We start from the raw sequence: 72,089 nt of genomic DNA, 5'->3' as shown, positions 1-72,089 counted from the left end.
CTCACGTGTGATAGCTAGCTTTTAATAATTAAAATATTTTTGAAATTAAGTACAAGTCTTATTTTAAGAAAAATAATCAATTAAGAGTCTAATTTTAATAATAACTCTTAATTGTATACTAATAATAAAGATAATATAATTCTTAAATCTTATACACTAACATTAATAATATTAAATTTACAAAGTCAAGTTCAAATTTAATTTTAATAAAAGAATTGATGAACATTTTAATTTTAATAATAACTCTTATTTATATAGTACTAATAAAGATAATAGGATTTTAACTTCAATACATATTTAACTACCTAAATCGACAACAAAAAAATAGTAAAATAGGCATACGTTAAAAAATACCGATAAAGGATAATTCATAACATTCTATTAACAATTATTTACCAAAAAATATTTTTTATATACATGTGTGTATAACGGGTCATATAAATGTCACTTATATATTATAATTTTAATTTTTATAATACATTTTATAATTAATGAAAAATAAAATATTTTATTTAATAATTTAATTAATATATTATACATACAACGGGTCATGTAAATGCCGCTCACGTGCGTAGCACGTGGCGAAACGCTATTACTACATATAAAAGCACGGATGGGGGGGTGACAGGCAAATTTACTGAATAATCCTTTTCAGTTTACTACTAAATAAAGATTTTATAGTCATTAACTAATTAGTTATTTAATTAATCACTATTGTAATTAAAGTCCTAATTAGAATAGGTAGCTAAATTATCTCCAATTTAGTTTTTGGTATGTAAAAAATAACTAAATTGTCTTCAAATTAGTAGAAATATCTATCTTTTAGTTTGATTGAACTATAAAATTAAAATACTGTATTTGGTCAATATAATATTATTTAAATTTCTATCTTATTATTTTTTAAAGATATCATCAATAAAGTTAAGTTAATTATTTAATTATGGTTATTATAAAATCAAAAGAAGAATAAATTCAGTATGGAAAAAATTTTAATAACCGAATATATTATATTTACTTTTAAATTTTCTTTTAACTAATTTAATATTAATTATAAATAAAAAAATTGATAATATTATAATAAATTTATTAATATGTTCATTGACGAGTTATGTTACGAGCCACGTGTATAGCAAGTAATGCGAAAATAGTATTTTATAAAAGCGGGAGGTTATCTGTGCCTTTGATACCATTTTTTTTCTTATGTGGTTGCAGGCTTGTTACCCACTATGGCACATAACCTCTCACGTATCTACAAAATGAAAAATTCTTAGGTGAATTTAGTTCGCCACGCGGTATTATGAACCATCCATTAAATATATGACACGTGGCGTAATTAAATGTAATAACCAATCACAAAATAGCATTTAATTCTAGAGAAATTCTAATTAAAAGATGACTAATTAATATTATATTTATTGATTGACTATAATATTTAATTACGCCACATGTCATATATTTAATGGACAGTTCATAATATTACGTGGCGAACTAGGTTCACACAAGTATTTTTCAAAAAAAAAGGATTTGAGAAAAACTCATTCTTTGTAATCTACAAGATAATACATTAAACTCAACAAAACAGGTTTGAGAACAACATGACCGTCAACACTTAGAACAACAAAACCTAAACCGAAAAACCAAAATCAATTCATCAATTCACATATACAATTAGTTACACAAAACAAAACAAAACCAAAATCAAAAACCCTCACAAGCCTTCTCTTTAAGATTGAATTCCTCGTATATCAACTCATCAATCCTCTCAGTCTCTTCTTGACTCAAACATTCCGATTTCATAATACCCAACTCCACCAACAACGCAAACCCTTCGCTATCCCCGCGCTGCTGCAACTGCGAATCAGCAGCCTCCGCGAGCCTTTCCCCCAAATAATCACCAACGCCAGCCTCAAGATTCAAGGTCTCAATAGCATGCTTCAAGTATTCGTCGCGCCACATTGGTACGAGAAAAACGAGAGGAATCTTGAGCGAGGTTCGCTGTTCTGGGAGCATGACATCGTCCACAATAATCATGTTGTCTGATATGTTCCAGGGACGTAAGAGTTGGTATCGGAATAGAACGCGAAACTCAATATCCAACGTCGGAATTGTGGTTTCGGCTTCAGATTCAGGTACTGGTTGATGATGATCATGAATGTTCAATATTAAGCTGATCTTACTTGTCATTGGGTATACACTAATTATGAGATTTTAGTTGTTGTTTTTGGTTTTTTAAATTTAGTTTGAGAATTAATGGTTTTTATGGTTTAAGTGGTATATATAGACACAAACCTTAAACTGGAACATTTTTTCAATCAAATCCTCTTAAGGAAACGAGAATCCTAATCGGAAGTGGAAAACAAAAAGAGCGGTAATTTTTATTGTGAAAATAACAACAATTCAAACAATCTAATCAAATCAAATCAAATCATTTCACAAAAGAATCTAATCAAATCATAATTGGAATAATTTTGATTCTTAATATTTAGACAAAAGATACAAAAACAAAACTCTTCAAACTATTTAAAAAGAGCATATAAACTCTCTTAATTTGTTTTGGTCATTTAGACCCTTAATGTTTTTATATGGTGCAAATAAATCTAAATTTGAAAAAAAACTACATACATAACTAAAAATATAAACGGTTAAGTATCCAAAAAAATAAACGGCCAAATTATTTAAAAAACCTCCAACTTGAACTTTGTTTTCGTTTATACCCTCACCTTAAAAAAAAACCATTTGTATCCATTTTTGGATTTTTATTTTCATCCCTACCAAACACAAGGATACAATTGACAATTTAATGAATCAAAGGATTAAATCATTAAAAACAACTAAATTGAAGGTTATATCATACTTTTTTTTGTTTTAGAAAATATAAATAAATCCTTCAACTTGAAAAATGTTCAAATATATCTTAATAATTACTTAATTTTTTTTAAATTTATAAAAAAATTAAAAAAACAAATCTCCCAAAACCAACTGAAAAACTGCAATTGCTCCTTCTCATCGGAGAAGGAGCAGCAGCTGCTACATCTCCATGGAGAAGGAGCGAGCTGCTCTTTCTCCAAATTGGAGAAGGGGATGTTGCTCCTTCTCCACGGTGGAGCAGCGGCGGTTTCTGGGAGAACTTTTTTTATTAATAAAAAATTTACTATTATTTTAAGTTTTTTTAAAAAAGATGGTGTTTTTGTACTATTAATAACATTGACGTCTAATTAGGTTATAGGTTAAAAATGAAGGATTATTTTAAACTTTTTTCTAAATAAAAAGAGTACTATTTAATATCTTTAGAGTAGGGATTAAAACTAAAAACTCAAATATGGGTACAAATATTTTTGTTTCAAGATGAGGGTATAAACAAAATACAGTTTAAGGTGGAACTTTTTAAGTAATTAAACTAAAAGAGCTTATATGCTCTTTTCATATAATTTAAAGAGTTTTTTGCAGCATTACAAAAACATTGAGGGGTCAAGTGAATATGAAAAAACTAATGACCTGTGTATTCTATAACTCAAAAGATCTTTTTCCTTTGGTCTACTGTTAAATCAGCCAAAAATCACTCTCGAGTTCAATTTTAGTAGCTGGGGTTTCTCAATCTAAATTTAATTTTTTGAAATTTAAATTTATTTATCTGGCTGCAGATTTAACCAGAAATTCTGTTTTGCATCAATTTATTTAGGTTTAATGGCAAAAAAACTCAAACCTTTACGACTTGTTGCAATTATATGCAAACCTTTTAATTTTTGCAATAATATCCAAATTGCATTATTTTGTTGCAATAATATCCAAATTGCACTTTTTATGTGAATTTTTTTGAGTTTTTTGTCATTTTTGGAACTTTTACTATATTATTATACATCAAAATATAATAATAACCTAATATCTTAATTGAAAACAACAAGTTTAGCCATCAATTTGACTATTATTGCTACAAAAAATGCAATTTGGATATTATTACAACAACAAAATGCAATTTTGATATTATTGCAAAAATTAAAAGGTTTGGATATAATTGCAACAAGTCGTAAAGGTTTGGGTTTTTTTTACCATTAGGCCATTTATTTATTTGTGTTATTTTTCTCATTGAAATATCTAAACTACTACTCTCCCTGTACTAAATTGATATGTACTATTTTAAGTTTTTTTGTCTCAAATTATAGATGGTAATTTATTGCTTAAATAACATATATACCCTCATTAATTATAATATATAACATTAAAAAGAGAGCAAAATCCACTAAAAAATAAAGTTAACACAACATTAAACATGGGCAAGTGTGGTATATTTTTACAAAATTTCTCATTTTGTGTTTTTCCTAAACGCCTGTCAATTTGGGACAGAGAGTATTTTTTACTCATTTAACCTCTCACATAATATATTAATTTTAAACTATATAAATATATTTTTATATTTAAAATAAAAATCGATGTATTTTATATATTATTTAAAATTTATTTAAGTTTTAATTGCTTTAGAAATCATGAATTTTAGCGTGTTTGCAATTTTAACACAAACTTAAAACACAATAAAATTTAGAGAAAACAACAAAAATACCAAAAAAACCCTTCAATTTCACACTTTGCCATTGGATTTAATTTTATTACACGCGTATCACAAAAATTTCAACACTACCATTTTTGCTGACGTAAGCAGGTGCATGACCCGCGCATGATGCGCACTGCGCAGCTCATAGTAGCCTTGTTTACTATCTGTTAAACAAAAACAGATTGTTTGTATATTAAAATCTACTCCCTCCGTCTCATTTTATTTGTCCACTATTCTATATTTAAATGTCCTAAAATAATTGTCACATTTGTATTATATACACAGATTTTCCTCTTTTACCTTTAATATAAATGGATATAATTTATAGAATATTATGTACCATAAATACATATGTTTGACTATCTTACATTTGTTTATTCATAAACTTGCAATTTTGTTGGCATTTAATGTTATTACTATTATTGTATTGACTATTCTTCTTTTCTAATATAGCAATTCTAAATTAACTCAAGAATCAAAAAGGGTACAAAAGGAAGAATTGTCAGTAATTAAAATTTTCTTACTATGTATGAAATTAGAAAGTGGACAAACAAAATGGGACGGAGGGAGTATTATTTTATCAATAAAATTATATCAATAAAATTATTTAACATTTTCATTTTCATTATTATTAAAATTAAAGTTTCACTTTTAAAAATACCAAAATTATTTAAATATTTTATGTCACAATTTTTAAAACTGCAATTTTTTTTAAAATTTGATAAAAAAATAATATAAAAATACAAACTATGATATATAAATATAATACAAATTTATTTTATTGAATAAAATATATACATGTAAGATACATATTATATACAATTAAAAAAACTAAATATGTATCTATTATGTATAAATTATGTATTAAAAAAGTTATATTTTTAGAATAAAAAAAATAAGTGTAAAACAAATAAAGAAATATATTAATGATATATATAATATAAATTTATATTTTTAAATAGAAAAAATATACATCTTTAATACATACTAAAACAACAAAATGTATATATCGTGTATATTTAATAAATGTATTTATCATGTATAAATAATGTATCGGAGATGTATCAAAATTTGTATTAAAGATGTATAAAATATATATCAAAGATGTATCAAGTAAGTTTGTTTATTTTAAAAATTTATTATATAAATTAAATTCATCGTGTCGTTATTAATTAAAATTAATTTTTTTAATTTAAAATAATTGTTTTGTTAATAAATCATAATAAATGTATTTGAAGATGTATAATATGTGTACCTATTATATAAAGTATAAACTACAAAAGTGTGTGAAATGGTTTCCACTTTGAAAACAATAAGCCAAAAAAGTTCTCCACTGCCATAGTTTTACCGTTTTAGACCACTTTATCCTTCTTGTTTAAAGCTTCTGCATCTTTGCCCTTGCTTCTCTTTTTCTGATTTAAACTTCACTTTCTTCATTCATTTGTTAGGCTTAGGCCTTAATGTTAATTAAATTAAAACTTATGTAGAATGTTAGCACTGCACCACTAATACCAACTGAATCCTAAATATTTCATCTTTATAACTAATTCATGATAAACATGAAGAAAAACCCAAGAAAACCATCCAGATCTAACATTTTCTCCACCGCCACCATGAAATCCTTTGACATTAATCTAAATCTCATAGAAATCCATTTAGGGATGACATATTTTTCCTTACTCTCAATCACTTTGACTCGAGGAGTCGGTTAATAGTAATCAATGAAATGAGTTCATTTCCGTTAAAAAAAAAAAATCACTTTTTTTATCTGGAAATGGATCGTGTTTTCTGAAGGTAGCGTTTCACACGGGGAAGGAGGGGGATTTCCGCCGCCGCCTCTATTCATACAGATCGTGTTTTATGAAGGTTGCAATAGTGATTTGTTTAAAGATTGTGGTGATGAAAAGAAATTATGAAAAAATGGTAGTGATGAAAAGAAACTAGAAAAATGGTATTCTGGGAAAAGAAGTGCAGAATTTTGCCTTTTTCTGTTATTTTCTCTAAAATTTAAGGTTAATGTCATAAAAATTCACCAACTTTACACGTTTTTTCAAATTGATTACGTTCTTTAAAACTTCTCGTAAACATACACCAACTTTCATTTATTTTTCCAAATTCATACATGGTGATCACGTGTTACTCATTCACTGGTTAAATGACTTACACCTCAGCAAATTGCACCAATGAATGAGTGTCACGTCATCACGGTGTATGAATTCGGGAAAATAAAAATTGGTATATGTTCATGAGAAGATTTAAAGAACGTAGTTAAATTAAAAAAGCATGTAAAGTTGGTGAATTTTTATGACATTACCCCTAAAATTTATAATTTTTTAAACAATTAAGCCTTCATTTAACATCATCAAAATATACTAAATTTATGTATATAGTAAATTTTGTTAAAAAAAGGAGATAAACTTCTCTTATCATTGTTAAAATGTAAGAAATATTAACATGTACAATAGGTAATATCATGTAAATATTTGACTAATTTTATGTATTTTTTATTTATTTCTATCATCATCGTCAATAATTTACAAAATTATTATTAAAATTTAAAATAAATATAGTTTTTACAAATTATGTCATTGTATTTAAATTAAATTTACAAGCTTCTAAGAATTTATTCTACACATAATATGATTGAAAAGTAAATAATTATAACGAGGAGGTTAAATGGGAAAAAAATCAAAAGTTTAAATGTGTAATAGAAAAATAATAGTTCACAGGTTAAATAGAACAAAATAGTCTAATTTAAAGGTTAAATTATGTATTTTAGTTATCCTTCAAGCACTTCAACGCGTTTGAATACACACGTTGTGCCACGCTGGACCAAAAGGGGTCAGATTGAAAAAAAATTGAAGTTGAAGGGTTAAATGGAATTTATTTGAAAGTTAAGAATTTCAATTGGAAATAATAGAAGTTTATCGGTCACGGGAAACAAAGAGATTAATTTTAGGGATTAAATTATATTAAGCAGATTTTATATTGATGATTACGTTATTATATTTATACAGGACTCACACTCTCGATCTGAAGTTCAAAATCACTGTTAAACTCTAAGATGTTAACCGTCCGCAACCCATATATTTTCCAGTTCCAAACCATAATGGGCAACAGTTCAGTCTCAATCAGTTCATTTATTAGAAAAGGCGTAACTAAAATTTGAACCCGCAACAATGAAATCCAGATGGCTGAGGTTTAAATCACTAGATCAAACCCGTACGGGCAATAATCATATTTTATTATTGGGAAAAGGGTCAGATACACCCCTAACATTTGCCCTATGGGTCAAGTAGGCCCTCAACGTTTGGAAAGGTGCAAGTAGGCCCCTGACGTTTTGAAAACGTATCACTTTTCCCCTTCACGCTAACTCCGTTTCGTTAACCGTCTCTTTTTGCCAGCGTGTTAACCTCGCTGCTGACGTGGACTAACCCCTCTGGCCAAACGTCTGCTGACGTGGATCGTACCCCTTAAATCATCCCCAAAATAAATCACTTAACCCTAATTCCCAAATCTAATACAACATAAATCGCAAAATCAAAAAAAACGAAGTCAGAACTTGAAAAATCGAATTGGGGTTATCCATTGCAGGAGAGATTAATCGAAGACTCTATACTTTCAAATCTGAGGGTGGCGGTGGCTCTTCTCCATAGTCGCAGGAAAACCTAAATCGAAGACTCATAACTCTAAAAATCGAAGGCTGTTTTAACTGCGAGGGAAGCGCTTCGTAATCTACAGGGTTTTCTTTTCCCCTTGTATTTTGTAAGATTTAGTGGATGGGTTCTCGAAAAATGGTTAAGCATGGTGTAGATGTAAGATTTGTTAACTGCAATTTTGTTTTTGAAAACTGTTTGCTTTAAGTAGAATTGTTTATAGTTTATTACTGTTTGTGGTCCAGACACGAGAATGTGTAAAATTGTTTTGTATATATTTATTGCTTTCTTGGTTGTTGAGACATTAAAGTTGGTTGCTGTGCTTATACTTGTTTTTTTATGTTGTTTGTATATGTTTGTGGCAGACATGGGTGAATCAATTGATGTTTATTTTAACTATGGTGGGACCTGGGTTGCTGAACCTTATTTGGATTATGTGGGTGGAGAAGTAGATATGAAATTTAATTTTGACTCAGACTACCTAAGTGTGGACCAAATTAGGAGAAAGTACATTACTGAATTGGACTACCCTAGTGTTTTTAAAATATTTTTTTTACAGCCTGGGAGAACTTTAAGTAATGGCTTGATGATAGTGGAAAATGATAAGTCCATTAGAACAATACTGAACCACATGCATAGGGTTTCATGGAAGACTGACATTATCATCTATGCTAGTAAGGATGAGAATGATCCTGTAATTGCAAATAGTCCATTGCCTATAGCTGTACAAGGAACTGCTAGACTTGGTGATAGGTTTATTAAAAATGTGAGTGGGCAAGAGGATGAGGTCCTACCTGATCCTGTGAGTGAGCCCTATGAGGTTGGCTGTGTTGAGGAGGAGGATGAGGTCTTACCTGATCCTGTGATTGACCCTTCTGAGGGTGGCTGTGTTAGGGAGGAGGTTGAGGTCCTGGGTGATCCTGTGAGTAGAACTGAGGGTGTGAGTGTTGGAGAGCAGGATGAGGTAGTGGGTGAGGCTGTGAGTGGAACTGAGGGTGTGAGTGTTGGGCAGCATGATGAGGTTGTACCTGATAATGGAAGTAGTAGCAGCTCTAGTAGTGATGAAGAAGAAGGTGCTGATGAGGAGGATGAAGACAGTGATAGTGATTTTGTAGAGGTGCCTACTGAGAGGGTTAATTATAATGAGTCAGATGGCAGTACACACTTCATCTTAGGGATGGCATTTGCAGATGCAAAAGAAGCCAGACAAGCAATAGCTAATTATGCAGTTGCTGCGGGTAGGAAGTTAAAAATCCATCCTAATGAACCAGGACGTGTCAGGGCCAAATGTGTGACAGACAAGGGATGTAAATTTCTTGTGTTCATGTCCAAAGATTCAGACCATCCAGGATTGACTCTGAGAACCTTACACTTAGAACACAAATGCTATAGGACCTTTAAGAATCCTATTGTCTCAGCTAAATATTTAGCAAACCACTTCAGACCTCTAATTTGTAAAAACCCTGAAACTAAGGTTAAGGAACTGAGGAACATTGTTGAGATGCAACTTAAGGTTAGTGTTTCAGAAATAATGTGTAAGAGGGCCAAGAGGATGATAAAGCAGGAGTTAGAGGGCAGTTTTGTGAAGGAGTTTCAGTACTTGGAAGCTTATGCAGCTGCCTTGAAAAGATCAAATCCTGGGACAGCAGCAGAAATACAAGTATGCAGGAGGAGTTTGAAGGCTGGAAAGAGAGTTTTTAAGCGCATGTTTATATGCTTTGATGCATGTAAACAGGGGTGGAATCATGGGTGTAGGCCCATTATTGGGTTAGATGGCTGTTTTTTAAAGAGTAATTGCAAGGGTCAATTACTGGCAGCCATTGGAAAAGATGCTGATGAACAGATGTACCCAATTGCATGGGGAGTTATAGACACTGAAAACACAAGCAACTGGAGGTGGTTTTTGCAAATGCTGGCTAAGGAATTACAACTAAGAGATGGGTCATCAATTACCCTTATTTCTGATATGCAGAAGGTTGGTTTTTTCTAACTTTTTTAGTACTATTATGTGAAACTGTCAATGAGTTATGATGTGTGATTGTTGTGTCTTATGCAGGGATTGATTAAAGCTGTTAAAGAAATTCTTCCAGGTGCTGAACATAGGTGGTGTGCTAGGCACATTTGGGCTAACTGGTCCAAGAAATGGGGTGGAGGACACTTGCAAAAACAGTTTTGGATATGTGCATGGAGTACTTATGAAGAAGAATTCATTGATAATTTGAAGAAGATTGTGCACTTGTAGGGTTTGGGATGTGTCTGGCATTCCATGCCCACATGCAATTTGTGCAATCAAACATCTAGGCATGGAGCCTCTGGATCACATCTCAGGGTACTACCATAGGGCCCAATATGATGCTACCTACAGTTTCACCATTCAACCAGTGCCTGGGAAAAAGTTCATGAAATGTGATCAATATCTGCCTATGGATGCACCAGAAGTGAAAAAACAGCCTGGCAGACCAAGGAAGAAGCGCATCAGAAATGTTAATGAGCCAAATCCAACATCTGGGAGTGGGAAACTGGCAAGAAAGGGGCAGAAGCAGAGATGCAGACATTGTCAAGAAACAGGACATAACAAAGCCTCATGCAAAAAAAAAAGGTACTACTAAGGTTGTTTTTGTAATAAGTTCTTTATTGGTGGTTCAGTAATGTATGATCATAACATATTGCTTATTTTATTGTAGGGGAAACAAGGACAAACATCACAGGCAGGATTGAAGCAGTCTCAAACAGCAAGTTCCTATGCTGAACCTCTGTCTCCTGAAGCCGACAATGCTGAGCCTATGTCTCCTGAAGCCCAATCTCCTGAACCATTGTCTCAAGCTTCACAGCTCACTCAAGCATCTCATCCAACTCAATCCAGTCAACCTACCCAATCAAGTCAACCTAGCAGGAGAAGTTATAATTTCAGAAGGCCTAAGGTTGGAGCTGGAATCAGTTATGATCCAGTTTCAGGGGACACCATTTTACGTGTAAGTTATTTGATATTTGTACTTTGTTCTATGTTTGATATTTGTTCTATGTTTAATATTCTGTATGGTGTGACAATGTTATAGTGTGTAATGTTTAACTTTCTTAACAGCCTGGTATGTTAGGGGAACAACATATTGCTGCTGGAAGTTCAATGGCTGCTGATCCAAATGTCAGATTCTCCATACCAAATGAGACTGACATAATAAAGGATAGAGTGTCAAGGTTGAAGTCCAGTAGCAATGACAGTGAAGCTTCAAGAAAAATTGGTTTCAAGGGAAGTGGATCTGATGTTAAGTATCCAGAGAATCTCCCTTTCAAGCCAAGAGGGGGGGTTAAAGTGGAAAGGACTTGCTGCAGTCACTAGATCACAGTTAGAAAGACAAAAGAATGATGCTGTTGCAATGAATACAAGGAAGAGGGGAAAAAAGACTAGTGGTTTATGCTTGTACATTTAGTGCATAATTTTGTTTTTGAAATTTCCTTAGGAGTTGTTTTAGTATTCATGGCTTTAAACAATGCCTGGTTTGGTTGCCTAGCAGTTCCTTAGGAATTTTTTTTGCCAGCACAGCTTTAAACATTGCCTAAGTTGGTGCTTAGATCATGTTACTGTTTTTTGGATGTTCATGATGAACTTGTAATGGCTTTAAACATTGCCATAAGTTATATTTTGTTAATGCAAGTTTTAGTTGTTGGAAGTTTTAGTTATATTTTGTTACAGACAGTTTTTTTTATTTACAGTAGTTTAGTTTTTATGCAAGTTTTTGTTATTTACTGTCACGACCCGATTTCCGCTTAGAAACTCGTGTCGAGACCGGCGCTAGGGAATGGGAATGGTTGTTCCGAAACCCGTAGCAAGCCTAGGAAAAAAACAGTAAAAACTTTTCGCGTTTTGAAAACATAAAAGGTCTCAATTTCTTTTCGCAAGTATTTGAAAACCTTCAAATAAACATGTAATCAAAACCATGCAATCGCATTTTTGGACTCAGAGTAATACATGTATACTGCACACACCTTGACACAACCCTGCCCAAAAACAATGCCAGCGGTGCAAACCAGTTATCATGTCAAGTAACTGGTTTAAGCATGCCACTTAATTAATCACAAAACTTTTATTAAAACCAGGTTTCTTATAAACAACTGGCAAAAGCCCTTTTTATAAAAACATGCTTTTGTCCCAAAATGATACTCACAGTAGTTTCATATCAGAGTTTAAGCATTTACAATTGAACTACTGTTCGGAGCTAGAACTACTCTGCAGCTCTAGAGTGACCTTTATTTACTTACAACTTCCAGAGAAAGAATTGGAAGTCTTATCACGTCAAAATATCATTTACCTGTGAAAAGGGAAATCAACGGGGGTCAAATATGAGTGAATTCACATAGTTACTCAAGCATATTAATAAAAGCAGAAATCGCATGTAAACACACTTTGTGCAGCCAAATAACCGATCCAAATGAAACCCTAAGAGAAACCCCGTTTGGTTAACTGTGATTAATGTCACAGTTCGTGCCCTCTTGTTTAACACAGGATGAAATGTGAACTCATGTTATCACAATCATCTTATCTCTGTGTAAGGTTTGCTGGGCCGTAAATCAAATTACTGGCTCCCCAGGATAACCTGTTAGGTCTTGGCCGCTTTGCAAGCATCTGGCCAAAGAACCCAACTAGTATGCAATGCAATGTTTTATTAATACCGGTGATCACACAGTTCTATTGTTGCCCAATAGATAGCACGTTCCAGTGGATCTATATATTGGTTTCAAATTGACTCTATGCAATGCAATTTCAAACACATTTTTAGTTATAAATGTTTTGGCATTAATATTCAAAAGTAAATATGCGAACTCACAAAACCGTTATCCACAAAACAGTTCTCGTTCACCCTCTACTCTCCTGGTCCAGTAGCTTGCTTGCTCGTTGGATCTAGTTAGAAAACAATTGTTAAACACAATTGAAACAAGATTTCTAACTCTAAAGAGTAGACTTTCTATTGACATTACTAACATGTAACATATCTATTCTATACTCATTTTCGATATCAACTCATAGTCCTCTAGCTATTAATCACTTTGGTTAATAGAGGACCCAATTAAAACATCTCTATGTTTTAATTAATCGAACTCCCTTAATTGTCCTAGTTCTTTATAGTCCTTACTGAACGTACCGTCAAAATTGTTCAAAACTTGTTGGTTCGGAACCCGACGTGCGAAAGCACGTCGGAAACACGCGCTGGCGCGAGGCCCTGTGCGCCTGCACAGGACACTGTGCGCCCGCACAGTGTCCCTGTGCGTCCGCACAGGTGACTGTGCGGTCGCACAGTCTCATAGAGACTGTGCGCTCGCACAGTCGGGCTGTGCGTGCGCACAGCCTAGGCTGTGTGTCCGCACAGCCTGGCTGTGCGTCCGCACAGTCACTGTGCGACGCACAGTGGCTGTGCCGCACAGCCACGGGAACTCCGTTCCCGGGCCGATTTCCGTCGAGCTAAACCCATTTTTCTGATCCTAAACACATATACAAATACCAATCTATCCATTTTCACTATCGGAACGTAAAATCATTACGTATACGTTCGATTCGATACGGTAACCGTTATATATTCGAATATAATCCATTTTCTATATATCCAAATTCAAAATAACGGTTATAACTTCGATTATTAATGGATTACCGAAGAAATTTGAGTTAGAAACGAGAAATTGGATCGAAACCGTCGAACCTACCGTCGCGTGCCGTCGTCGCCGTTCTCTGCACCTAAACCTAATGTTTTAGGTTCTGAAGCTTATGAATTCATTTGAATTCATAATGATATATATATAGTTTGGCTAAAAGCCAAACTAGTCCCTAGGCATTCACGCGTTACTTTAACCCAAATTCTTAAATACTCGTCCGTAACTAAAACGGACAACGAACTCCAAATTTTATGAAATTTTAACCACGAATTCCATAATTCGTAATTAGAATAAAAACATAATTTTTATTCTCACGGGACTTATATTTTATTTTTAATAAATCATTAAAGATTTATTAGGGCTAAATTAGACCCACTTAATAAAATTTCTATCTCCAAATTCTATAAAATTTTAGGGGTAACTTTCTAAAAATATTTTGTGAATATTGACTCCAAAAATATTCACACGGGACTTATAAATTATCCTATTTTAATTTATAAGCATTTCTTAATTCCCGTTAGCTAAAATATAAATATCCAATTTTTATATTTTAACTTCTATAACTATTTTATATTTCCGGAGATACTATAAATTAAATTTATCCTTAAATTTAATTTACGTTCTCCCGGTCCTATAAATTATTCCTTACGTGAAATAATTTAATCCTTTAATTTTACGGGGTATTACATTTACAGTTTTGAATGGAATGAGTTTGACTTAGTGCATCATAAATTGCACTAAAACAATGTATCATAAACTATTAATTGGATCATAAATTGCTCATATTGCTCATATTGCTCATAAACTGATAATAACATTACAGCCATTGTCTCAAACTTACAAATTATTCATAAACTTACTAATCCTAAACTTAGAGAAATCTGTTATATTGCTATCATTACATAACCATACAACCAACAACCAACCATGAGATAGCAGCAATAGTGTATGCAATCTTCATTTTCTTCCTTGCAGAAATCACCTCAGCATTTCTTTTTTCCTCTGCAATCTTCAAACTCCTGATTTCATTCGCCAGTGAGTCAACTTCATCACTCCAAGTATAAAAATTATCATTCATGATAGCTTCTTCAGACCTTCGGGAAATGAGACCGTTGATTACAGTTTTGGCTCTATCACTCATAGGCTCCTCAAACCACTCGAAAAAATCACAGCCACCACCTCTCTAACAAAAATTAAAAACCCTAAATTCAGTAGCTGCAATTCAAGAATAAACAAACAAACCCAAAACAAAGTGGAAATACCTATACCTTATAATTTCGACATCCATAGAACCTTCGCCCAGGATTTTTTTCAGTCCATGAAGTATAAACTCGAGCAATTGGGTTTGAATAGCATCTACAGTACCTGTCACCACCATCGTATTCGTACACCTCTTCGTCAGTTCTTTGCCGATTCCTGATGGACGATGATGAAGTTGAGTAAACCATTTTTTCTGTTTGTGAAATAAGAAGAAAAACTGAATTTAGGTTTAGATTTGGGGGAAAATGAAGAAGAAGAAGTTAAGTGATTTATTTTGGGGATGATTTAAGAGGTACGATCCATGTCAGCAGACGTTTGGCCAGAGGGGTTAGTCCATGTCAGCAACGAGGTTAACACACTGGCAAAAAGAGACGGTTAACGAAACGGAGTTAGCGTGAAGGGGAAAAGTGATACGTTTTCAAAACGTCAGGGGCCTACTTGCACCTTTCCAAACGTTGAGGGCCTACTTGACCCATAGGGCAAACGTTAGGGGTGTATCTGACCCTTTTCCCTTTATTATTTAAGCAGTTATGTAATTTACTTTTTAAACTTGCAAGACATTATGTGAACTAAATTGCGGATTGCCTTGCACTAGTAGCTCGTTCCATATCTGATCATCAAGATTGGTTCAACATGTTTTCCAAATTTGAATTCTTGCAATTGCAATGCTTCCAATTTTAATTAATAATATTATCTAGGATTTAAAAAAAATCTATTGACCGGGTGATTTTTGATAATTTTATTGTCTTAAGTTTTTAAAACAATTGTGTTTGAATTTAGCCTTCATTTACATATATTTATAATTGATGGATTCCGGCATCTCGACGACGTTAATCTTGCAAAACAGTATAGATGGCTAATCGGACGGTTTGTCCGATTAGCTCTCCGATGCTTAAGTCAGTTTAGGCTTAAGGGAGAATAATTGTATTTGTTATAAGTTGTGTGTTTAGGCATACCTCAAGCTCCTTTTATAATAGTTGAATGTATACCTTGTAGATATGGAATAGGAGAGTGATTCCTATTTAGTAGGGTTTGACCCTGATTAGGAGTGTCCTTCCTTATTCAGACAGGAGTCCTATTTAGGAAGGTATTCCTAAATAGTCTCGTCTTCCTAAGTTGGAGGCTATCTTCCTAAGTTGGAATTTGTATCCAAATAGGACAGATACTCTGAATATGCGTAGATCTTGGTGATCTTATCTGAATTCCGGGGTCGACGTGCTTTGTCCGAGTCCTCAGGGATTCGGTCTTTATGATGTCGAATGATGTATTCCAGTCAAGGCGGATCCGGTGGATTCGGCCTCTGGTTTATCTTGGTTTGGCCCTTTGGGCGGGAGTCTGGTGTCGTCTGAGAATAGATCTTCTGCGACTCGGCTCCATTATAAGTAGAATAGGATTCGGTATCCATCATTAGCCCCCCCGCAAGTGAGCTGAAGTCATGGTATTTTATGCCTTGGAGTATTTCAGCTCTATTTGAGGTGAGTCGTTTTGTATTTCGGCGTTCCCTTTTGCTTCTTGAGCAAGATTCCAGTTTTTCTCCTTTTCCGCCATGTGTCATTCATCTATTCGTTATTTTTTGAAGTGAATTTGTTCTATCTTCCTTTGTCTTTGAACTGTTGTATTTGTTTCATTTTTCATCTTTTACTCTTGGTTGTTCGAAAGTAGTTTTGCCTTTATTCTCATCTTCAATCTTTAATTCTCGTGTTTGATTTCTTCTTTTGGCGAGACTCTTGGTGAATCTCGTTGATTTATTTTGATGGTTTATTTCCAGGTATTCCTTTGTTCATTTTTTGATTGTTTTGTGTTCTTAAAATTTCTTCAATTGTCTTCTAATTTCCAATCAATTTTGTGATTCGATCCATCGGCCTTTTGAATTTTATTTGTTTATTCTTTTCCTCTTTGTTGAGATCCCTCTCGGCGATTCCTTATGGCGAAGCTCATTCTCTTGGCGAGACTTATTGTCTTCTTTTACATGTTTTTATAGGCAAAATTCATGTGGCGACTCCTCACCATTTGGTGAAGCTTTTATACTATATGAATCTTCATTAGTGGGCGAAGCCCTTGTATTGGGCGAAGCCCTTGTATTGGGCGAAGCCCTTGTATTGGGCGAAGCCCTTGTACTGGGCGAACCCTTATCTTTGGGTGTTCCCTCATCTTGGGAGAACCATCTTTTGTACGCGAAACCTTTATTCTTTTTATTTCAGGGTTTTGAACTTTTTTGTTACTCGGTCGATTCTTCTTTACTGCCGCATTACTCCTTATTTTCCATTTGCTATGTTTGATCTTCGTTGGTTGTGATTTTAAGTTTCTTGTTTATTCCTCCTTATTTTTTATCTTCATTCTTCCTTTCTTGGTTTTCATATTTCAACATTCCCGTGTTCTTTGTGTTTGTCTTTATCTTCATTAATCGAAGTCTTTTATTCTAGCTGATGTTTACTCTTTTAATGAGTAATTGTTTCTTCGAGGTGACTCTTCTTGTTTGCAATTCTTTTTCATTTTGAGAGTTTTGTTTTCTTTTTTAAACATATATGAGTCCTTCAAGCTCCTCCACAAATACGCTGATCTCATAGGGTATTTATGTCCGTTTTTGAGATCAGGTCATTCAATTTATTTCGTCGATTTTTCTTGATTTTAATTCTTTTCGGGCGGACTGTCTTCCTTTTTTAGATTTGTTCCTCTGATTTGGGCGAGTTGCCTGTGATTCGTTGATTTGGGCGAGTCGCCTTATTTGGGCTCTTGGCTTTATTTTTACCCGAATCATTTTAGACCCGGCCTTCTGTTTTGAGATCTTCCGCATTCCATTTGATTGGCATTTTGCCTTTCTTTCGCATTTCTCTTATTTTTCGGCGTTTCTCTTTCTTTCGCATTCCTCTATTTCTTGATGTTTCGTCTTTCGCTTTATTTTATTTATTTAGTTGATTCGCCTTTCGCTTTATTTTGCTTCGAGTTGATTTTGATCTTTGATATTTCGCCTTTAGAGTTAATCTAAACTCTGTTTTTGGCGTTTTGCTTTTATTTTTAGAGTAAATCTATACTCTGGTTTTTGGACGTTTCGCCTTTATTTTAGAGTAAATCTATACTCTGGTTTTTTGGCCGTTTCGCCTTTATTTTAGAGTAAATTTATACTCTGGTTTTTTGGCGTTTCTCCTTTATTTATTCTGATTCCTTTCTGCTTTGCTGCGTTGTATGAATTAAAGATAGTTCGCACCATTGGGTATGACAAACATATATACTTGACAATGGGCGATTGTCACCGTCGGGTATGACAAAAAGTCTATACTTGACAACGGGCGATTGGAACCATCGGGTATGACAAAATTCTATACTTGATGATGGGCCATTTGACTTCTACTTCATTCTTCATTCTTTCCCTCTTGGGGTTTTCTTCAGAATTCGGACAGATCTATCTCTTCTTTCCCTCTTGAGGTTTTCTTTAGAATTCGGACAGACCCATCTCTTCTTTCCCTCTTGAGGTTTTCTTCAGGATTCGGCCGAGTCTATCTCTTTAGGATTCGGCCGAATCTATCTCTTTAGGATTCGGCCGAATCCATCTCTTTAGGATTCGGCCGAATCTATATGTTCTTTCCCTCTTGGGGTTTTCTTCGAGGTTCATACGAACCTATCTTCTTTGTCCCTCTTGAGGTTTTCCTTTGGATGAGTCTTCTTTGGATGAGTCATCTTTGTCAAGTTTTATTTTCTTTTTTGTTGTTTTCTTGGTTTATTCTTTTTGACAGAGTCTTATTAAGGCAAGTCTCTTCTTGGTTAAGCCTTGACTTGTTCTTTTTTGGCGGAGCCTTCTTGGTTTATTCATTCATTTTGCCCGAGGTCTTTTCCTTCATTTTTACATCGCTTCGTTATCCATTATCTCAAGTGGTGCTTTTTATTGATTTCTTTCTCCGTCTTCATTATTGTTCTGGGTAAAATTCATTTGATTTCGTGTTTCTTCTCTTCTTTCGGCCTTTATATTTATTTTTTCTTTTCTTGCCACCGATTTTTGTTATGCTTTCTATATTCTTTTACTCCTTGTAGGAGTTATGTTGCCACAATCTCTCGCTTTATTTCCCTTTTCTGGATTTTTTTCTTGTTTTTATAATTATTAGATCTGAGTTATTTGCTTCCGCTCGCTAATTGTTTTTTTTTTCTTTTCTTGATCGTATTCTTCGTGGAATTTGTATCTCTTCCTTCAAGCTCCCCCATAAATACACCGATCTCAAAGGGTATTTATGCCCATTTTTTAGATCATGTCTTCGTTTTTCGCCTCTTGGGCCATTTTTGTTATTCCTTTTGTTGCGTTGATAGGGGTGAGCACTTCAGTTTCACGTCCTCCAGGTCGAGTTCTTCAGTTTTGATGTTTTTTAGTGTTTTGACTATATTTTCTTCCATAACTTCTTCCACTATATATGTGGTTTTACTCCGATGTGCAAATTCAGAGGATTCGCCTTTGTCTTCCTAATTTTTCTTTTTGGATTGACTCTGTGAGGCTCTTTCTACTTTTGCTCTTTCCTGTCTTTTGCTTTTTTTATTTTTCTCTTCTTGAATTTGGTCCGCTCATGGTTTTGTTTTAGTTTTTACCGCTTCGGATGGTATCTTTGTGATTGTCTCGTTTGCTTCGTTGTTTTTAGGGTATTACACCCTTCTTTTTTATTTTTCAATGGTGTTTCCTCTATTAATTTCTGGTTTTTTCTTCTCTTTCTATAACCTGTATGTTTTTTACTTCTCTTGCTTTCTTGATTAGGTCTTGTTTGTCTTTATTTTTCTTGGCGGAGGTTTCTTGACGTTGCAATTTTTGCTATTTTTTCTCCTCTTTCGCTCCTGATTGGAACTCCCTCTTCATCAATATGTTTGTTTCTCCTTTGGTTTGTCTTTCGAACCATCTCTCTCATTGCCTCTTGGGCCGCTTCGCTTTTCGCCTTTTGGGCTTTGCTCGTCTGGTTTTCGCTATTTTTTCCTTTTATTTTTCTTGACGTTCCTTTTAATTTCTTCTTTTATTTCGGTTGATAGTGGCGAGCCCTTCTTTTCCTTTTCTCTTCAGTCTCTTTTAGAGTTAAGCCCGCTTCGGGTCTTTTCCTGATTTCCTTTGTTTCTAGGATTTTCTCTTGGATGCTCCTCTTCCGATTCGTCTCCTCTTGGTTCTTGATTTTCTGGGTTCTGTGGCTCGTTGTTTCTCCTTTCATTCCTTGCTTTGTTCCTTTGCTCGTTCCGTTGCTCGTTCCTTCCTTCATTCCTTCGCTCGTTTCCTCGTTTGCTTCGTTGTTCCTAGGGGTATTACGCCCTTCTTCTTTATTTTTCCTCTAATTTCTTGATCTTAAATTTTCTCCTCCTTTGCTCTTGATCGGAACTTTCTCTTCAACAATATGTTTCTTTCGCCTTTGGTTTGACTCTCAGGCTTCGCCTCTCAGGCTACTTCGCTTTTTGCCTCTCAGGCGTTGTTCGCCTGATTTTTGTGATTTTTTCCTTTTGAATTTCTTGGTGTTCATTTTGATTTCTTATTTTTGACCTAACCTTATTAGGCCGAGTCTCTTCTTAATTAAGCCATATTTGACCTTTTATATTTATATATATATTTATATATATATTCTAGCCAGAAAAATATCTTAGCATATAATATATTTATTGAATGTTAAATTAAATGCATAATATACTTGAAGTCATATAAAAGTGAAATTTAAACTAAAATACTAGTTTATTTTCTTTTTGATTTTGAAATCAAATAAATAACCGATAAGTAAATAAATAGGATTGCAGAAAGAAAGACTTATCGTGATTGGTATTTTGTTGACATTTGATATAGTATTTCTGATTTGACAATCTCAAGCGTGGTCTTGATGATTTCAGAATATCCTCCACCGAGATGCAACATTGTTTTTGAAGTAAGTTCTATTCTCTGCTAAATAGTTACCTCCTAAATTCGAGATATAAGCGTCTATAATGAGATTTTGTATAGTCCAATAATTTGATGTGCTTTAATAAATTGAGTGGCCATCCAAAATTCCTTAATCACGGTCGAATTACACTGCCATTCTTCTCTTCTTTTATTTGGCCATCATGTGACCTGTTAGTTTATTCTTCATCTTATCCTTACTTCAATTTTCCCACCAATAGTTCATAATAATATTACCTGCTCATTCAGCCACCATTTTAACAATTGCTTCCTTTTTTCTTAATGCTCAACCTTTTCCTTTTTTAACCATTAATATGACCTGCTTCCATTTATTTCTTTTTCCACCATCAACATAATATGATCTGCTTGTTTCATTATATGACCTGATCTTTTGATTTTGTAGATTCGCTAGATACATTTGTTGTTGTTTTTGGATTAGTCCCGTCGGATACCATCCTTCAATGAGAATTTATTTTGAGTTCAAAAAAGCTCCTTCTAGTTTAAGTTTGTTAAGCTTTTCCCACAGAGGGCGCCAATTGATGGATTCCGACATCTCGACGGCGTTAATCCTGCAAAACAGTGTAGATGGATAATCGGACGGTTTGTCCGATTAGCTCTCCGATGCTTAAGTCAGTTTAGGCTTAAGGGAGAATAATTGTATTTGTTATCAGTTGTGTGTTTAGGCATACCTCAAGCTCCTTTGATAATAGTTGAATGTATACCTTGTAGATATGGAATAGGAGAGTGATTCCTATTTAGTAGGGTTTGACCTTGATTAGGAGTGTCTTTCCTTATTCAGACAGGAGTCCTATTTAGGAAGGTATTCCTAAATAGTCTCGTCTTCCTAAGTTGGAGGCTATCTTCCTAGTTGGAATTTGTATCCAAATAGGACAGATACTCCGAATATGCGTAGATCTTGGTGATCTTATCTGAATCCCGGGGTCGAAGTGCTTTGTCCGAGTCCTCAGGGATTCGGTCTTTATGATGTCGAATGATGTATTCCAGTCAAGGCGGATCCGGTGGATTCGGCCTCTGGTTTATCTTGGTTCGGCTCTTTGGGCGGGAGTCTGGTGTCGTCTGAGAATAGATCTCCTGCGACTCGGCTCCATTATAAGTAGAGTAGGATTCGGTATCCATCAATAATCCTTCTATAAATATATAATTATAATTATAATATAATTGTTTAATGAAATAGTTTAAATTTAATTGTTTATTGAATATGCTATATATGTACAAATTATTTTGAACTTTTAAAAAACTTTTGGTCTGTAAGAAATAGATTGAAGATTATCTCTCTCGTGTTATATGAAATCTCCTGTCATGACACGATTTTTCCGAGATAGTGCTTGGAAATGACAGTGATAGTTCCTAAAAACTTCTCTTTACTTTCCATTTATCGCGTGTGCACATGAGCTCTCACTATTATTGAGAGACTTAAATTCACTTTACACCTTCTGTTTCGTATCCTATGCAGTCTTTCATTTAACATTCATTTTATTTAATTACAACATTAGAGTACATATATGATTACATTCTTACATATAATAACTCTACACTAGGCTATTGCTAAACACTAGAGTTTAAAACATTTTTTACATACTCTTGTACAAAAAGTTTCTAAGGAATAAAACATTCAGAAGTATGCTTTAATATCATCAACTCTTTCCTGCAAAATGAAAATTATGAAGGTCAATATAAAACTGATGAGTTCATATTATTGTAAATTAACAATGAGTACAACTGAAAACCAACGTAAAACATTCGATAAATTTTAACCAATTAGGAACCGGATGAAACTCTAATCATCAATCCGTAGACTCGTACTCTTTACCATATACTCATTGTTAATCGTATTCTTTCTTGAGTCGTGGTCCCGAGATAATGTTGCTCACCGTGTTAACTAACGACTAATGGTTGTGGTACCGAGAGAATATAGTTAACCATCAACCATTTATTACTCCTCATTTTCTTTCGTGAGTTCCGAGAGAATGTAGCTCACCGCGTTGACTCCCATGATATGGTCCTAAGAGAATGTGCCTCACCACGTTGACCCATATCTATCATTTCTTAGGTACGGTACAGATAGAATGTGGCTCACCACGTTGACTCTTACCTTGCGTTCTTTATCGTTTTCTTTCCTATGATACACTTACACACTTAAACTCAATCAACACCGTGCAGACACAATTCTATTGACACTCAATTGGTAACTTGTTCCATTGAATCCATATCGGTATTAAAAAAAAGTTCAAAACCCATATATATGGATACTATCGCAAAATATTTTTTATATAAAAAAGTAAATGTGCTTTGCGCTATATTTAGAAGCATAACATAAACTCGTAGTGGTTGCTTTATCTCGTCGGCTTATTCTATTACCTCTAATTCTAAAACTCTAGTACTCTTCAGATCTATTCACCATTCATATATTAATATACATAATCAATATTACGGGATTACCAATCCTAATTCTAGAGTTAATCTTTAGACTCAAACCAATGTTTTGAAAACCGGATCGGACCGGCCGTTCAGACCGGGTTAACCGGAAACCGGCTCTGTGTCCGGTCCGGTTTCTTGTTAAAATCAGAATGATTAAAAACTGGTCAAAAACCGAATTTAACCGGGAAAATCGGGTTTAGCATAAAAACCGGCCAAATCCGGTTTTCCAAAAAATGGTCAAAAAGATACTTTTTTGACAGAAAAAGCATTTTGTGATCCCTACCATGTGTCTTTATTTTCTCTCTCCCACATGCCTCTTATTCTCTCTTATATAAATTCTTACACACATTAATTATTCTTACACATACTAATTCTCTCTCATATGACATTTTAATTTTTATTAATAAATATTTTTACTCAAAAAATATAACTACACTCTTTCTAATACTATTTTATATTCTTATATATTAATTATTTATAGTTATATTTCACAAAAAATAAATTATAATTTTTTATTTAAATATATTATCATATTTGTTATTTATAAAATGTTATATCATATTTATAATTTAATAATTATTAAATTAAAAAAATAATATATTTATCTCTTTCATATAAAATAATGGGATTATTTTCCAAATACCTGTTTTTGGTAAGTATTTACACCATTTTAACTCATCTTTTCCTCTTATCTTACGTTACCTAATAAGCTAATTTATTTACCAAAAATACCCACTATATAAAGAAGACTTATCTCATTTTAGGTTAAACTTTTACTTTTTTTTTCTCTCTCTTCTCTTTCAAAGTTCTCTCTTCTTTTCTTCTTGTTTTTCATTTGATTTTCAGTTTATCTCCTCCAATTACTTTTCCGTTCATCTTTTCCGTTCGTATTTTCCGTTTGTCTTTCCGGTCACGCTTCCGTTCGTCTACTTCCGATGGATTTCTCGTCGTTTCCGGTTGTTTTTCCGTTCGTCTTTTCCGTTCGCGTTAATTCGTTCGTCTCTTCCGTTCGCGCTATGGATTTCTCGACTCGTTTTTAGATTTGTGTAATTTTTTAGGTTTTTGTAATGATTTAAATATTTTGTAAATAATTATTGTAGATCTATAATTTTTATTTATAAAATTGTCCTATTATTCATATAATTATTTATTTTGTCTTCTCTTATTCATAAATTTGTTTATTACTACAGATTTTGTAAATAAAAAATTGATTTAGAGTGCATTTGTAGTAATTTTATAATATATTTATGTTTTAGTGTATTTTTGGTGTATATATAGTGTATTTCTGCCGTTTTTTAGTATATTTATGGTGCATTTACAGTGTTTAGGGTGTATTTAGTGTTTATGGTGTATTTGCAGTGTTTCATGGTGTAAACCACAAAGAACACTACAAAATGCCATAAATACACTATATACACTACTTATACGCTATATATACACTACTTATACACTATATATACACTAATCTTACACTATATAAACACCATAAAAACACTATATATACACTACTGTTACACTATTAAAAAAATTACAGGAAAAAAATCTTTAAAAAATAAAAATTAACACTATATATACACTATATATACACTAATCTTACACTATATAAAAAAACGGTCGGTCGGTTCGGTCAATTCGGTCGACCAAACCAAAAAAACGGAAAACCGAAATTGGAAACCGAAAAAAGGTATTTTTGAAATTAAAAAATAAAAAGGTATTTTTCGTAAATAAAAAAAGGTAAAAAAGAAAAATCAAAACTTGGCAGTTAAAGGTGTAAATAAATTACCAAAACATGTATTTCAGGAAATTACCACTAAAATAATTCTTGTATATACTCTTGAATATTATTGTTTATAATTTATAATTATATTTTTTATATTAAATTATTTTAAAATAAAAATATGATGACATGTTAAATTAAAAGTTATATTTTTTAAAACTTAAATTTTTTCTTTCTCATAAAATATGATTATTCTATATACACTATGTTTATCAATTGTAATTGTATTTCACACGTTCAGTAATTGATTCTATTTAAATATTCCTCATATTTTTATTTATAATTTTTAATTTTATTTAAATATTCTGTCATATTTTTATTTATAAACTTTAATTGTATAATTTTAAATTAATAATTCTTATTATTAAAATAAAAAACTAATTTTTTTCTCATTTAGAGAAATTATTCTATATATTATTAAAACTTTATCATTTATAATTATATTTTATATAAAAATAATAATATATAATTTAATTTAAATATTATATCAATTTTTATTTGTAATACATGTATTTTCAATTTAAATAATTTATATTTATTATAATTTAAAAATCAGGTTGAACCCGGTTGAACCCGGTTGAACCGTGAACCCCCGATGAAGCAGATCCGATCTCCGGTCCGGTTTTAAAAATATTGACTCAAACCAATTATCACGTAAGACAGGTATCTCCACATTTCTAAACTTTCTCGTATATTCACCTAGTTTGCTGATTATCGATTCTAGCTCCAATCTCAAAAACGCTTCCATTTTAAAATCATTTTTAATTCATCATCCAAATCATTATCAAAACTCTTTCCCTTCTCATCTCATCGGCCAAATTCGTTAACTCTCGGCTCGGCGTTTAAAAATTATTTTCTCGAAAACCACTTTCGTTTCTCAAATGCACTTTTCATAACTTGCAACCCATCGGTTGAGGCCGCACGCTCTTTATGCACGGTTGTCAGTATCTCTTTCATCGTAAATAACTTTTAAAACACTTCACTTCATTCTTTATAGAACACGATAATCAAATTGCACAGAGCTTTAAATCAATAATATCAAGTTGGCCTTAAACTCATTTAAAACCACAATTTCATATTTTTCAATTCAAAACTGATGGATCCAGGGAGATAGTTTGATGTGACTTCTGATGGATTTGGATGTGGTCTACGAATGAATCGGCTCTTCTGTGAAAGACATATACCGGAAGTAGCTAAAAGGGAACTTTGGGCTTTCGGCTCCGAGTTCACTCTGATCCTTAAGTCAGTGGGTAATAAATGTACGTGAAGTGAACTCGTGGAATAAGATTGTTACCTTTTTATAGGCTGCTTGGTGTGGCCTTCTTTTCTTTAGAGGTGTGGGATTTGTTAGTGTTCCATCATTAATCCCTCTCGGTAAGTTTGCTTCGACTAGATATTTATATCCTAGCTTCTTCTCGATGCAACCTTGTGTGTTTGTCGGAACTGGTTCTAAAACCACAGGTTGTCTAAAACTTTGATGTACCTTCGAATTTAGGCGGATATCTAAATCCCAAAGTTACATCGAAGGCTCAGAAAAGTGTATGTCGCATGTTCTGTTTCCATTTGTTTTATAAGCTTTTCAGACTTTAAAGGTATTTATGGGTTAAGGCAATTTTTTAAACACAAAAATGACCTCCAATTCGGGGAAGCAATCAGAATGTTCTTTTTGTCGCTTCGTCACCTTCATGGCGGTTGTTTCCATATTACCGTTTATCGGGTCTTTGAGGTAGCTCGGGATTTGGACGTTACTCTGACTCCGAAGTTACTTCCAAGACCAGAAAAAGTAGTCTGGTTTTTCTTTTTCTTCTTTTTGTCCTTTATGCTTGTGGTGATATTTATACTTCACTTTTGATGTGATACAGTTGTTTCCCTTCACATCGTGCTTTAATGTTTTTTTTGGGCGTCGAGCGGTTGTTGTTACTGCCTTTCTTTATTTTCCTCTTTTTAAGTATAACTAATACTCTTGAAGAGTATAACAATTAGTGATGATGAGAAAGATAATACTGCCTCCTCATTTAAGAAGTCTCATTTACTGTCAGTGGCGGATCCAGAAATTCATTTCAGCCCGGGCTAAATAACACGTAGTAAATAAATTAATTTGCATAAAAATATGTAATAAAAAACAAACAATAGATATTACTTACATTAATTTCGATCAATACGAGGCAATTGCATTCGCTGGGTCTGCATAGCTTGAAAGCGCTGAAGAATGGGCTCATTATCAATCTTCAGAAAAATTGCTTTTTCAATATAACATGATAAACTGTCGCTCAATAACTCATCCCCCATTTTGTTACGCAAATCAGTCTTGATAATATTCATTGTTGAAAATGCCCTTTCAACTGAAGCAGTTGCAACTGGTAAAACCAATGCTAATTCTATCAATCGATAAATAAGAGGATAAATCAAGTACTTTTCTGTTTCCACCAGCTTCTTTGCAAGTTGTCCGATTTCCACAAGTTGCCCTTTGCCTCACATCATATATGTATATATCCAATTGATCGCTTAACATCGTCAAATCAAATGCAGAAAAATCTTCTGGATAAAAATCGGCTAAACGGCGCAATTTCAGAGCATTAAATCTAGAAAATGATTGTCTCGGATCCAGACAGCTTATGCAAGAAAGCAACTCATTATTTCCTTCTGAGAAACGACTATTCATCTAATGCACAATCACAACAATAACCTAATAAAAGTATAAAAATATTAAACTTAGGAAAATTATAAAGTGTAATAATAATAAAAAAAATAATATGTTCAAGAAATTACTAACCCCAAAAAAGATTTCCACACGGAAACGGTGAAGAAATGTTATACTTTGACCTTCACGTTTTGATCGACCACGGATTGACAAATTATCTTCCAAATTAGGCATGTCGATAGAATTTTCAACACAAAACTTGCATACCTCATCAAAAAGATTATTCCATCCATCTTCCCTAAATGACTGAAACTTGACCTTCACGGCATGTATCATGTCCATAGCATTCACAATATTTTGATTTTTCTCTTGCAAAACTTGTGACAGTCCATTTGTAATTGCCAATACTCTTTTCATCAAATGCAAGGTGAACACGAATTCAAAATTTTCCATTCGGTCAAGCAAACCCAAAGTTGCACCTCTATCCTTTGAACCAATTGCATCATCATGAACATTTCCAAGCACTTCCATTACTGAAGGCCACATTGCCAATATACGCAATACCGTATGATAATGAGAACCCCACCTCGTGTCTCCAGGTCTTGCAAGACTTGTCTCTTGATGCATCCCTCTTCCCGAAGAGATTTCACCATTTTCTAATTGTGTGACAATATGATCATGTTGGCTTTGTCTGAGTGCATCTTTTCTTTTACAAGAAGCTCCAACAGTGTTCACAATTATGGATAAATAGCTAAATGAATTCTCCACAATCGGTAATGTTTTTGCAACTGCAACAACTACCAATTGAAGCTGGTGAGCAAAACAATGAACATACCTAGCATAAGGATTCTCATTAAGTATGAGAGCCTTTAAACAGTTGAATTCTCCACACATGTTTGAAGCCCCATCATATACTTGTCCCCGCAGTCTAGATATTGATAGTCCATACTTGGCAAAAAACTTGTCAATAGCTTCCTTTAAAGTATGTGATGAAGTATCTGCTACATGCTCAACTGAAAGAAACCTCTCAAGGATTTCTCCATGATCATCAACATATCTCACCATAATAGCCATTTGTTCTTTTACAGAGTTATCGCGGGATTCGTCAACCATGAGTGTGAAAAAACGATCTCCAATATTCTTAATAATAGTAGTTCTCACTTCTTCTGCACAAGCATTCACTATCTCTTTTTGAATACTTGGAGCAGTCATCTGATTGTTTCCTATAACATTGAAAAAATAATTTGATAATTAGACATAATTAAATTATATTACTATTAAATGTAAATTAATTAAATCACATTTATAAATTACCTGGAGCATTAATATTTAACACCTTTGCAATCTCTTCATTATGCTCACAATCCCTTTGGAGTAACTCAAGAAAGTTGCCTCTACTCAATGAATCATTCGACTCATCATGTCCTCGAAAAGCTAATCCTTGTTTGAGTAAGAATCGAATAACACCCAATACTGCTGTCAATCGAGTACGATAAGCAACATCTGCGTGAGAAGAATGCTGAGTAAATATGTGCTCCACACTTTGTCGTCGGTTTTTATATGCTTCATATTTTCTCGCAGCATAATTGTGGTCACTGTCAACATTTCCAACATGTTCTCCCAAGCTAGCTCTTGCATTCTTCCAATTATTGAATCCTGTTTTTGTGAATACTTCTCGACCGCCTTGAGATTTGGGTTTTGGCGGTTTAAACAAATAACACCATAAGCAAAATCTTGCATCTTTTGATACACTATACTCCAACCACACATAATCACGAAACCAAGTGCTTTGAAAACTTCTATTTTGATTTCCAAATGTTTTCTGAAAAAATTTATGACCCTTTGGTTGACAAGGACCTTTAAGCACATACGCACGTCTCACTTCATCTCTAATATTGATTTCATAGTCATCAATCGAAATTCGTTCTCCAGGGTCCGCAATTACATCAGTAGAATCAAACTTAACACGTTTTCTTTTTTCTCCCGATAATGCACCCAAATCATCTCCTTTATCACAAGAATTAACAATTTTTCGTGTTCTAATAACATATTTATCCATAACCTAAATACAATTATTTCAATTAGTTTTATCTTACAATTTAATTTAATATTCATAAAAATATCCAAATAATAATAATATTCATCAAATATTTATCAATAAAATAAAATGACAATAATTTAGAATACTTACTTGTTGTAGTCCAATTTCTTTTTTTGATTTTTTATGAATAAATCAAGTGGAAAACCTAAACAAATAGAATTGAATAGAGTTATTTCACCATAAAACAAATAAATTAATTAAATAAAATTACATAAAAAAAAATTTAAAAAAAAGACTTACCAAAGTTAGAGGTTGATTGATTTTGGAGGAGAATTTAAAATTGAAAAATTAGGTTATGATATTTAGGAATTAGGTTGTAGATTTTGAAATTAGGTTAAAGAGTTTAGAAATTAATAATATTTACTTCAAATGCCATATAAGTATAACAAGAAAAATTGAGGGATTGAATAGAAACATTGTGATTTATAAATATTAAATAGGAAAAATGGTGTGGGGCTATTCTTTTTTTAATGGTGGAAGTTTGGGACTGATGCATTTAATAAGCATCAGTCCCGTTTCATCTGCGCTGTTTGAAGCGGAGCAGATGAAACTTGGGGTCAAAACGGCGTCGTTTTGGCCTCTATTTAATTAAAAAAAAATAAGAGGCCAAAACGACGTCGTTTTGGCCTCTTCAATTAAAAAAAATTTCAGAAGGCAAACAGCCTTCTTCTTCCTCCTTCAGTCAGCATGCAGCTTTTGTTTTTCCTTACGGCAGCCATGGCTGGCTTTCAGAAGACCAGCGCCGGTCCTCCAAATTTCCGGCGGCAGCCCGTGCTCGAGCCTACCTGAGCCCAAGGCTAGATCCTCCCCTGTTTACTGTTACACACATATTAAAAAAAACATTTATTATATTTGTCATTTTTTATATTTTTTCATGTTTTGCTTTTGTTAATGATAGTGGAATTTTTCATACAATCCCTTTAAGATGACTAAATGAAGGGTAAAATAGAATATTCATTGAAAAGATATTTTAGTAATAGATATGAGACATTTTAAATGGAAGAAAAATGGAATACATAACTTCTTAAACGGAACGGATGAAGTAGTAAATTAAGATAAAAAGTTTACTTTTCTAAAAAGAATTACTCTCTCTGATTCATAATATTTGTCGCATTTGAAAATTTTTCTTGGTTCATGATATTTATAACTTTAGAATTTTAAGAAAATATTTATTATTATTTTTTCAAGTTTATCTCTGGCAATAAATTAGTAAGGTTAAAATAACTAGTCAAACATTAAAAATTTATATGGACAATTTAATAAAATACATACAAATCAAGACATATTTTATTACTTTTTTTATTTATGTGAAATAAATAAATGACAGATATTATAGATAGTATGGAGTAATTAGTTGGGTGTGCATCAATTGGTTGGATCACTAAACCGATCCAAAATCAAAATAGTATAATTTTCTTAACCTAACTAAAATCGAATTATATCAAAATTACCGTAACCAAATCAAAATAAATTTCAATTTGGTCATTTATTTCAATTAACTTGATTTTATTAAAATTAGTTATTAAAAATAAAAGGCAAATAAAATAAATAAATTTCATTATTAATTTGTAATTACTATACAACTTCAACAATGTCTAAATCCTAAATAACTAAAATAATATCAATATTTTAAAAATAAATATTACAAGATTCATCTATATAACTCGGTTAATTAAGTCAATTCGATTAATTCAAAAATTTCATACTAACAAACAAACCGAAATAACCAAATTTTTAGGAGAAAAAAACAAAAATATTCAAAAACAAATCAAATATTACTCAAATAGCCAAAATCCAAATTCTTTACATTCATGACAAAATAAGGAGAAAGTTTACATTTTCTAACCAACCATTAAACAATAGACACATAGCACATTTGAACTAAAAAAGTCAAAAAAAACGTATAAAACAGCTGTAAAAACGCGTCAAAATACGTCAGTAACACGTCTGACACGCGTGTCAGAAAAACGTGTCAGTCACGTGTCGGCGCGTGTCAGCGTGTTAGAATTATTTAAACATGTTCATTTATGTAGCTTTTATGTATCATTTATGTATCAAAACATACTTGCAAGTCAATTTTAATATTTATGATTTTATTTGGGTAATTAATAAATCAATTTTACTAATTAGACAATTGTACTGAAATTTTATTATTGGATGAATCTGTTTCAGGTCTCCAAGAACCCATAAACTCGAATTAGTTGAGGATGTGGTTTTGTCATAATGGATTCTTTTAATAGGGATATTCAAATTACTTTTGTTCATTAACAAATAATATATCGGCAATGTATTTACAGTGTATCAGTCTCGTTAAAAAATATTTTTTTGACAATAATTATAATGAGTAGGAGACTGATGCTAGATATAATAAATGGTGTATCTATAATATATCAGCGATATATCAATGTTGTATATATAATATATCGTTAATGTATCTGATATGTATAATAACATATACTTAAAAACTGAACCAACTTAAGTTTTAGTTAGAGATAGCTAAAAGTTAAAGACAAATCAAGCAATATGTTGTTAATAAGAGCATTTGATTTTAAAAATTATAATCTACGGTGTATCTGCAAAATTTATTTCTTTAAAATAATGAAAATTATGTATCTACGATGTATCAGTTGTGTATCTATAATGTATCGGTGATTTATCTACAATGTATCAATGATGTATCAAATATTTATATACAGTGTATCAATGATGTATCAAATATACATAGATATTGTAATCCCAAAATCAAAAAAACATGCCTTTCTCGTCTTACATTGGCAACAACATCCGCTGAGGTAGTGGTGGCGCCTCAGCCACTGCCGGAAGCAGTTGGACTCAGTCAATTCTTCCATCAACCACTGCATCAAAGTTAAAGCTTCCATCAAGAAAACCAGAAAAAAAACAATCCTGATAAACTTTTTCTCTATAGTATTATCAATGCACTTCTATTTCTTTTCTTCACAATCTTATATTTTGGTGTCCCAAAACCTTTTTTTTTCATTTAAATCAGAACCCACTTCTCATTTTAGCAGGAATTGAAAACCCACTACTTAATAATCTCCATCTTTGAGAAACGTAAAAACAAACTATCATATTCAGTATTCGAAAATGTAATTTGTCATCACAACCCTCTTAATCACCATTAAATCTCGGTTTTCCATACAATTTTGTAGAGAAAAAAAAATCAAAAGTTCAAAGGTAAAAAATATGAAAATGGACGGAAAAAAATTAATAAATAAACATAATTGGATTAAGAATAGAGGCTATGAATGAGAATTGAAAATTGATTTAAAAAATAAGAGAAAAATCACAAAATAGGTAGAAGGTAAATGAATGTGCAAACCCTAATCCAATACATATAGTTTTATAGCGAAGAAATTTCATTTTTCTAATCACTTAGCTTGTGAGGTTGAAAATGGCAGTAGCAGTACTCTTCCTCGTCAGGCGCTTCTCGTTCTCCATCGTTTTCATTATTCTTCGATCAGAATTTTTCGATCAAATTGACTTAAATTTATACGTGAGATCATCTCAGCACTCAGGTGTAGGCTTAGGAGTAAAGGTTATTTTATGAAAACATTAAGCACACCCGGTCATTAGATGTAAAACATAAAATGATAGAAAATGTTAAAAATTTGGCAACTTGACATTAGAAAAAGAGAGCCCCGTATTTGTAATTTTTGTGTTATTTTCTCAATTTTTAGTGCACATATTCATAACCAAACTAAATAAACCAAAAACCAGAGCAAATTAAAATTTTGGTTTGATTTGTTCGATTAATTTTCTTCTACCCAAACACTACACACCCCTACTTAAAAAGAAGAACCACTCCAATATTTTGAACCACTGTGATTTAAACCGTCAAATGTGTCCACTCACATGCGTAAAAATAAATGGATGGCAACAATTTACAAGAATTCTCTACTTTCAAAACCATAGTCATTCAGCTTTCAGTTTTGAAAGCATTAAAAGTAAAACTATTGAAAACCAACTGTAACTATCAAAGTTACGTTTTCTATTCCCAGAAATGTTATCCGATGCTGGGGAGGATTATTGAATACCTCACAACAAAAACATCCTCAAAAGATTGCTACTAAGTTCAAGAAATTGTTCCGTCTTATTTCGTCACCGTCATGTATCTTAGCTTCAACATTTCTTCAACTAACCCTCAAGCGCTGATGCTCCAGATATAATTTCAGTCAACTCGGTGGTGATTGATGCTTGACGAGTTCTGTTACAAAAATCATTTTACAAAAATTAAGATCATAAGTTAGATTAAGGAATGTCTAAGCTCTAATTCTTTCAATGTAAAGTACAAAAGTTTGGACAGGTAATATCAACCTAGTTTTTTCATAAATTTTTTCAGTAAGAGTGATTTAAAATTGAGTTAAACAAATAAGAGAGATAGACCTATTGTAGGTAAGCGTGAGACGATCAAGCATTTCACCGGCATTTCTGCTTGAGCTGTCCATAGCAGACATCCTCGCTCCTTGCTCACTGCAAGCATTCTCCAATACAGCATTGAACAAGACCTGGGGGAGCATGAAACAAATTCTACATAATTTGTAAAACAATCATAAAGTCATACACGTGAAACTCTGTATTATTACCAGTTATCTTTCCCTGGAAAACATCAGAATGCCAGGACATATATTGAAACTGAAGTTAAAATAGGGCTCGATTGGAAAAGCATCAATATAACACAGGCTACAAAGTTCATATAATAAACTAGATATCGTCAACCAAATCAATTTCTTCTATCTTCAGTAAGGTAGAAGTTCCTTTAAGCCAGTATAAAAGTCACAACTAAAATGTATTGAGCCTCAAACATAAATGTAAAGCAAAAGCCCAGCAAGCCTTACACAAGAAAACTGGAACTCCGATAGATTTTGAAGTATTTCACCCTTTGTTTCACCTCCTTCAATCTCATAAGAGTCGAGATCTCCAAGTTTCCCACCAGCTTCAGACTCTCTCTCCACAATCTATGCCAGTGGAGCATTATTTGATTTAACAAACCATTTAATATAACATATTGAAATAAGACCAAAACATATGATCAGGTGAATCACCTCGGGCGATAACACAGTTGACAGGGTTGGAAGAAATGAGACAACAGACTGGAACTTGTTGAAGACAATCCTCAAAGCATCAAACTCGACATTCTTTAAGATATCATCTGCTACAACAGATACCTGAAAAGGCAACAATCCATATGGTCTGAGCCCAAAACAAATAATAAAAACAGTAAACTATCAAATCAGCAGCATTTAATCATTGCGAGCTTAAGCGTAAAACTTGTACACTATTACATATATTTCGCAGAAGGGTATACGTTTCTTGAGGTATAAGTATCTTGAGGTCATAGTTGTGAAAGGCTAAAGGCGCTTCGACGCGACAAGGGGTCATATGGCCCAAGGCGCTAGGCGACTGCCTTTCGGAAAAAAAGGCGCCGAAAGAAAAAACAATTTAAAAATAAATATTAAAAGTACTGATGAATATCTAACTGTTCTTGCAAGCAAATTTAATTCTCAAATCAAAGCACTCAGACTTCCTAGATAAGGAGGTATACATAGTGGTGATTATGAATATAATAGTCACATAAAAACATATTTAAATATCATTATTACTATTAATTTGTCCGAATAAAATAGAAAGGAAAAAAAAATTGATTAAAGGATTTCAGATTTTGGTTTGACTTTTAGAAGAAAAAATAATTAGATTTAGGTTTTAGTTTGATTTTAAAAGAGAAGAATTAGATTTAGGGTTTTAGTTTGGTTTTAGAATTGAAAATGATTGAATTGAGGGTTTTGATTTGATTCTAAATTAAAAAAACAAATGGATTTAGTTTTTTGTTGGAGGAAGCATTAAGAAAGACATAGGGACTGCTTTGCTGTTGTTTGGCCCCTATTATTAAAAAGAGCCCCTATTAAAAAAAATGAACTTAACAAAAAAAGGAACAAAGGATGCGTCTAATAAGCTAACAGCAATGCGGCTGTTGCGGAGCTTAATTTCAGTGGCAGCTATGGCAGAGTTGACATATTTTTCACTGAGGCGCGCACCTCAGTGATGTTGCCCGGCTCTTGACAGGTGAGGCCCCTTGGCCATCGCCTGAGGCTCGCCTGACAACTCTGCTTGAGGTGAACAAATTAATGCATGAGCAGGTTTGTGTACTAGACTAGACCAGATGATAGTTACAATCATAAGCATGTTTCAAAAATTGAAAAGCATGTGCAAAGTACAGCACACAAACAAAGAAGGATTGTCTAAACCAACAGTCCAACAGATATGATAACCTGAGTAAAGTTCAAAGGATTCTTCTGCAACTCAGTGATGCACAGTGTGATGTCCTTTTTTGAGTCACGGATCAATTGTGCTTTAGCCTTTTCTCCCAAGACGACATATTTGGTTTCTTTCTCAGGACCTGTGGCAGAGAAAGCATATGTTTATATGCTCAAAACATCCAAGTCCTTGACGCTTAGAATGTAGAGAAGTACAAAAAAAGAAAAAAAAACTACCAGAAGTCAACTTGAGAATAGCCCTGCTATTCTTGACTGCTGTGGAGTTAATTCCTCCACAAAGACCTTTGTCTGAAGAAACAGTGACAATTACATTCTTCTTAACATCAACACCTGGCACAATATATAAGGCGATCAATAAATGAATGAATGAGTGAATGAAAAGTATCCAGAGTAACAGAATAGAGTGAAGAATTCGATACAGCCACCAAGCAAAGACGGTTAAGAGCATAAATAAAGCTAATCTAGTAGACTCAAAATTCACTATCACACATGCACTAAACAGAAGATTTGATCAGATTTTGAGTTGAAAAGAAAACTTCACCAGATCCCCGAATGTATCATTCCAATTAAAGGGGTACCAGGGATTTGCATAAAATTCAACATGACTTTGACATCTTAAAGATAACAAATAGGATTTTAGAATTTCTCAAATTTGACCAAGTATTTATCAACAATTTCATGTCTTCTCATCTATCACCAATATAACTTTTAAAGCATCTAAACTGATTAGAGAAAGTAAGTTAAATTTCAACCAGCCATCAAGGATGGCCTAATCAAATTATTCACAATATCATACCATCAATGCATGCAAATTCAGTTTTAATAAATTACATCATATTCTTCACGGCATATGCACATGCATTCATTACAGGTTGAAAGAATCCAGAAGATTATCACTAGCAGAATTAAAAACAATACCCTCAGAACCCTAAAATATTATAAACATGTCAAACATTAGTACATTATCTTTTCTGCAACAAACATTATATAAATGTGACAAAAGAAACAATTACAGCTACTCCAAAAAAAATCCATAATAAGCAGGCACATTCTAGAAAGAGGCTCATAAGGGAATCCCTGCAATATTCATTTTTTATTAATGCTATAACATTATAGACAAATTCATCAAGTTCACCAAAGTTGGAGAAGATAAATATAGGAAAATAGCAGCTAATAGAGTTGTTAATGAACATACTAGGAGCATCGCCAAGAAGTGCAGTAAAAGGTTGCCATAGCCCACGGGAGTTTTCAGCTTTAGTTTGAATAGCACGTAACTTAGAGGCTGCAACCATCTTCATAGCCTTCGTAATTTTCTGGATATTCTTGACACTCTTCATACGGTTTCTGACTGCACAGTCAATAAGCATAAACAAACTTATCAACATCACATACTGAACACACTGAAATACATAACAAAAAACAGGTCCAATGCCTAAAGCAATAATGATTCTTACCAATTTGCGTAGAAATCGAACGAACTCCAAGAGGGACATGCTCACTGCACGCCAAACAAACCGACTTATTTTACCAAATCAAAATGAATATCTAAATCAACAAAATGGCCAATTAATTCATACTGCATAACATTACAAACTGTACAAAATTAGTGTACATTGTATATCACACTAAATTTCAGTTTAAGAAAACAAATTACACTAGCATTGAGTCTTGAACACTTTATTCTAATTGGACAGTAATAATACTAAAACTCATCAAAATTAAAATCGTTTATTTATTTTTTCCCTAATAAACAATCATGATACTCTAAAATTGATAGAAAATAACTCATGATTTGGATCAGATATAGTAAAGAGAAAAAGAATTAGATGGGTTGAAAATGGATCTTACTCAGCGGCAAGGAGAGAGGAACGGAGGGTGGCGTTAGCGGCGGCGGCGATCGGTTGAGGGGATATCAAAGGAGAAGCAAAACGCCTTCCTTCGCGTCTCAGAGCAGCCATCATTGCCATTTTCTGTCGCTGAAACCCTAAACGAAGAAATGATTAATCTTGTGTTTTTTTTTAAGATCTAAATGAGGTCTGTTTTTTCACGATACAACGGCGAGCTGGGTCAGGTGCGGCTTTTTCCTTTTCATAACCCAATCTATTTACTTTTTTTTTTTTTTTTTGCCAGAAATCTATTTACTTTATTTAAAATTAGAATTTTCACCATTCATTTTGTTTTAAAAATGGAATTATTAAAATTTTGTATGTGAACTTAGTTTGACTAAGAAGGCGAAACCTTTTCATAAATATTTCACAAAAGGTCAAAACTTTCAATTTTATCCAATTTATCCTGAAACGTATAATTTTGTTTCAATTATGTTCATCTACACAATTTTACTTATGTGGCTTTAATGTGTGACATTGTCACATCAGCGCCTCGTAGGCGCCACATGAGGTAAATCACATAGTTGGAAATTATTAAAACGAAATCATGCGTTTAAAGACAGATTGGATAAAATTGAAAAATTTGGACTTTTGTGAAATTTCCATGAAAAAATTAACCCTTTTTTAATCATTCGGCCTTTTAACTAAAATTTATTACGGTTTGGTGTTTAATACTTATTTAAAAAGTTACAAATTGATGTCTGAACTTGCTTAAAAGTTACAAACAGAGTATATGTAACCTGAAAATGATCTGCTAGAAGCACTGGTTTGTAACTTTTTAACAAGTTCAGACACCAATTTGTAATTTCTAAGCAAATTCAAAAGAGATTGGCCGAAATCCCTCTCTTCTTCAGACAGTATTGGAGTAGAAGAAAGTGAAACTTTACTCTCGGTAAAGTTCTGAGAAAAAGAAGAAAAAGAAGAATGCAAAACTAAGAAAAATTTAGGGGTCCAAACCTTAAAAGAAGAAGGAAGAACAAAAAGGGAGTGGTTCGACCTACCGCCAAAAAATGAATTCTTCGTATTTTCGACGGGAAAAGGAATAAAAATAATGGAACAAACTCAAAGAGGGTTCCCGATCACGACGAGACCGACAAGACTCGACGAAAGAACAGATAATGCGAATAGCATTGGGATGAAGCTGTCTAACTGGAATACCTAAGTTTTAACAATTTTCTATTAGCAAATGCTCTAAAGGAAAACACAAACCAGCTGACAATTGCTTGTGAAAAACCATAATTTTGTCAGGCGAATCGGTACTTTGATTCGCCCGAAACTTTGATGCAGGTTTCGCAATCTGGAAAAATTCTTGGGCGAATTCAAGTATCTGCTTAGCAGATAAAGAACTTCAGGAATGCTCCAAGTCATCACGAGCACTCCAACCTTTCGCCTTCCACTGACATTTTAAATTAAATGGGGGGAAACAAGGAGGAAGAAAGAATTTTGAATTTTAAAAGATCAAATCAGGCAAAAGGCAGAAATCGACTCTCAAGAAAATGAAGAACACAAAGAACTGAAAAGAAAAACCAACAATGACTAGAAAATATAAAGAGATGCAACAGCTAAAATACCTGGAAATCAAATAAGCTAGATTAAACGAAAGGTATGGAGAAACCTTGAAGGGAGGAATCTTGAAATGAAGAAGTAAAGCAAGGCAGAAAGATGCAAATGTAGAAATCCAAAAAAGTTTGAAGTGGAGATAGAAATGGCAAAAATGAGTATATATACTCCAAGAAACTGTAAAGATGAAGGTTAGGAAGATGAAGAAACAGAAACCTAAGGGTTACCCCGAATGAATGACAAATATCACAAGCACGAGAGACTTGTCCAAAATCTAATAAAGATAATCGACGATGATTGACACATGGCAGGAAAACAAAATATGGAAATCTTGGTGAACAAGCGAAATGACAGGCCGGAATATGAATCGACTCGCCTCAAACGAAGCTAAAATTTGCCAAGGCATAAATATCATGACTTTAGCTCACTTGCGTGGGGAAATGATGGATACCGAATCCTATCATAAGTATTATGGAGCCGAGTCGCACGAGATCCATCCTCAGATGATATTGGACTCTCGCCCAAAGGGCTAACCAGATAAAACTAACAAATGAGATTCGCCTTGACCAAAATAGTACTTCAAACCACGAAGATAAGACTGAATCCCCTGAAGACTCGGATAAAGCGCGTCGACCTAGGAATTCGGCCAAACGACCAGATTCACGAAGATCTTTCCTATTTGGATAGAAACTCCAACGTAGGAAGATAAACACTAACTTAGGAAGATAAGCTTATTTAGGAAGATATTTCTGAATAGGACTTTCATCCGAATAAGGAACTATACTCCTAATCAGAGTCAAACACTATTATATAAGAATCACTTTCCTATTCAAAGACTACAAGGTATACATTCAACTACTATATAAAGAGTTTGAGGTGTGCCTAAACACACAACTACATTCATATACTCAAAACGCTGCTCAAAGCTTAATACTGACTTTAGCATCGGAGAGTTAATCGGACCACCACCGCCCGGTTAGCTTCTACCCTATTTTGCAGGTTAATCCACCGAATCTTAAGGCAGACTCCATCAATAATGTTAAAATTATAGTCAACTTTAAAAGAAAAAATAAACTAAGAATCTATGTGATTAAAATTAATTTGATTATTTATAAGTGATGGGTCCGGGAATGTATGAACGGTTGATCTCGTATCTAGTTGTCTGGTTCCTCCTGAAAGGCATATAAGAAGACGGATCTTTGGCACAGGCTCTGAATCCACTCTGATGCTTAAGCCAGTAAGGATGTAATAGTATATGAATTGTGTATTATTTATCAGGAATAGTACGTATTCTTGAGAGTGGCTTTGACCCTGTATTTATAGGCGAGCATGTGAGTTCTTTCTTTTCTTGGCGATGTGGGACTTTATGGTATTCCATCATTAATCACCCCCCCCTCTTTATGCCCGTTTTACTTATATATATGTGTCTAATATTTGAGAGACGAGTTACTGGTTGTCGAGTTTGGTCTAGTAGTGGAATTGCTCTCTTTTTCTGCGCCTATACTACTGATAGCCTATCATGTCATCTAATGCATTTTGCAGCCTTTCGGGCACTACCGCCATTTTGTTTCCCTTCCCAATTTCAAATTTGCCTAAAACTTCTTGGTCTTCTGATTTTATCATTATTCTTTGCGTTCTTTTTGTCTTTTTCTTCTTCTTTCTCCCCTATTTGTCTTCTCTCATTTTTGTTGCTTGTTCCTTACTCGTGGCGGAAGGTTATACTAAAGATGTTGCTTCGTTGAATAAATATCATTGTTCTTTGCAGTCAGATTCTCTTGTCACATTTCGTGAATTTTACAGCATACCCAATATGTTTTTGTCTAACACTAGAGTTTTTGCGAATGCTCCTCCTCCTTCCTGGTACTCATTTGTCTTCGAAGAACTATTAATGGATGGTCTTCGTTTTTCCCTGGATCCTTTGGTGCTTTGTTTTCTTGACTTCTGGGATATCACTCTTTCCTAGTTGCATCCCAATGCCATTCGCCACATCATCTATTTGAAGTCGCTTTGTTTTCTTCATGGTGAACACTTAATGTTGGCTCGTCTCCACTATTGGATGAACTCCCCTTTTTTCTGTAAGGATTGGCTGTTTTTACTCTAGGTTTCAGGTATGTCCTGAAGATGTTTAAGGATTGATGGAATAGCATAAAAACCGAATAGTAGACATCGAGAGAAGAATCCCACATCATCCAGAAAAAGGCAGACACGCTCAGACGCCTGTAAATAGAGCACAAACCATCCGCCTAAAGGAACGACTATCCTAATCTAATATATAAAACTCCTTTTTAAAAGCAGAACCTATTACTAAATTAAGCATAGAAGTGGACGTGGGGCCCCAAGCCCGTCCTCGATCGTTGCTCTTCGTGTTGTCCACTCTCCACAGGATCCAAAGACTCACCTCCAGCATTCTAGATCCATCATTTGGCGACGTCTATGGGAATGTAACTCCCAAGTAGAAATATTCACTGACTCGATCTCGAGATGGCAGATGTTAGCAAGTACCCCTGGGTCCCACGTCCAAAGAAAAAGCCTCTCTACCAACTGGCCCATGAGGAACCCTCGAGAATAGCCATATGTACGCCCATAGCCCCAACAGCGGCGGGGAGGTCCAAAATATTCTTCCAAGAGTTTAACAGCCCTAACCCAACCCTAGGAGAAAGTTAGGATCAATTCTTCTAGGAAGCAGTAGACCTAACAATGGATGGCGCCCTGACACGCTTCCGAGAAGACATAGCCACAATAGTTAAGGAAGCAACGGATACCATCCTATCCCAAACACCGACGAGTAAAAATCGAGATGCGGATGCAGGAAGAGCCGAGGTCAGCGGAAACCAACCCACACCGAAGATACCATCGAAGACAAGGAACTAGAGGTACTCATAGTTGAAGATAAAGAAAAGGAAGCAACAGATCGGGTCCCTATAGAAAGCAAAGGAAGGCATTCGGAAACAAGAATAGAGGGTGTGGACATGTTAGAAATACAAAGACTAATAGCGGAAGCAATGAAAAAAGCGACCGAGGAAAAGTCAAGAGAACCTGTTCATGCAAGCAGCTTGACCAGTGGAAAGTCGCCTCTGGCCGTAAGTGTGCTATCAGGAAAGTGGTCCAAAAGACTCAAAATATCCAACTTTGATAACTTCAATAGAGCCGGCAGCCCTGAGAGCCACCTCACCAAATTTTAAAACAAGATGATTCTCTTGGATGTCACAGACGCAATAATCTACAAGACATTCCCAACCACGCTCAGCAACACATTGCAACGGTGGTACAGTGACCTGAAAGCCGGGTCAATCACGACATGGAAGCAGCTAAACTGGGAATTCGTGATGAGGTTCTTCACAAACATCCTACAAAAAAGAAGTTCGGAGGAACTTTATAGATGTCGGCAGGGAGAGGGAGAAACACTAAGAGCACGCTTAGAGAGATTCAACAATAAAACAATGAAAATTGAAGATCTGAACAACGATACTGTAGTGCAAGCCCTTAAGAAGGGAACTCGGATGAGAGTGCTGGGAGACAAACTAAACTCGAAAAGGCCTAAAACCTACCAGGAAGTCATGGTAGTGGCCCAAAAGTACATAACCGTGGATGAAGGGAGAAGATAGATAACTCACGATGTACCAAAAAATGAAGAAAGAAAAGGAGGCGATTCGCAAAGACAATGATCTCACTCACAAAAGACTACAGCACGAGCCATATGAGCATTGGCAGATACACACCAAACAAGGATTCCAACCACTGGAGGAGCGAGGACAAGTACCCTAGCAACGAGTATCGGAGTGGGAGATATGGAGACCGATGCGAGGTGTTCACTCCACTTAACACGACAAAAGACAACGTGCTAATGTGGGTTAAAGAAAGTCGAACGCCGATGAATTGGCCCCGAAAGATGATTCATAGAATAGGAACAAGTGACGAGAACCGATACTGCAAGTTCATGAAGATTACGGGCACGACACAGAGGAATGTTAGGAGTTAAAGAAGGAAATGGAGAGACTAATGGAGGTGGGATCAATACAAAATTTCACCAGCCACAAAGAAGAGAAAGGGCACCGGAAGGAGGGAACTGACAAAGAAGAAAAGAAAGACGAAGAAAGGGGAAAGAAGAAGGAAGTTGCTAGAATTATCAATGTCATTATTGGAGAAAAAAAGTAAAAGCAGGAAGGAAAAGACAGATGGCTGAAATAATGCAGGTAGTAGAAAGGGCAAAGGGAGAGCCAAGTTTGATAAAGGTCGTCACCTTTTCGCTAGAGGACGGAGCACATGCACGAGGATCCCACAATGATGCTTTGATTATAGAAGCAATCATCAACCATTTCCTGGTCATGAAGCTACTTGTCACGATCCAAATTCATGAGCCACGACCGGCGCTAGCGAATGGGAGTGGTAACTCCAAAACCCGTAGCAAGCCTAAAACCACTCTAAACCTTTTCACGAAAACATGCACAAAACGATGCATACAAACATGTAACAATAAAGACACGTTTGTGAAATAACATAATACTATATATATTCACATCATCGATACCAAATTCAAACGATAATAATAGGCATTCAACTTCTGTAATATCATACGTACTAGCCCATCTATTGATCCATACATAAACAACATCAAAGACGATCATACGATCTAGCAAAGCCTAACAAAAGACATATACATAATAAGTAAAGATCCTGCTATGCTATACCATAATTGGTCACTGTATACTACTACAACACTAAGGAAACTCGTACTTTGTGTAAGTCAAAGGACTTTTGGCACAAAAGAGATTGCCTGTTTGATCCGACTCTAATCACCTGAAAGGGGTAAACATCAATAGGATCAGACTATGCTGAGTGAGTACACATTACTAAAGGTAGTATACTCCCTCCGTCCCAATAGAGTTGTCCACTTTGAGAAATTTTTTTGTCCCAAAACTATTGTCCATTTTCAAAAAGTAACTAACTTTTATACTAAATTTTCATTTACTACCCCTATTTAAAATCCACTAATGAATAAATTGAAAATAAATTGGAAGTGGACCCCATATTAAATAGGGGTATGACAAGAAAAGTAAGGAAAATTTAATAACATTTATAAACAATAATTGCTTTTCTTAAATTGTGTGATAAATGCAAAGTGGACAACTCTATTGGGACGGAGGGAGTATTAAATAACATCGCATTTAAAGCAAAACATATATATACGAACATATAATATAATTCAAGCATTTGATCCGATCGAAACCCAATTCCCAAACCAACCTGGACTAGGGTAGAATTCCTAATCATAACGAGCGATAATGATTTCTCAAATCCTTTTGATAAGGTCCCGAGATAATTCAACCGAGTTTAACCTTTACCAAGTGGTACAGTCCCGGGATAGTTCAACCGAGTTAAACTAGTACAATTTCTTATAACCAAACGATTGATCGAGATGAGTCTCGGGATAGTTCCGCCGAGTTAACTCTAGATACAGGTCCTGAGATAGTTCCATTGAGTTCAACCTTGTATCTTATCAAACGAGAAGAGTACTCTACAAAGCGATCGAGACTAGTTCTATGACTTACCCGAACAGTGGTGATCACACAGTCTATTGACACCCAATAGGTAGCTCGTTCCCCCGGATCATATACTAGTTTTCACAATTATAATATTTGATAATACGATACACAAATTCATTTACAACTATAAAATACTATAACATGCGATGTAGTTTAATATTCACACTTATAATATCAAAACTAGCTATTGCGTAATAATACACAAAAGTAAAGTGTAACTCACATTGACCGCTATCCAAATAATTGCAATATCACTATAATGATCGAACCCCGCTAAGCCAAAATCGCCTATACCATAACAGAAATGCATTTAAATCATAAACGCTAGACTTATCTCAACACCATAAGTTACAAACGTAAACCGATACGATCTTATTTCCAATATGATTCTTAAACTTGAAAATCCTTAATCGTACTTTTATACTAAGCGAAAGTAGTCGTCGTATTCCTCTTGTCAATCATCAAACACTTATTACGTTCATTCCATAATCCTAATCTTACATGTTAAGTTCTATGTCCAAATTTGGTGATTTCAGAGTCTATAAGTCGATGTCGGGTCAAGGTACGTTGTACCCGAGAGAAACCAAGCCCTCTCACGTCGTGAGGGTGGACAGATCTGGTACAATTGATGGTTAAGGCTCATGTTGGTGGAATAATGTAATCTCAATTTCTACTTAATTTATTCCTTCCTTAAAATTTAAAATTAATTATATTTTATTATCTATAATTACTGTCTTATTTTATATTAATACTAACCTGAATTCGTTCTTTTTTTTTCAAGGACAGATCAAAAATCATAAAAGACCAAGGGTAAATAAATTACTCTTCTATCTTATTATTAAATGGGTTATTATACAAAAACTGATCATGAATTTTATTGTATTTTGCAGTTCTAATTTAATTTGTAATTTTGACAATTTATATTATAAAGAACTACTTTTTTTACAATAGAATGTCATTCAATTTTTGAAAAATCTATTTTTTGAGATGGACATTGAATATATTTTCATAACCTTGTTCCGACATCAGTATTTTTTTTATCCGAAAATTATTCAGTGTTTCGAATTAAAAAAATAGTGGCTCATATTCTGGATTTCCAAGGTTGAAAATTGTTTTAAAATTGTAAAATGTGCTAAAATTTTATGATTTGTTTTATAATTACTCTTATGAATTAAGAAGATACACTTAATTCATCTTTATGTACTAATTAATTTAAATTTACAATACCCTTAATTCTCAACTAATTAATTATAAAAATATGATTGCAGGGATTGCAATTTCATAATTGTCATAAGCTCAAATTCAATGGACTGACTCATATGAACAGCCCTAAAGTTCATATTAGTGTAAATGGCTGCCGATGTGTCTCCATCTCTAATCTTCAAATTTCAGCTCTTGAGAATAGCCCTAGTACTGATGGAATTGATATCTCTACTTCAACCAACGTTCAAATCTCTAATTCTACAATTAGAAATGATATTAGTTTCGAATATAATTTTAAATAATATAGTTAATTTTAGTTTTTACATTATTACATATATTTATAGCAAGTTTGATGTTTAATTTTAGTTAAATAATACCTAATTTTGTAGGTAATGATTGTATTCTATCAATGGAGGCTTCTCACGTTTCAGCATTAACAATATTATATGTGGACCCGGTCATGGAATTAGGTCTGTTACTAAAAAATTTAAATTATTTATTTTTTGTGATTTATATAGTGATTAAATTAATTTTTACTATATAATTAACTATCATAACCAATAAATTATATGATTTGTGTTGGAAACTTAGGAGATAAAGGTCAACACGACGTCGTGGAAGATGTGTACGTGCAAATTTGTACATTCATCGGAACAATAAATGGTTCAGAATTAAGACATGGCCAGTAATGATACTATAATAATTATGATTTTTACCTGTTATAGCATTATCTACGTTATAAAAATTGTTCATTTGTGACCTTAAATTAAAATCTTTTAAAAAACTATAACAAATTTCTCTCTATAGTGGAATTTAATTGTCACCAAAAAATGCGTCATAAACTTTTATTTGTGACGGATTTAATTAGGGCATCATAATTCTTTTAAATAATAATTATAATTTGTCACAAATTTTTAACGGATATATAATAAAAAATTATCATAGTAAAACTTATGATCAATTTGTAGCATGAATTTTATAAAAGTAATAAATTTATGATGGATTTTACTTTACAATTTTGTCATAAATTCAAAATGAACTTTTTGGTCACATTTGTCATTACTTGACCTTTTTATGCTGTTACTAATAATTGATAGTAAATAACTGGCTAATAATCCATTTCAATACTTCAATAGATTTTGATATGCTAACGTAAAAATAAACGATTTGACTTCTAATAATCAGCTACTATTATCTTATATATACATACATATTATCGCTAATAAAGTAAAGTATCTTTTTCAGGGTAGAACTGGATATATGCTAGAAATATTTCATTTGATAGAATTATACTTAAAGATGCTAAACATCCGATAATTACAGACCAACATTACTACAATGGTCACAAATGCGCAAAAAGGTCAGTTCCTTCTATGTATATTCTACATTAATAACCGTATAGGGGTGAACAAAATGTCCGACTGCCGAACCGATAACTTTTAGTCGGTTTGATTTGATTAAAATTTAGATTGGTTTATTTCATAAATGTTTTGAATTCGGTTTTGGTTTTTGTTTTTATTTGAAAAATTGAAATTAACCTTATCAACTGAATAACTGAACATTTGATTTTTTTTATTTTTCTAAGTATTTTTGTCGATTTTAATCGAACCGACTGACATTTCAAAAAAATTGGCTCTTTCAATTCGATTTTGATTTTTTTTATCGATTCGATTTCAGTTAAATTTGAACTTCTTTCGGTTTTAATTTTGACATGGTCGGTTGTCGGTTAGGGGGATTTAGTTTGGTTAAAACTGAACCAATCGAATGTTCACCTCTAACTATATATATGAAGATATATTGCAGAAAAAGGTAGTAAAAGGGAGTGGAATAAGTTATACATGAATACGAGGAATATCAGCAAGCAAACAAGCAATAATGTTAGATTGTGCTAAAATTGGATGTGCAAATATAATAATGGATCAAATCAACATTACTTCATCAAACCCTAGTCAACACATTCACGTTGTTTGTAATAACGCTAACGGAAGATCTACCTCTAATACACCTATAGTTCCCTGCCTCACGACTACCTAGCTAGGGTGTCACGACCCAATTTCATGGATCGCGACCAGCGCTAGGGTATAGGTATGGTCGTACCAAAACCTGTAGCATGCCTCGCGGATAACCTTATATACAAATAAACCTGCAAGAAAACCACTGCTCGGGGGCAACCGAGACTCCAACCTAAGTATAGCAGTTTATACAACAGTACTAATATCATAACTTGATAATAATACGAAATTACGAGACATGCCTCATATATATTTAAATAATCCAATGTAACGTGCCAAAGTATAATAACATAAAAGTCGTACCAATACGACAACCAAAGTATATCAGACAAACGATACTAGTTCTACTGCGGTTTAAGAGTAAAACAGTTGACTAGTCTAATAACATAAAAAGACCTCCGAGGAATCAAAGAATCGGAGATGACCAACGCTCTGAAAATCATAAGCCTGGAAAAGTTGGGAAACAACGGGGTCAAATATACTAAGATGAGTTCATAATGCTATTTATATTTATTAAGTTTAAAACCCTTAAAACAAATCCTTTTATACTAATATATATTCGATTATGGAAAACAGTATTGAAATGAAATCCCAAAGAAATATCTCAAAGTATTATCCAAAGTATATGGGAATAAATCCACATCGATTCCCAAAGTAGGCCAGACATTGGTCAGCCAATCCCAAAGTACTTACCGGTGCACACAGTCTCGATACTCGCCTATCGAGTAGCTCGTTTAAATCCATACCCACAATCGCTTAAAAACAGTTCATAAAACATTTGATATACTAAAATAACTTGCGGTACTTAATAAAGCGGTAAATAACACTACAAACTCACTGCTTGCTTGTGTAGACTCCGAAGCACGAGCAGTCGACGGGTCTAAAACATTATATAAGTTGAAATCCGAACAACCCCTAACTCTAAGAATACTAGACACCACATAGAACTAGCATCTCAAAACACAGTCAAAGTGCAACCAAGGTAACCAATGTATAACCAATGTTTATCCAAAATATTCCATTCAAACCAAACAACAAAGTTAGGTAAATTAAGCTTAGGTGAGTTCTTATCTTTAAAACAAATCAAGGTCCTTTCACATCTTAAATACCTTAATTAAAATCAATAAATTTCCCAAAGTAGTGTGTTAGCCTTAACTGCAGTTTAGCTCAACACAACATGTCGGGCGACACACATCTAACCCGACCCAACCAAAATCCAAAGTGAAAACCAAAGTCTTAAATCAATCCTTTAAATGTAATCAAGTTTGAAATAAGAACTCATACCTTCACTTAAATAATGCCAAAAACACAGAAAGCAACAAAGCCAAATACGCTTGCCAACACCTTGGCAAGTAACACCAAAGTACACTTAAATATATCACCTTAAATAGAATCAATAAGATTCAACATCTTTCAAGTATCAGCTTGAAACTAAAATAACTTAGCTAATCATAACACAACAATCTTACACCTTACATGCCTTTAATCAATATAACCCATTGATAGTCCACAACCTAAGAATAAGCTAACGTCTTTTACTTATTCAAAACAAAATAGCGCTACTCGATTTCCAGCCCTTAATCCACTAAAACAATTACCCAAAGTAAGCCTTAACATTTAGGCGAAACCACCACAAAATCATCAATTTAATTCACCAACTAGTTAGGCAACAAAGTACTTATTTAAATTCTTAAAACAACATCTTAACAACAATTTCCAGACACTTAATTAACCTTTAAAAAAAGTGAATCGAGTTTGTTAAAACCACGTTTGGTATAGCAATACGTTATGACCAAATCCTCTAATATCCCCAAGGTATAATTGGCATCTAAGTCACCTAAGATAAAATTTAATAAAATTCCAAGATTTTTATACAAGGAGAAACATAATTTAATTCACCAACAACATGCCCAATCACATAGCCCTTAGTCTAAGCAATGATTCTAAGCTAATCAAGTAAGAAAAACAATAACAACACCCAAAGTACGAAATCTCAGATTTCAACCAAGCCAAAACAGAAAATAACAAGCCAAACACCCTAGATATGGATTCATACAATCATCTAGCAATTTCTACACAATTAAACAAGGGATTAGAGCCACTAACCTTTTGGAATAGATCAAGAACAACCAAGGGAAGAAAACCTAGAAAAATTATAGTTCAAAACAGCCTACAATCGAACAAAAACACCAAGCTAATGAATAAGAAAACTCTAGGAAAGATAAACCATTAATTAAACCTTAAGAGATTGATTAAAATCGCTTACAATTGATCAAAGTAGGCCTAGGAATGATGAGGAATGACTTAGGATAGTGCTACTGTAGTTTTAGGGTTTTTAGAATGTGTAAAATCTGATTAGGTCGAGTTTAGGGTGTTTAAATAGAGAATCAGCGAACTGTACAGTGCACGCGTTGCGCCCGCTACACCTTCATCGCGCCCGCGAAACATGAATCACGCATGCAATCCAGGCATGTCGAGCCCGTGATATGCTACTGCCTTCGATAAAAAAATGAAATTTTGAAAATGAAATCGAAATTGCTCCAAACTCCGAGACTACTCCTAATGCATATTAAAACACGTATAAAAAGGTTTGAAACCTTCGAACCTCGAATCTAAGTGGCCGAACCACTCAAACGAACCCCAAAGTACATTTTAGGCTTAACAGAACTATTTGGAAAAATATGGGATGTTACATAGGGCATACGTAATGTTTTCCAAATTTTTGATTATATAGTGATTAATGTAATTATCAGAAAATTTTAGGCGTTTTACCTGAGATGTTTTTCTTAATTACTTATGACATGTATGAGTTAATTTTTTGTGGTTACTTAAGTATACTTGTATTTTTAAAGAATAATTACCAAATTTTACATTTCGATAGCAGAATTTTAGTTTTATCAATAATAGTCATTAGGTAAAAATCTATAGCTTATGCTTCTCGACAGCTGAAAAAACACGAAATGAACTATCTGACGCACGATTTGGAATTAACAGCAGTGATTTCCGCTTTGGAGATTTGGAGATACTATCTATATGGAGCAACATGTGAGATATTCACAAATCATAAGAGTCTAAAGTATATCTTTGATCAACGTGAATTAAACCTTAGACAAAGGACATAAATGGAGTTGTTGAAAGATCAGAACTATACTATTCAGTACCATCTAGGAAAATCCAACGTAGTGGCGGATGCTTTGAGCAGGAAATCTATAGGAAGCCTCGCGCATATTACCTCAGTGTGGCGGAGACCATTGGTTAAGGAAATACACACATTGGTTAGCCAAGGTGTCAAGTTTGAAGTTTCAACCCTTGGAAGTTTGTTGGCTCAGTTAAGTATTTGACTTATGTTGATTGACTGAATCAAGGAGTTACAAGCGGATGACCCGCAATTGAAGCATTTAATAGATGAAGTTCAGAAAGGAAAATGTCAAGATTTTAGTATCGTCAATGGAGCGTTGAGATATGGCACCATATTGTGTGTGCCAGATATGGATGATTTGAGGCAGAAGATCATGGAGGAAACCCATGGATCAGCATATAGTATTCATCCAAGATCGACAAAGATGTATCGTGACATCAAGGAGACGTATTGATGGAGTGGAATGAAGTGAGATATTGTTGAGTTTGTGGCAAAATGCCCGACTTGCCAACAAGTCAAGTTAGAGAATCAGTGACCATATGGTTTTCTTCAACCTGTACCCATTCTAAAATGGAAGTGGGAAAGGAATATCATGGATTTTGTAGTCGGTTTGTCAAGGACGTAGAAAGGTTTTACTTATATATGGGTGATTGCGGATCGTCTGACGAAGTTAGCACACTTTATTCCCATCAAGACAACATATTCAACATCAAAGTTGGCACAAATGTATATTGACAAGATTGCCAATTTACACGAAGTTACTGTGTTGATTGTTTCCGACAGAGGTTCAGTGTTTACCTCAAGATTTTGGAAAAGTTCGCTATAAGCGTTCGGAAACATCTTTTTATCCTCAAACAGATGAGAGGACGATTCAAACACTTGAAGATATATATGTTGCGCCTGTGTATTAGATTTTGGAGGTAGCTGGGATATGAATTTACCCTTAGTGGAATTTTCTTACAACAACAGCTATTATTCCAGTATTGAGATGGCTCCGTATGAAGCCTTATACGATCGTAAGTATAGGTCCCCTGTTTGTTAAGAGAAGTTGGAGAAAGAAGGTTGATAGGAGTTGAGATTTGTAATACCCCAAATATTTTAAAGTGATCAGAACGTGCCACGTGCCGTAAATTCCGACAAGTTAAGTTAAGATGGGTTTAATTTAATAATATCAGGAATTTAGAATAAATTTTATTAAACGTATTAACGGGAAATTGAGGAAAAGCTTAAAAAATTATTATAAAATAAAATATAAATCCCGTAATGGAAATTATTTCGCCAAGGTCCGCAAAATGTTTTATAGTATTTGTGGTAAAAGTTTCGGGTCAATCAGAGACCTTTTAAAATTTGGACGCGGATGCGTTTTGGGCTATAAGTTGCAACTTTTGAAATATTTCAAGGACCAAAATGCAAATTAGCCAATTAAGCCTCGAGAATAACAATTAGATGATTATTGACGGAAAATAATAATTATGAATTAGTATTATTTATTTGGATATAAATAATACGTAAGTAATTGAGTTAAAAGGATAAATTAACCATTTGGGTAAAATTGGAAAGTTTAAAAGAGAAATGGTTTAAGTGAAAGAAATGAAGGATTAAAGTGTATCATTGGCCATATATATATATATATATATATATATATATATATATATATATATATATATATATATATATATATATATATATATATATATATATATATATATATATATAAGCTGATCACTCATTTGAATGATCCAGAAGGTGAAGGAAGGGAGCAGATGGCGAGAGAAAAAGAAATGACGATCGATTCGATCCGTCGCCGCTTCGCCGTTTCTCGTCCAAATCGAGCATTCTTTATATCGATTTGTTCAGAATTCGATTCTTTATCATCTTTAAGCTTTAAATCGAGGTAAGCTTGATATTTTTGTTGCGGGAATTAGTGAATAAGGGTTATTTCGTTTTAACGAATTAAACGAATTGTAATCGCATTTCTATTATCGTTTTTGATGAATTTGGAGTTGAGGTTGTGTTAAATTGAGATAGGAGCATGACGGGATTGATCGGAGCACGTCGGAACGGCCCGAAAAAAGAATTCTGGGATCGTGCGAATGCACGGTGTGCGAACGCACACCATTGTGTGCGAACGCACACAATGTGCAATCCCACACATTGTGTGCGAACGCACAAACGGTTGTGTGAATGCACACACTCTCTTGTGCGCTCGCACAACCAACGACAAAGTCGTTTAAGGCATTTTTGCCCCGTTTAGACCTAGATTTCCGACTTCAAGTACGTCGGGCATTAAAAGGAAATACGGACCCTGAAAACGAGAAATTTGGATATCGAACATAACGTGTTCGATTAGGATTTCAAGATATAAGGAACATATAGTTAGATATCGATAAAAAGGAATACGATTAAGAGATTATCAAGGTTAAGAGTCATATTTAGAATGGTGTTAACCTAAGTTTATAACTAAGGGTTTTAGTAATAAGTTTGCGTTTATGAATTAAACGTACATGCAACTTGGATAGGTGACTGACATACCAACGAGCTACCAAACCAACGAGCTGAAATTGCTACGAGATCGAATGATGCGTGGAACCTACGTGATTGCTTGACGATAATGCAGTTTTGGATAGCGGGTTCTATGAGTTGTATTTTACTTTCGCGTATTATTTATAAAAGTTATTTTCATATATTATAATATTATGATTTTATACATCGCATTTATATGATTCCATGATTTGAATGATTGTTTTTGAACTTAAAGACTAGTATGCGATCCAAAGAAACTAGCTACCTATTGGGTATCAATAGGCTGTGTGATCATCAGTATCGAGTCAGTCTATTGTGTTTGCATACAAGTAATGAGTTGGTATATACATGCATGATATGATTATGAATATGAATTTGATTATGATTATGAATTTCGAAGTTGGACAATGAATTCGATACGAGAGAGCACTCGGTTACGGTGTAACCTGGAGTCCCCGTATCTAATGAGTTGAACTCACACTTTGGGATTAAGAGATTGGTCGCGATTGACGTGGTAGAGTGTGAACACTCCCGGGTTGGACCATTCGGATTAGTATGATTTGAATATTTGTAAATTGTGTCACGTTTTAGGATATTAGTTTCGAATGGATCAAATACTTGCTTATAGATATTTTTATATTTTTACTTGATTTGTAATGCGATGTTATGTTTTTATAATACCGTTAGTAACTTGCAAACTCACTCAGTATTTCCCAAGATACTGACTCCCTCACAGTGTTTTCTTTCAGGTGATCGGAGTCGGATCAGATAGACCATCTCCTTTGTGTCGGTAGCCTTTGGGCTTACACAAAGTACAAGTCTTTATAGAGCTGCAATAGTCAGTAGGTGTCAGTATAAGGTTTATGATTTAATTTCAAACGGTATTTTATATAGTAAACTCTGATATGATTTATAAATGGGATTTTTATGAAAAGATGTTATATCCGTTTGAATTTGGCACCAATTGCCAAGAGTTGAATTGGTTTTGATTGTGACTAGAAACAGGGCGGTGCTGGATATGAGATATCACTCGATAAGACCCTTGTTTCTAAGAATTGTTTCGGAACCGTTTTCTGAATATGAATACGAGATTTTGATGTTTGTAATTAAAGCTTTTTGGAAACGTTTATATATGATAATATGTTTTTAATCGCGAAAAATTTATAGTGATTTAGGTTTGCTATGGGATTTAGAGCTACCACTCCCATTCCCTAGCGCCGGTCGCGGCTCAATAATTTGGGTCGTTGTTCAAATTACCTCTGAAAAGGTACCATTGATTAGACAACGTGTAATAACCTAAATTTTTGAGGTATTACGTATAGTGCCACGAGGCATAATCGTAAAGATTAAGAACGAGAATATCGGATTAAGATTGGATAATAAGGACTTAGACCGAAGCGGGTCTATTAGAATTATCGGAAAATAATAATTTAATGGAAAATTATTATGCGATAAATTGGATTTAATCGGGACTAAAGAAAATAAAATAAAATATTTGAAAGTCCCGAGCTAATCAATTTTACGATAGATATCGTAAAATAAATTTATGGATATAAGATTAAATTTCGTGAAATTTAGACGAAAATATTTTATTAAGCGGAATTTGGATATTCGGAAAAAATAAATAAATTAATTAATGGACCCGGATAAATAAATAATATGGTAATCCATTATTTATCGGCAAAGAATAATCGTCAAGGTTCTTTAAGTACGAAAACAATTTCGTATTAAATTAAAAGAATGAAAAATTGAAGGATTAAACTTTGAAGGGTGCAAAATTTAAGCATTTGATTGGACTGTTTTCCCCACAAGGCTAATGAACTAAGGACACATATTCCCCCACCTCCTCATTTACTCTATCAAAACAAGAAATCAGAAATCAAAAGGAAGCCCCAAACCCTTCTTCTTCTCCTTCACCGAAGCCCCTTACCATCACCATCTTCATCATGAGCGATCAACACGGCGGGGAGCATAACTCGATGATCCGACCACCGTTTTCAGTAATTCAAACTCGGATGGAGAGCTAACACACCAAGGAACAAGATTCGGTGAGGCGACTATCGACAAGGCTCGGAATTTAGAAGATTGTGACATCGCTGAGCCACTTTAAAGTGTATGGATAGCAAGTGGTGAGTACACTTTAAATTACTCGTCAATATTCATAAAGCCGCGTATTTTCATACGAAAGGCTTTACAGATATTTTTACGTTTGAATGTATTAATTACATGTATGTTTGAAAGTGTACTATGTTATATGTTTTGAAAACGATTACTTTCCGTACTGTGTTATTTTAAGAATAACATAAATAGATGAAAAGAATGTATATACTTAAAATATTGGGGAAGGGTTAAGCAATATAATTCGTAATCAAATATCGAATAATATACGAGTATCGAACCAAATATGCATGAGAAAAGCATAGTACATTCCTATATGTACTATTATTCATATATTTATAAAGAAACATAGTACGTTCCTATACGTACTTTCAATTATAATAAATACTCATACGTGCGTGTGTTATAGATGTATGTTTGTAGATTGTAATGTGCATGTCATGGTCCATAAAGGATCAATAAAACCCAACATAAATCATCGAAATGATAAATACATGAGATAAGAAAAGTGTACTCTGATATATTCAATAATAAGAACTGAGATACAAGGTGGAACTCGGTAGAATTATCCCGGGACCTGTATCTCATCCATTCTCGATGATAGTCCTCAAAACTTATACGAAATAAAAAGTAAGTGCGATACATCGAGAATCAATACGAAACAAGATCGAGACGCAATGTGAACAAACACTCCTATTAAATGTCAATAGAAATTATGTGAATCGACAGTTAAGTTCAAAAGACTTGCAGGGTGCAGAGTCTGAATGCAGACACGAAGGTAACTCGGTTGAACTATCTCGGGACCTGTGTCTGGTGAGTAACTCGGTTGAACTATCTCGGGACTCAGCGCTTGGGATTAAGTAGTGGCATGAGTAACTCGGTCGAACTATCTCGGGACTGTGCCACATGGTTGAAGGTAACTCGGTTGAACTATCTCGGGACCAACCATAAGGATCAAGTCACAAGAGACTTGCCAATGATTTAATTCGATTTAGAATCATGAAGATATAACCTAAGATTTAAGATTCGATCGAAAACTAATGCAACAAAAAGAGAGAGAAAAATATCAACACCATAATAAGAAATCAAAGATGTCAAATACGTATAAACTATAAGTTTATGAAATAAACAAAGAGTTATGAAGGAAAGTAAAGAAGGTACGCAATATGATTTCAAAATATTATTTTCTATATATAAAATGGTTTTTTTGACAGTTTTAACCCTTTATGTGATATTGCGTGTAATTTGGTGAACTCACTCAGTTTTATACTGACCCCGTTGCTTCTCCCATTTTTCAGGGATAGCATGATATGATTTGGAAAGTCAAGCTTCCAAAGTTTTAATTCTCGGAAGTCATTTACATGAGAAGTGAAAGAAGATTTTCATTCTAGCGGTCCGCAGTAGTCTAGATGTTTTTGCCTATGTATTTGTATAACGCATTTTAACTCTGATGTTTTTGTAAAATGGGGTCACATGTATTTTGATATATGAAATATGATTTGATTTGTGAAAAATTTACACCGGATTTAGGCTTGCTACGGGTTTCGGAGCTACCACTCCCATTCCCTAGTGCCGGTCGCGACTCATAAATTTGGGTCGTGACAAAGGTGGTATCAGAGCAATGGTTTAGTATTCCTAGGCATTGTTCTTTTATGATCGAAGTATCAGAGAGAGTCAGTCAGTACCTAGGAACTACTGCGGATTATAGGGATTTCCAGTCATGTCTTTTGAATGTTATCATCGTTTTCATCGATTTTTCAAACATTTGCAAAAAGGTCCTTTCCCTTATGTGCTATTAGGAGTCGAGTTAGATCTCTGCGCGAGCACAGTACATGTTTGTGTTTACTCGAGTAAGCAGTACGCTTTCGAGTATCTATAGTCTGTGAAGAGTTATATACTCTCAAGACTTATATCCTATAAGAATATTAGTACAATCTGAGTTGAGTTTTGAATGATGGAATGTTATATAATTGATAATATGAGTTATGTATGGTTTTGGCAGCGCGATCACTCAGGAGAGTGGTATGCTTGCAGGTACGTAAACCTGTAACTAACTGTAAGATATATGGAACGTATATGTTTGTGATTGATTGGTGTGATTAGGATTGTGCCTTATGATTGAACGCTGCTTGTTTTATGAAGTCTATGATAAGCGGAATGCTTATGAGACTTATGATACGCGGCATAGCCAAAGAAAATCTAGGTGACATCGATTTTCTTTAGATTTGACCAACATAGATTGTTTATAGATATGCGTAGAGTATGAATAGAACATGAATGTTGTGACTATATGTCCTTAATGTTTTGCTAAGTCTATGTTGAGCGGAATGCTCGCAAGACTCAAGATACGATGCGTAGCCAAAGAAAATCTAGGGGACACATATTTTCTTTGAAGTCAATTAACATAAATGTTCATAGCTATGATAGTGATACGCACGAAGCATATACGATGCGTGTATATGTTCTGAATAATGAGTGGATACTCATAAGATTAATAATACGAAATGAGGTCATAAGAAACCTAAAGGAAGGAGACATTCCTAAGGTCTAAATTTCGCTGATGATGGTAAATTGTGATGACTAGTATGTACTATATTTTAAGGAATTCATCGGAATTCCTTTATATATATCTGCCATACTATGAACAAAGAGCTACTCAAACGTGTGCCATTGCACAGTAAGTGCATAAGGCCAGAGATGAAGCCAGAAGTAACGAAAGAATAAGTAAACCAGTCCATTTGGCCGGTAGAGGCTAGGGATAAGACAAAGCTTAGAGGAACCTAGTACTAACAAAGTGGAAATGTACAGGCACCAAGAGTGCCGTAACAACCCAGCGATGATAGTAATCAGTTGACAGCAGAAGTAAGTGATATAAGAAATTGTATGCTAATGATGATGCAGTTGATACAAAGACAGTATCAACAAGAAAAGAGAAACACAGATAGAGATTAGATATTGGCATACATGAAATGGTATCCAAAGGAGATTAACGTATCAAGTAATGCGCTAGATTTTCTAGATGTAGTGGAGCAAATTGCTCGTAGACTTTAAGCGGACGAAGGACAAACGGTAAAATTGATAGGGATATCGATGAAAGGTCCAACCAAGGATTATTTTCGACAAATAATTGGACCGATAATGGGTCAAGCAACATGGATGGAGTTAGTGACCCGATTTTAGGAATTCTTTCTACTGTTTTGCTTGATTGAGGACAATCAAGAAAGCTAATATCGTTAACTCGAGGAGACAAATAAACTCGAGACTATGATGACAGACCAAGTCCGAAGCTATATGATATTGGTGAGAGGATTAGGATCAGAGTAGTGGGAACGTTGACCCAGACTGATAAAAATCTAATTAGCTTGTTGACAGTGCTAGACAAATGGAAAGTGCACTGGTCCATTCTAACGGAGGTCAAATATGAAGTAAACATGTGAATTACAAATACCATATGTTTGGACAAATGAGTAAAATATTAACGATAAGTATAACCCAAGGATTAATGCTATAGTTAATAGTAAACTAAAGGACGAATTTACCTTGTTGCGAATAGTGAGGTTACAATAAGAAGAAAAGCAAAGTTTAATGGAAATTGATGCAAATAAGTTATAAGGTGCCAATATGGTAGCAAGAAGGACTCGAACACGATAGTGATCAGAAGGATCAGGGTATCGTAAAGATTGTAATGGATGTTAGCAAGTGCCATAAGAATTGGCAAACTTCTCTGCATGTGTAAGGACTGTGCCACATGGTTGAAGGTAACTCGGTTGAACTATCTCGGGACCCAACCATAAGCATCAAGTCACAATAGACTTGCCAATGATTTAATTCGATTTAGAATCATGAAGATATAACCTAAGATTTAAGATTCGATCGAAAACTAATGCAACAAAACGAGAAAGAAAAATATCAACACCATAATAAGAAATCAAAGATGTCAAATACGTATAAACTATAAGTTTATGAAATAAACAAAGAGTTATGAAGGAAAGTAAAGAAGGTACGCAATATGATTTCAAAATATTATTTTCTATATATAAAATGGTTTTTTTGACAGTTTTAACCCTTTATGTGATATTGCGTGTAATTTGGTGAACTCACTCAGTTTTATACTGACCCCGTTGCTTCTCCCATTTTTCAGGGATAGCATGATATGATTTGGAAAGTCAAGCTTCCAAAGTTTTAATTCTCGGAAGTCATTTACATGAGAAGTGAAAGAAGATTTTCATTCTAGCGGTCCGCAGTAGTCTAGATGTTTTTGCCTATGTATTTGTATAACGCATTTTAACTCTGATGTTTTTGTAAAATGGGGTCACATGTATTTTGATATATGAAATATGATTTGATTTGTGAAAAATTTACACCGGATTTAGGCTTGCTACGGGTTTCGGAGCTACCACTCCCATTCCCTAGTGCCGGTCGCGACTCATAAATTTGGGTCGTGACAAAGGTGGTATCAGAGCAATGGTTTAGTATTCCTAGGCATTGTTCTTTTATGATCGAAGTATCAGAGAGAGTCAGTCAGTACCTAGGAACTACTGCGGATTATAGGGATTTCCAGTCATGTCTTTTGAATGTTATCATCGTTTTCATCGATTTTTCAAACATTTGCAAAAAGGTCCTTTCCCTTATGTGCTATTAGGAGTCGAGTTAGATCTCTGCGCGAGCACAGTACATGTTTGTGTTTACTCGAGTAAGCAGTACGCTTTCGAGTATCTATAGTCTGTGAAGAGTTATATACTCTCAAGACTTATATCCTATAAGAATATTAGTACAATCTGAGTTGAGTTTTGAATGATGGAATGTTATATAATTGATAATATGAGTTATGTATGGTTTTGGCAGCGCGATCACTCAGGAGAGTGGTATGCTTGCAGGTACGTAAACCTGTAACTAACTGTAAGATATATGGAACGTATATGTTTGTGATTGATTGGTGTGATTAGGATTGTGCCTTATGATTGAACGCTGCTTGTTTTATGAAGTCTATGATAAGCGGAATGCTTATGAGACTTATGATACGCGGCATAGCCAAAGAAAATCTAGGTGACATCGATTTTCTTTAGATTTGACCAACATAGATTGTTTATAGATATGCGTAGAGTATGAATAGAACATGAATGTTGTGACTATATGTCCTTAATGTTTTGCTAAGTCTATGTTGAGCGGAATGCTCGCAAGACTCAAGATACGATGCGTAGCCAAAGAAAATCTAGGGGACACATATTTTCTTTGAAGTCAATTAACATAAATGTTCATAGCTATGATAGTGATACGCACGAAGCATATACGATGCGTGTATATGTTCTGAATAATGAGTGGATACTCATAAGATTAATAATACGAAATGAGGTCATAAGAAACCTAAAGGAAGGAGACATTCCTAAGGTCTAAATTTCGCTGATGATGGTAAATTGTGATGACTAGTATGTACTATATTTTAAGGAATTCATCGGAATTCCTTTATATATATCTGCCATACTATGAACAAAGAGCTACTCAAACGTGTGCCATTGCACAGTAAGTGCATAAGGCCAGAGATGAAGCCAGAAGTAACGAAAGAATAAGTAAACCAGTCCATTTGGCCGGTAGAGGCTAGGGATAAGACAAAGCTTAGAGGAACCTAGTACTAACAAAGTGGAAATGTACAGGCACCAAGAGTGCCGTAACAACCCAGCGATGATAGTAATCAGTTGACAGCAGAAGTAAGTGATATAAGAAATTGTATGCTAATGATGATGCAGTTGATACAAAGACAGTATCAACAAGAAAAGAGAAACACAGATAGAGATTAGATATTGGCATACATGAAATGGTATCCAAAGGAGATTAACGTATCAAGTAATGCGCTAGATTTTCTAGATGTAGTGGAGCAAATTGCTCGTAGACTTTAAGCGGACGAAGGACAAACGGTAAAATTGATAGGGATATCGATGAAAGGTCCAACCAAGGATTATTTTCGACAAATAATTGGACCGATAATGGGTCAAGCAACATGGATGGAGTTAGTGACCCGATTTTAGGAATTCTTTCTACTGTTTTGCTTGATTGAGGACAATCAAGAAAGCTAATATCGTTAACTCGAGGAGACAAATAAACTCGAGACTATGATGACAGACCAAGTCCGAAGCTATATGATATTGGTGAGAGGATTAGGATCAGAGTAGTGGGAACGTTGACCCAGACTGATAAAAATCTAATTAGCTTGTTGACAGTGCTAGACAAATGGAAAGTGCACTGGTCCATTCTAACGGAGGTCAAATATGAAGTAAACATGTGAATTACAAATACCATATGTTTGGACAAATGAGTAAAATATTAACGATAAGTATAACCCAAGGATTAATGCTATAGTTAATAGTAAACTAAAGGACGAATTTACCTTGTTGCGAATAGTGAGGTTACAATAAGAAGAAAAGCAAAGTTTAATGGAAATTGATGCAAATAAGTTATAAGGTGCCAATATGGTAGCAAGAAGGACTCGAACACGATAGTGATCAGAAGGATCAGGGTATCGTAAAGATTGTAATGGATGTTAGCAAGTGCCATAAGAATTGGCAAACTTCTCTGCATGTGTAAGGACTGTGCCACATGGTTGAAGGTAACTCGGTTGAACTATCTCGGGACCCAACCATAAGCATCAAGTCACAATAGACTTGCCAATGATTTAATTCGATTTAGAATCATGAAGATATAACCTAAGATTTAAGATTCGATCGAAAACTAATGCAACAAAACGAGAAAGAAAAATATCAACACCATAATAAGAAATCAAAGATGTCAAATACGTATAAACTATAAGTTTATGAAATAAACAAAGAGTTATGAAGGAAAGTAAAGAAGGTAAGCAATATGATTTTAAAAGATTATTTTCTATATATAAAATGGTTTTTTGACGGTTTTAACCCTTTATGTGATATTGCGTGTAATTTGGTGAACTCACTCAGTTTTATACTGACCCCGTTGCTTCTCCCATTTTTCAGGGATAGCATGATATGATTTGGAAAGTCAAGCTTCCAAAGTTTAAATTCTTGGAAGTCATTTGCATGAGAAGTGAAAGAAGATTTTCATTCTAGCGGTCCGCAGTAGTCTAGATGTTTTTGCCTATGTATTTGTATAACACATTTTAACTCTGATGTTTTTATAAAATGGGGTCACATGTATTTTGATATATGAAATATGATTTGATTTGCGAAATATTTACACAGGATTTAGGCTTGCTACGGGTTTCGGAGCTACCACTCCCATTCCCTAGTGTCGGTCGCGACTTATAAATTTGGGTCGTGACACAACAATTGAATACGGCTTTCAGTCGACAGAAAAGTTATGCGGACCTTAAGAGAAAGGATGTGGAATTTCAAGTTGGAGATTTCGTATTTCTAATGGTTTTGCCCATGAAAGGTGTAATTCGCTTTAGAAAGAAGGAAAAATTATCTCCAAGGTATGTTGGTCCATACTGAATTGTGGAACGTGTGGGGGAATTGCTTACAAATTGGCTTTACCCCTAGACGTGTCACAAGTTCATCATGTGTTTCTTATTTCCATTCTTCGGAAATATGTATCTGATCCTTGTCGTCTGATACAACCACAGATGATGGAAGTCAATGAAGAACTGTCATATGAGGAAAAACTAGTGGAGATCATTGATGTGCAAGTACAAAAACTTCGTACCAAGGAGATCCCAATGGTGAAAGTGCTCTGGAGAAACCATTCTGTTAAAGAATGTACTTGGAAAACGGAGGAGGATATGAGACGAAGATATTTGCATCTGTTTGTTTAAGGTACATGGCTATGATTTAAATTCGAGGACGAATTAATTATAATGAGGGCAGAATGTAACACCACATATGTTTTATTTTCCACGTGTCTCGTTATTGATAATTAGGACCTAGGAGGACGGAAAATGAGCTAGCATATTATGGAATAAGATCGTAATTAGTTTATTTTATTAGACGCGAAATAATAATATGGTATTTGGAAATTATTATTCGTTTGAACAGTTATTAGCGGGACTAAGAAAAAGTTAAGAATATTTATATAAACTAGAGTATATGTTCCGAGCTAATAAATTTTATGCCGATGACCATAAAATAATTTAAAGTATTTATTGTAAAAGTTTCGTGAGATTTCGAGACTGTTTTAAAATTGGACGCGGTGTTAATTAAACCATTTGAATCAAAGTAGAAATTTGACCCACCTATAAAAGGAAAACCCGTTCATTTGTTATGAATTTGGAATCAGAGAGAAAAACCTAACAAAAATCCATTCATCGTCATCTTCACTGTTTCAAAGCTAGGGTTTCCGTCTCTTCCCCGATTTTGATGTTTCTTAGTTCGAATTGATCATATTTCAGCGGGTAATCAAGGTAAGCTTGTCGTTTTGGCTTTCAGTTGGGTGAATTTGATGGAAATTGTATTTGAAATGTTAGGGTTTTGAGCGGTTTTAGCGTTTTAATGATTTTGAGTTCGGTTTTGACGTTTAAAGCTTGTTTTGGATTGTTTTAGGTGTTATACTCGTCCGGTAGCGAAATTGGAGATTTAATAGGTTGGTATTGCACAACTGACGCATAGCCACTGTGTTCAGGCACACAGTCTCTCAGAGAGACTGTGAGGGCGCACAGTCTCTCTGAAGGAGATTATCGGGGCGCACAATCTCTATGAAGGAGATTTTCCAAGCGCACGGTCCCTTTGAAGGAGACTGTCCGGACGCACAACCCCTTTGAAGGAGACTGTCCAGGTGCACAGTCTTCCGTGCCGCCGCACAAAGGTTTGTTTGACGTTTTTTGACGGTTTAATATGCTATCGACCCCCTGACTTCGAAAACATGAGTTTTGGACATTGAGTATGTCAAACATGATTAGGGTTTCGAGTGGACGTCGATATGCATGCGAATTTTGGCATATTAAGTAAACGTATAACTCGTATCTAGTTATGTATCGATTATCAATGAGATTGGAAAGAGTTGTATCGAGTAGTTTGAGTTAGACGATTTATGTTTACGCTTATGTTGTGTCTTGCGTCCAGAGATGTCTTTAGAATATGATTATTATGCAAGATGTGTTTTCAATCCTGTATAGATCTAACAAGGCAACCACCAACTAGACTTGGACCTCACAGAGTGTGATCAGTGTGGTGTTGCATTGCTTGCTGTGTTTTGTGGATAAGCATTTTGAGTATTTAAATGTGTATTGTTTTAATCGCAAACATTTTGTATGAAATGCATATGATTTGAAACAAATATAGATCATATGGAACATGCCTTCCTATTGGGCGGGAATAGGACTGCGTGACCACTAGTGATGTTATCTAAAGTGGGATTATATATATTCGATACGAGGTTGAACTCGGTGGAAATATCTTGGGACCTTAGTGAGTTGAACTCAGTAGAAATATCTAGGGACTCACACCTTGGATTTAAAGAAATGACATGAGTTAACTCGGTTGAATTATCCCAGGACTATGTCACATGGTCATAGTTAACTCGGTTGAATTATCCCAAGAGTATATCTTTTGGATCGATCGATAGATATCTTATGAGGTAGACATGATACGAACAGAAATCGAAATAAATATTTGGGATTAGGGTTTCAATCGGAATCAGTATTTGGATGCATACGAATAAAATGCTTACTGCACTTGTTTTGTTTTATAGATGCTTAATTGTAAACCATATGAACTCAATTAGTATATCTGACCGGTGGATTTCAAACATTTCAGGTGAATAGTTTTTGAAACGACGGACTTCTATCCTTGTTCCAAAAGTCTGTGTATTTTGAAGCATGCACGGAAACAATACTTTACTTCTTTGCGTTGCAGTAATCCGTAGATGTCATACCCTGCATTATTTTTTGTGTCAAACGGTTTTGTATGGTATACTCTGATATGCATGTATAGTTTATTAACTATGATTTTAACCGTTTGTATGTTAGCCGTTAAAGATGATTGAACGTGGTTGTATGATCATATTATATGTTTAAACGGGGCAATGCTGGATATATAGTATCGCGTTGTAAGACCCTGGTTTCTATGTTTTCATGCTTTGGTTTTTGGAAAGTGGTTTTATATATATGGTCGTATAGTTTAAAGAAATCTTTCGAAAATGTTTTGTGCATGATGTTATGTTTTGTTTGATCGCAATTCTTTTTTGTAGTTTTTAGGCTTGCTACGAGTTCCGGAAATTCCCTAGCGTCGGTCTCGATCCATAGATTTGGGTCGTGATAAGCAGTTATATCAACAATAGAGAAATAATGCTCGGTTCAACTTCGAGACTCCAACAACATGGCATAAATAATAAGCAACAGTCGGACCAATCCGACAAACCAACATATAAAAAACAATAAAGACGATGTTAGTACTAATGAGGTCTAAAATTTATAAAATGAGAAAGACTATCAACCAAAAGTAGACCTCTTCGGAAATAATAAAATATGGAGATCAACAAACACGCTCAAATCATAAAACCTGAAAAATGGGAAAACAATAGGGTCAGATATACTGAGATGAGTTCATACTACCATTTATATTTATTAAGTGAAAAACCTTTAAAACCATAAAACCTTTAGACTGATATATATATATATATATATATATATATATATATATATATGTGTGTGTGTGTGTGTGTGTGTGTGTGTGTGTGTGTGTAAAATCATATGTAATAAGTATTAAATCAATCCCAAAGTAGGTGGACGCATCTCTACCGAATCCAAAGTAGGCTAGAGATATAACCCTGCCGGATCCAAAGTAGGCCAGATAGTAATCTGCCGATAATAAATATAATCGGTGCACGCAGTCTCGATGATGCCCATCGAGTAGTTCGTTCCAATCCAGCTCCATAATGAATTCAAAACCATTTCAAAACTGCGTATACAATATATAGATAGAAAAATATATATATACTTTACTTAATAAAACGGTAAACGATAATATAAACTCACTGCTTGCAACCCCCGAGAAAGTCTGGCAAGCAAACTAGACCTAGTTCGACTCCGAGACACGAGTAGTCAATCGGTCTAAAACAAAACAAAGTTATGACTAAAAACAACCCCTAACTCTAAGGAGTACTAGACACCACATAGGACTAGCAAAAACACAAACAAGTCAAAGCATAAACGAACATTGAATAAAACATACATACAAAATCCATAGCCAAAATCATACAATCAGTTAAGTCCTATTGAGTTCCTTTTGAAAAACATAATCTGGAAACCTTTCAATCAACTTGATAAAACAAGTTAAAACCCAAGGCGGTGAGTTAGCCGAGCCACTAAGATTTCCAAGCTATATCTCACATGTCGGGCGATCCAAGTCTAAACCGACACAACGTATCACAATTTATAACCAATGTTTAAAATCCAACAAAATCATTTGATAATTTAACATCAGTTTGAAACGTAATGGAACTCAATATCACTTAACTAACCAATCGTTATCAACACGCACCCATGGTGTTTGATAAAAAAAAACATAATGAACAACATGCTTGAAATGACAACAAAAGCCACAAAATGCCTTAGCAACAAAACAACATAAATGCGTTCCTCATGCCCAAGCAATACCAACAACAATCTAAACATCAATCCAATATTTAAAATAGAGCATAGAATATCACAACATCTATTTAATTATATTTGGACCAAAACCAACATGAAACGGGCACAATAACTCATAAATAACATCATCAAATCGAACCATATACAAACAGCCCTAAACCTTTAATTCAAATAAAAACAAATTATAGGCATCAACCAACATTCAAACCCAATTAATAATCACTAACCTTAGACCCAAAACTACAATTGAATCTTAAAAACGTAAAAAAACCGCCATATAACATGCTTGGACAATTCTAAGCAGCCAAACAACATACAATCCCCAATTAATCCACAATTGCAAAATATGCATGAACAACAGCAACTTAGATCAATCATTTCAGATACAACAACCAACCAAAAGTATATGATTCGATTATTACATTGAACGGAAACACAATGTATCAATTGGCATAACTTATAATCCTTTTTTATGAACCAACATTAACAATATCCAACAAATATTAACATGCAAATCAATCAATTACCACATACCAATTACCCACAAATAATTAAATACATATCAAAATATAATTTCAGATTCTAAACCCATAAACTTGATATGAATCAACAACTCTCACAATTGTATATAGATTCAACAAATTAATGAATTATGGAATTAACATTAAATAAATACATTATAATCATCAAATTCATAACCCAATAATAATAATAATAAGATTTCATATCATACCTTGAAGGATAAAAACACACAATAAGAATTAAATCTGAAAACAAAAGATCAATCCCAAGCTGCAACGTTCACAAACGTAGTGGGCGATGCAAGACCAATAACAAATAAATAAAAATCAATGCTTCAAGAAGTATCATATGAAGGAAAGGGAGAGTGTTTAAGAGAATGGTTGAAGTGAATTTTAGGGTTTAGAAAGAGTGAAAACTGATTTGGCTCTCGTTAAGGGTCGTATTTATAAGATTTCCTAGGTAAACGACCGTTGAAAACATGAAAGATCGTTCAAAATGGTTTGAATGATCGTTCATGGGGTAGTTCAAACAACTGTCGGCGCAAAAACAGCTTTAAACGACTGTTCATGATACGAACGATCGTCCAAACGATCCTGACAGCCAAAAACTTGGTTTTTCTTCTCTAAAAAGACGAGTTAAGCACTAAGAACAATGACAAACATCAACGAACACTCATCCCATAATAAACCAAACATAATATCATACGGGAAAAAACGGTACTCCGAACTAGCTAGTAAACCTCGAGAAACTAGTGGGAACAAATCAGCAAAACTGTTATGAAACCTGCTAGATACTATGAGAAACCGGATTGAAACTCATATGAAACTCAGAACTCAAAGGCAAAAATCAATAACATTAATTGAAATTACGGGGTATTACAGATTCGGAATATAACCTATTATTCCAAAGATTTTGGTCTTGTTTGTAAAAATGAGAAAGCAATATTGTGAGGTTAATTACATTTGGTTAAATTTTGTCTAAGGATTGTGGCACTTTAGTGATCCGCTCGTGACCCTCCAATCTTTCCTGGAATTCGTTTTAATGTAATTATTTAGCACAATACGGGACTCACTAGTATAAATGAGAAAAATGATCAAAACAACAAAAACCGGATTTGCGGAGTAAAGGGAGGTCGCGCTCGCGGCCCTAGGGTGGAACGCCCGTGAAAGGCTTTTGCCTCAAAATTAAAAAATTTAATTTTTGTTCCCGGTGGTTTGGCGATCGGACAAGGCTTCCACATGTTCTAGGATGATCCTTTGGTACCTGAAGAAGGCTCATATTAGATAGCGAATGATTACTAAAGAGTTTGGCATAGAAAGTCGATAATCATACGAGTGTGATTATATGATTCATATTAGCTTATATATATGATATATGTGTATGAGATGCATGCTAAAATGATTAATATAGAAAGGTGAGACTTAAATGACTTTAGACCCAAATTAATCTTCCCATAAAGTTCAAAATTAAGTTTATATTGATTTATCATTACGTTGATTTATCAATGATTCTCCATTGAAGCAAAAAATTAACATGCTTTGAGTTATCATCTTGCCGGCTATGAATACATTGGGGTGAGGTGATAACATCAAGAGGTCTTTTTTGAGTTTATTGTCAAGTATGAGATGTTACAGGTGTATCGATATAGTACACGGCAATAACGGGAATTAGGAGTACCTGAGTCGTGTAATATTGAAATTGATACATATTGTTGATTCAGTGAGTTTAACTTAACTAATGCTGAATCCCAATAACAACAAAGGGTATTTGAGGGTGAAAACATTAGGAGCCGGAAATGATTGCACCTCATATGAGATATGATGAACAATTTTTTATCACTTATTGTACATTATGATCCCAATATCAGCAATTAGGCGTACCTGAGGGAAAGATCAATGACTATAAAAATACAATCACCGGCTTGAGTTTTTGATCTGATTTGTCGGTCCTTTGCAATCGTCGTCTCTTTTTCCTTTTAAACTGCCTCATTAGAAAATTGTTTGATGCCCACTTCTTTTCAACTTCATGTGCTCTCCAACTTCCACATTCTCCACTTTTAAATACTGCCGTTTTAATAAAATGTCACGACAACGTGCTAAATTGGAGACTTTTGCTTATAGGCTTTTGTTCTTGAACTTTAGTATCCTTTTAATTCTCTTGGGCTATTAAACTTGTTAATTTTGCTATAAAAAAATGCTACTGGTATAATTGGCTTTAAAATAAATTCCTCTATATACACTTTTCTCAGCAAAATTAATTTTAAATCACTCCATGATAGTGAGACCTAAAGTTTTTATTTTATTTTAATGAACACTTATGGAGAGCCAAAATTCCCGGCATATGCTTTCAAGCGTCAAGAAAGTGAAGCCAAATTATCTCATTATAAAATTCTTCCAAACACTGCAAATAAATTCAAATTTGAATGAAAACCAAGTATTGTAGAAACATCAAAAGGCCAAAAGCCATTTAAGCCTTCTTCCTCTTCGTTTAACCCCTTCACACAAAAATCTGAAGCACAAAGCCTCAAACCAAAATTACCTCAAACCACATTGCCACCATTCACCAAAGCTTCGCAAGAACTCACGACGACATCAACCTCTAGAAACTAGCACCAACAGCGAGGTACGGTTTAGACGAAGATGATCAGTAACTCCTTCGACGTACGTTTATTCTTCTTTCTTCGGCGGTGGTAGCGTCCTCTCTGGAAGAAACGACAGCATCCACTTGCTCCTCCATAACAACGTCCTCTCTAGTAACGACGACGACATCCAGCTGATCCGTTGAAGCGACAACGTCCTTATCCATGGCAGTGACATCCAACAGATCCATTAAAGTGACACCATCCTTCTCCACGGCAACGACGTTTAGTAGATCCATTATAGCGACGACATCCAGCAGCTCCACTGAAGCAACGTCATCCTTCTCCACGGCAGCGGAGGTGTCTACCAACTCCATGGTAGTGGATATAATTCCAAAAACGTCATGCTATGAAGCGTTTCCAGTAGCTCTAGGCGCAACAACCCTTCTTACGGAGACTGTCTTTTTGACGACAACATCTTTCAACAACTTCATCCATAATTCCAGAAACTTTGAAGAATTTTCCTACATTCAACTAGAAAATAAATCTTCCCACGAACATTGTTCGAATCAACAGGTATAAAATTACATATGTCAAAAGTTGATTTTTCAAACACTTTGACCATGACTGTTTATTTGTTGGATATCATATAACCAATTTATGTTGATTTAAATCCTAGAGTTGTTGAGAATATTTATTTTTGATTCAACAGATTCTCTAGTATCGGTAACAACAAGTGCATTTTTTTTTCTTTGCGGCTAAGAATCAAGCTTGCTAAGCCTCTGACGCGGAAAAAAATTCCACCCCTTTGACAAGTAGTAAAAAATAAAATTTCAATTTCACTTATAACTGTCATTTGTTTCATGGATAGGTTGATTTGGATGTGGCATGGCGTATTAATTTCTTGAATGAACTTTCAAATGCAAATACATTCTTAATGATTAAGATCTTCAAATGTAACACTAGTGATTTTACAAGAAAAAATGAAGTCATGTACCCCAGCTAAATTGTTTAAAGTTCTAAAATTCACAAAGTCTCTAAGTAGCTTAGCAAAAAATATGTTTAGATCATTTTGTGTTCTAAGCCTAAATTCATTATTTAGTCAACTCTGTGTTTAATTAATTTTGTTTAAATCATTTGAAATCTAAATCAGTTATGCAATAAGTTTAACTTTTGTTTCTTACAAAATCAAATAAAAACCAGATGATGTGCTAATTTGA

At 34.1% G+C, this 72,089-nt stretch overlaps 2 protein-coding genes and 1 pseudogene across 2 annotated transcripts; 1 reads left to right on the top strand and 2 right to left on the bottom strand.

Moving 5' to 3' along the window:
* Positions 1 to 27,344: 27,344 nt before the first annotated feature.
* Positions 27,345 to 29,899, bottom strand: LOC126678361 (uncharacterized). The gene is made up of 4 exons (XM_050373264.1): positions 29,155 to 29,899; positions 27,973 to 29,063; positions 27,627 to 27,861; positions 27,345 to 27,577 (listed from the first exon to the last, which is right to left on the bottom strand). The coding sequence occupies exons 1-4, from the start codon at positions 29,897 to 29,899 to the stop codon at positions 27,345 to 27,347; spliced, it is 2,304 nt and encodes a 767-aa protein (XP_050229221.1).
* Positions 29,900 to 33,787: 3,888 nt separating this feature from the next.
* LOC126677737 (ATP synthase subunit gamma, mitochondrial) lies at positions 33,788 to 38,320 on the bottom strand. Its single transcript, XM_050372503.2, has 9 exons — positions 38,083 to 38,320; positions 37,689 to 37,732; positions 37,430 to 37,582; positions 36,451 to 36,564; positions 36,229 to 36,356; positions 35,005 to 35,127; positions 34,798 to 34,917; positions 34,346 to 34,467; positions 33,788 to 34,166 (listed from the first exon to the last, which is right to left on the bottom strand). Exons 1-9 carry the CDS (start codon positions 38,199 to 38,201, stop codon positions 34,097 to 34,099), a joined length of 993 nt encoding a protein of 330 aa, XP_050228460.1. The 5' UTR covers positions 38,202 to 38,320; the 3' UTR covers positions 33,788 to 34,096.
* A 5,347-nt stretch (positions 38,321 to 43,667) lies between these two features.
* LOC126678360 (probable polygalacturonase At3g15720) lies at positions 43,668 to 51,560 on the top strand (annotated as a pseudogene).
* The last annotated feature ends 20,529 nt before the right edge of the window (positions 51,561 to 72,089 follow it).

Source organism: Mercurialis annua, linkage group LG4, assembly GCF_937616625.2.
Source record: "Mercurialis annua linkage group LG4, ddMerAnnu1.2, whole genome shotgun sequence".
NCBI classification, from domain to species: domain Eukaryota; kingdom Viridiplantae; phylum Streptophyta; class Magnoliopsida; order Malpighiales; family Euphorbiaceae; genus Mercurialis; species Mercurialis annua.
Note: the sequence above shows the minus strand (reverse complement) of the source record. Positions and strands in the feature narration are given on the sequence as shown.

Excerpts from the sequence above, each read along its gene's own strand:
- LOC126678361 (XM_050373264.1), bottom strand. The coding sequence starts at position 29,899 with ATGGATAAATATGTTATTAGAACACGAAAAATTGTTAATTCTTGTGAT. Across the intron at positions 27,862-27,972 it reads GTGTGGAAATCTTTTTTGGG|ATGAATAGTCGTTTCTCAGA; the intron begins GTTAGTAATTTC and ends ATTGTGCATTAG. Across the intron at positions 27,578-27,626 it reads GACAACTTGCAAAGAAGCTG|AATTAGCATTGGTTTTACCA; the intron begins GTGGAAACAGAA and ends ATCGATTGATAG.
- LOC126677737 (XM_050372503.2), bottom strand. The coding sequence starts at position 38,201 with ATGGCAATGATGGCTGCTCTGAGACGCGAAGGAAGGCGTTTTGCTTCT. Across the intron at positions 37,583-37,688 it reads TTCGATTTCTACGCAAATTG|TCAGAAACCGTATGAAGAGT; the intron begins GTAAGAATCATT and ends TTGACTGTGCAG. Across the intron at positions 34,167-34,345 it reads CTCACGCTTACCTACAATAG|AACTCGTCAAGCATCAATCA; the intron begins GTCTATCTCTCT and ends TTTTTGTAACAG.